At 51.8% G+C, this 71,039-nt stretch overlaps 1 protein-coding gene and 1 long non-coding RNA gene across 2 annotated transcripts; one reads left to right on the forward strand and one right to left on the reverse strand.

Annotated features, from left to right (window-relative positions):
- Nucleotides 1-22,104: 22,104 nt before the first annotated feature.
- LOC138241776 (uncharacterized) lies at nucleotides 22,105-23,528 on the forward strand. The gene is made up of 2 exons (XR_011191053.1): nucleotides 22,105-22,813; nucleotides 23,119-23,528. It is a non-coding gene; the product is annotated as an uncharacterized lncRNA (long non-coding RNA).
- Nucleotides 23,529-41,611: 18,083 nt separating this feature from the next.
- egr1 (early growth response 1) lies at nucleotides 41,612-45,464 on the reverse strand. Its single transcript, XM_006631698.3, has 2 exons — nucleotides 44,779-45,464; nucleotides 41,612-44,193 (listed from the first exon to the last, which is right to left on the reverse strand). Exons 1-2 carry the CDS (start codon nucleotides 44,987-44,989, stop codon nucleotides 42,890-42,892), a joined length of 1,515 nt encoding a protein of 504 aa, XP_006631761.1. The 5' UTR covers nucleotides 44,990-45,464; the 3' UTR covers nucleotides 41,612-42,889.
- Nucleotides 45,465-71,039: the final 25,575 nt, after the last annotated feature.

Genomic DNA, 71,039 nt, shown 5'->3' on the forward strand with positions numbered 1-71,039 from the left:
TTATAAATAATAATTCCTTAATGGAATCAAAGCGTTTAACAGGTAATAGGACTCCCCTCCAGCGCCACCTGGATGATGCGACGGCAGCCATAGTGCACCAGTACTCTCACCACACACCAGCTCTCACACCAGGAGAACAGAGTGATAAAGCCAGTTCAGAGATGGGGATTATTAGGAGGCCATGACTGGTAAAGGCCAGGGGGAAATTTGGCCAGGACACTGGGGTAACACCCCTGCTCCTTTTGAGAAACGACGAAGGACTGTGCCTTTTTACAGTATAGTGTCCCCGTCACTATACTGGGGCATTAGGACTCACACAGACTGCAGGGTGAGCGCCCCCTACTGGTCTCACTAACACCTCTTCCAGCAGCAGCCTCAGCTTCCCCAGGCGATCTGGTGGGCTTCAGTGGGCTGCCAGGGCAAGCTGCAGGGGGACAGAGCTGCTAACTAGAATTCCACAAGGCGGCCTGACGGACTCTTTTCTTCGCTGAAGACGTGCTTCTTAAATGATGTCATTACCAAGGAGAGGTTTCTCCCCTCCTGTGTCATCTGCCCACCCCCCACAGTGCCCACGCCGCGGTCTGCCGCCAACTCGCTAATTCAGGGGGAGGGGGGCGATTTCACCCCAGACCTGCCCCAGCCACGGGGCGAGGGAGGTGGGGGGGGGCAAATTAAAATATTTATGACTCCTGATTGTCAGCAATCATCTCCTGTCAGTCTCTGCCAGGCTCAGGGGCTGCCAGCTCCCTGGCACGTCTGCCAGCGCTGTCTGGGAGAATCAGCCTCACAGTGGGCAGGCGGACTGGCACAGCTAGAACTAGGTCACTGGTGGGGATGAAGACGGGGATGATGAAGAGCTGCATAGCACACACCCTTGTCTGACTTGCTGTATAAACAGTACAAAGAATAAGTGGGTAGGTACAACCATAAACATATGGAATATATACTGACACTGCTTCACCAGCTGAATTAAAGGGTGACTTTAGGGAGGATAGATTGTACAAGACCAGAGTGGGGTTCAGTCCTCCTGCAGCCCCACGACACACAGATCAGGGGAGGAGAGAGACACTGTACAAGACCAGAGTGGGGTTCAGTCCTCCTGCAGCCCCATGACACACAGATCAGGGGAGCAGAGAGAAACTGTACAAGACCAGAGTGGGGTTCAGTCCTCCTGCAGCCCCACGACACACAGATCAGGGGAGGAGAGAGAAACTGTACGAGACCAGACTGGGGTTCAGACAGGACACTGGGGTGACAGCCCCACTCTTACTAGCAGGCCTGGGATCTGACCAAGCAGTCAAGACCTCGGTTTAATGTCTCATCTGAAGGACAGCACCTCCTACAGCTCAGTGTGCTCTGACTTTGAATTCTCTCTCAGTTTCTCTCAAGAGGAGGGAAGAGCACCCCCTACTGGTCCACCAGCACCACTTACAGCAGCAGCCTGGTCTTCCTCAGAAGTGCTGTCCAGCCCCAGCCCTGCGGAGCTCCTGAGACCCGACCAGCTCAGACCACAAGGTGGTCAAACCGTCAGAAACTTTGCCGCTGGAGGTGCAGAAAGACAGCAACCAGCTGAGAGGCGACAGGTCGGTCTCTCTCAAGCGCCGGGAGACGGTCACTGTCTGAGTGAGCCTTCCTCTGCTGTGGCTAGGGCTTATTATCCCGACCTCTACATGTGCAATAACACATGCTGGATGCAACATTTAAAAACCAGCAATAACTGCAAAGGGCTGGACTGTTCTGGGCATTTTCCATTCCTTAATGACCTGTCTCTCTCTCTCTCACACACACACACTCTGTCTGTATCGACGTGTTAGATTAAACTCTTAAGTGTGCTGTGCTGCGCCGGTTGTTCATTTGAGTGTGTGTGTGTTTTTTAAAGGAGCACGCTCAGGCCGTTGGATTTCTAATCGTGGTAACGATACTGTACACGCCGATATTCTACCTCATTATTTCCGCGCCGCCATCAGATGTGGGGCCGCGGTGTCACCCCCTTGACCTCTCGTCCTCCCTGGGCGACGGAACTGGTGATTATCCGTAACTCAGTCTGCCCTCCGTGAAATCAGCGCTCCCCGGCTCTCCCGCAGTCTGGCGGACAGCTCGGGTGCCTTGCCCTTTTCACAGAGAGCGTCTTTCGCCTTTTCCCCCCCCTCGACCGTCATTATTTTCGTTATATTTTCGGGCAGAAATAAATCAATAAAACTCCGAGACAGATTCAGTCGTGCCCTCAAGCTGCGGTCTGAGCGCTTCGGAGGCCGAGCGAAAAGGCGCGAATTCACCGGCCGCCGCCCCGGAGCCGCTGACACCTCTCGCTTGACCGTCGCTAACCGTCGCCATTAGCAGCCTCCGTTTGGCTCACCCCATTGGCTGAAACAGCCGGCAGCGCGGCTGATCGAAACGGAAGTAGGTTCAGCTGATCGGGCTGGTGTCGGGATTCGCGGCCCTGCCCGTGAAGGCGCTGCGCTGCCGCGGGTACAGGTGCCTCACGGAGACCGGGCCCGGATCTCCAGCCGGCTCCCGGAGCTCTGCGGTGCGCGAAGAGACAAAAACAGGCCTTGACACAAAACGACCGACTTGTAACGGCGATATACCAGCGGTTACCAAGGCCTCTTGCACAGCCGTGCATTTCCGACCGGCTGAGAGATGAACGCAGAGGGTGTAGCGCTCATTACTGCTGTCTTGATTACGTTCGTTGCGTTATTAGCTATGTACTGTAAGAAGGACCAGGATAAAGAACAGGCAAAAGGCTGCCTGTAAGATCCAGAAAGTACCTCTGGTAAAGGGAAGTGGAATATGACCATCATGCGGCTGGTCAGTGGGGTAGCAGCCCAGCCTGTGTGTGGAAATCCGGACTGCTCTCCACACAAGGAGGGGGGTCTGTTCTGAAGTTCTGCTTTTGCGTCTTCTGTGAAATCCCCCAATCTGTGAAATCTTCACTTTCATAAATTACAAAACTGTTTACATATGAAATTTCATAAGGCAGGTTTTTTCTGGACCCATTTTTACCGAACTGAATTAAAAAAAAAAACAGTTTCACCCACTATTGCGGTTTCAATATTTTTAAGCTCTAGAGCAACGCTAGCAATAGAAAGAGCACACAGATGACCAGTGCACACAGGTGACCAATTCACACAGCTGACCAGTGCACACAGCCGGCCAGCACACACAGCTGACCAGTGCACACAAATGGCCAGGACACACATCTGACGAGGGCACCTGGTCCCACAGTCTGTGTGGAAGCAGGCAGTGAAGAGTTAATATCGGTGACTGGTATTTCAGCACTTCAGCTAATGAAATGCAGAACTGAATTGGTTTTATCGCAGTAGAAAGAATCATGAAAAAGAGCACGCTTGTACCTGTCAAAGTGAATTGGCCTCTCTTCATATAAAATCTTATTCTGAGACGAAGCTTGTCAGAATTTATAGAATGTGATTTTTTAAGGAAGGGGGAGGGGAGAATGAGAGTTTCTTTACCATTTTGAAAAATATTAGGAAGCCAGTTTCCAGATGGTAGCTTTTTAGAAATGTATCGTTCCGTGCTCTAAGATTATAATCGCAGGTCGGTTGATGCTATACACGCGGAAGCCCGGCAGTAGCGCCGAATTCCGCCCTCTGGATTGAGGAGTTATTCCCAGGTGTTGAAGTAACACTGTTACTGATGGCCGAGCCTGTATGTGACACGGTTCTTTTCCCGAAGTGACGTGGGGAGAAACGTCACTTTGGAATTTGTGCAGGGAGAGAGCGCGGTTCCGAAATGCTCCACGCGACAGGGTGAAATCAGGCCCCAGTGTGATGTTTTTCAGGATGGTGTAGCGCAGCAACATAAAAGCGGATTTTAAGGGCAGAAAATTAGACAGTTTTATTAGCTTGACTGTATCTGTATAAAACTGAGTATAATCAGGTCTAGACAACAGGATGTCCAAGTCGAAAAATTTGAAAATGTTTTTCCTCTGCGGAGTAATTGGAGTCATCAGACCGTATATATTTGCATCTTCGTCTGTTTTATTGGAAACAGACATTGCAGTTCCCACCCCACAGAGTAAACAGCGCGCCCTGTCACCGGGCAGGCGCTCCGAGCTCGTTCGGCGACGTCGAGAAGAATAAGCCCCGCGATCATTTCGCCCTGAGATTTGTCTGCTGCGTCATCATCTCCAGGTCTCAGCGACGGCCGGAGTAAGACACAGACAAAAACTCGCACGGGCCCCGACATGCACACGGGCTGGTTTCCTTTCTTTCTGACTGCAAAAATCCTGGTGTCTAGAAAAGCATTCCCTCAGCCGCCTCAACTGGGATCGTACAGTTTAAGAAAAAAATCTGATGGGTGTGGGGGTAACATACTACGTGAATGAGATGAATGAAGTTCATCAGACTTGTATTCCATTGAGATCAAGGTCACAGAGTTCAACGCAGCAGGCGGGGGGCACAAGGGGGCAGCACGCCCTGGGCAGGACCCCAGTCTGCCCCCGTCACCAGGAAACCGTGTCCTCTGACGGATGTAGGAACCCACAGCACCAGGAGAAACCCCACCTGGACTCCGGCACAACATGCAAACTCCACCCAGAAGGTCCCCCCAGCCCAGCATTGGCCCCAGGTGTTACGAGTTCGGTAATAGGGACCGAACCAGTGAGTGAACCCACTTGCAGGAGCGAACAAAGCCAAGTCGTAAACCGAAAGTAAACCGTAATCGTAGGAACGAGCCGAGAGTCCAGGGGGAGCAAGATATCCGAAAGGGAACGTGTACCGAAGCCGAAGTGTGATCCGAAGTCGTAGTCCGTAGAGCAATCCGAGAATCCAGAGGTAGCCAGTTATCCAAGACAGAGCGAAAGTACCAATCCAAGCCGAGATCCGAAAAGCCGAAGTCCAAAGGGAAAAACCGTAAGCCGAAATCCAAGACAAACACAGAGTAGAAGAAGCGCAACCAGGAAGCTCGAAAGGGAAAACCAATACTGAGCAACGAGGTAGGGAAGGACAGGTGTTTAAGTAGGATGAGACGGGGGTGTGGTGGTGAATGGGAAAACTGATAGGTGAACTGATGGATGCCGAGAGGCAGGCATCGTAACACCAGGACCCAGGAGTGCAAAGTGCCAAAGCAGCATGCTGCCCCTTCATGGACTCGTCTTCTCACTAAGTGCAGTGCAGGAGCTGCCTCTCCGCCTTCACACCAGGTCAGTGAAATTGAGCCCGACTGACATTACTGCACCAGGAGCCGGCCGACCTGATGGGTGACCGCGCACGGATGAGGCAAATATCGAGGCAGCTGTTCTGCACAAAAAATCCTGTTCTTTTTTATGGCCGGAAAAGTAGTGTAGGTTGGTCTCGGAGACAGGAGACGGGCCCTGGAATGTGGGTAAGAATCCTAGGAATCTGGCTGATGGGATCAGCAGCCCCCTCCCGCCGCTGACAGCTCCGGATTGTGGCACCCACATTCCTGCAGCTCCGGCCCCGGGGATGGGCTTTTGCCTCCGAGCAGAAATTGCTTTCCTGGCTGCCGCAGGGCAATCGGACCGGTCCCGGGAATCGGCCCGCCCCGTTTCTCAGCGCTAAGAACCCCCGCTGCCCCCCGGCCGCCCTCAGGACGAGGGATCCCAAAATGGAAGGGCAGGGACGCTCGTCCCTGACGGACAGGGAGTGTGGGAGAGCCACACAGGGGGGACAGCAGGAGTCTGGAGGAGCCCCGAAGGGGGAACATCACTGTACGGCCAGCTGCAGTCCTGAGGGGCGCAGGAACCCCGATTAAACTGGACCCCCAGAGCCAGGAACATCTCCCCTCTGCTGGTGTCGGGGCACCAGAGTATGCCATAGTAGTTTGGTTCTTCTTTACTGTCTCGTGGGCATGACGAGAGCCCCCGGTGTGCCTTCAAGACCACATTACTGTTACGAGCACAGCCAGCCCCAATTATCTCCAAACAATTCAATCTTCCTTCCACACCTTTTCCGCGCAAATATTGAAACCCTCTGCTCTCTGCTACCGGTGCTCGGTATTAGGATTTCGCCTCCTGCCCTCCTTTCCTGACACCCTCTCTACCACGTCTGGATCTCCTCACCTATGACTCTTTGGCTTCGGATCTCTCGCTTCCTCTCTCTCGTCTCTCCCCTCTCGGGTCTGTGTGCCTGACTCCATCCTGACTACCCGGATTTGACCTTGCTTGGTAATACAGACCACTCTTCCTCGTCTCCCGTCTCGAGACCTGCGAAGGGTCTGTCCGTAGCTCGTTGTTAACAGTTACTAGCTCTGCCTGAAGGAGAGGAGAAGGCGCTATCCTCTGCCAGCCTGGCCCTGTCTGCCAATGTGAGCCGACCTCAGAGCGCTCCCGGAGCTGCAGATCTGCTTACGTTTATGAAGAGGCAAAAATGGGCAGCGTAGCTCTCACCCACGGCAATCTGTGGCCCCAAAATAAAGATCAACCCGGGTTAATCATATTAATACAGGGAACAACAGACGTGTTTGTTTCCAAAACCACAACTCCACAGTGCTGTGCTGAGGTGACAAGGGGTCAGCGAGAGTACAATGGAGATCAAGGCCCCTTGGAGTGCAGTCTGTGTGACCATCTCTCCACCTGTCCCTGAGCATCTGTGCGGAGTGTGACACTCTCTCCCCCTGACCCTGAGCGTGTGTGCAGAGTGATACCCTCTCTCCCCCTGTCCCTGAGCGTCTGTGCGTAGTGTGACCCTCTCTCCCCCGTCCCTGGGCGTGTGTGCGGAGTGTGATCCTCTCTCCCCCTGTCCCTGCGCGTCTGTGCGGAGTGTGACACCCTCTCCCCCTGTCCCTGAGCGTCTGTGCTTTCCTTGTCCCAGAACTGAGGCAGATGATAAGCTGGTAACAACATACTCTGATTCTAGGCATCTACCACATTGATGAGAATTAACAAAACCCCCAAAGGCAATTGAAAAAGCAAGTGAATTAATCACACTGTACTGATGTGTATAACAAGATTAGTACTGTTAGATGGCCAGGAAGAGCTCACATCCTCTATGTGTTTAATGTTTCCTGAATTCCCTTCTGCTCCTTTACACAGTAGCACAAGTGGACAGGTCACATCCTGGTGTGCCGTTCAGTTACCTGGAGCTGAAGACTTAAAAAGATGAGTCCAGCTGAGTCTAGTTGACTTGCCCAGACCTCGAAAACTTGCTGGATTGTTTAATCGAGGCAGTAAATATTCTTGTATTCATTTGAAAAATGTTGACGTGTTGTTAACTGTATCCTTTATTTTTTAAGTGTAAGAAATTAGCAATGTTGCTATTACTCTCCCATGCCGTACATCAGGGGTAGAAACACTCAAGTGCAGTAGAAAGCACACACACACAGACTACAGTGCAGAACGAGCTGCATGGACACACACACCCACAGTCTCTGGGGTAATTAGGCAGGCAGACAGACGTCGGCAGGCTGAATCGCCCAGCTCCACGCTTTTCCAGCTTTTCTGTTAGGAATAACAAACCACCGGCAGATTTTACGCACATTTTTATGTTGGGTGCTACTTCGAGGAAGTGTGTCAGACCCAGCAAGGCAGAAAAATAAGACGGCTAGTACAGCTCACCCACAGAGGGGATCTGAGTGCTCAGAGAGGCCGGCTCTCTGACTCTCTCTCACATTAGAGCCAAGCAGCTGGATCAAAACCAGATAGACACAACAATGCACATAGAACATTAACAGAAACCTTGATCACCTCTCAGTAATCAATAAGAGGGAAGAAAAAACCCGTTGTCACTAATTACTCTCACACACAGTAGAATTTTGCTTGTCTTGGGCTGGGCTGCTTAACACCTCAGTTTCCCTTCGGGATCAATAAAGTCTTCTCTTTCTATCTGTTTAAGGTCAGTTCTGATCTCCCTTACAAGCACTTGAAGACTAGGGAAAATGTTTAAAAGCGTTGCTATTCCTTCTTACTGAATCATTTCAAAACTGCCTGAAATAAGCATTTGAAAATATTATTCCAGCATGTAATGTTGACATTTTGTGTAACATTTTATAATTAGGGTGGCATTATAATCACTGCCTCACAGCACTGAGTCTCTGGGTTCAATTCCAGACCTGGGGTCTGCGTGGAGTTTGTACGTTCACGTGGGTTTCCTCCCACAATCCAAAGACATGCTGGTAGGTTAATTGACGTCTGGTAAAACTGGCCCTGGTGTGAGTGGGTGTCTGTGTATCTCTGTTCTGTAATGGACTGGTGTCCTGTCCAGGGTGTACCCTGCCTTGTGCCCATTGCATGCTGGGATAGGCTCCCTCTCCCCTGCGACCCTGAATTGTACACAGTGGCTAGACAACCGATGGACAGATTTTACAATTATGGCATTGTAATTACGTTTTTATCATTATTCCACTAATTAAATAATCAAGACATTTAACGTTTTTAAACGGAATGATTAAAATGACAGCCAGTGATGGGGAAATTCACTAGTAAGTTCTTAGTAACAGCAAAAGACCTTAAGAAAACTCCTGTGTGAGTGTCTTATTAAGGAATTCAATTAATTTGTTATAGTGAGTGCTCAGGTTGGGCCAAAAACCAGAAGACACCAGGAAGCTTGGGCTACCGATTCCCGAATGTTAGCTTATGAATGTGTAGTTAAAACATTAACTGGACATAATACAATGTTGATGAGAATGTAAAACACAGCTTCTTGTGTCTGCTTGTAATAAGGCTTTCCCACAAATGTCTGCATCAGCCATTTGACTCGGGAGGACCAAGATAAAACCTCAGCTGGCAAGATGAAGGGTGCGATATTACAGGGTGCCAATTTCTGGCTCCATTCTTTGTCCAAAAGATTGCAATTAAATTGTAAGATTGTTTTTTCTATATATAAGATGATAAGACCATCAGAAGGTTTTAGATTAGAGGAGGCAGACTCCATTTGGTAGTTACAGTAGTAGCCAATTGATCTGAGAATCTCATCCAGCTGTTTCCTTTAGGAATCCAGGGAATGGCTGGAGATCTTGTTCCTCATCCCCACCACACTTTCAAAGAGGTGTCTCCACTTCTTAGTTTTAAATACACTGCTACATAGTGATCTGAAATTTAGTAAAGGTATTTTATGTATAGATCTAGTATAAATATATGTATAAATACAGTTTTTTTCCCATTTTCAAAAAAACAGAGTCCACTAATTGCCAAATCATGTACAACACTGCGTTTCCTTTAAAAAAATAATAAAACCCTTATCTCTCTCTATCAAGTGCCAATGTGAATTGCCATTAATGCTCAACAGCTCCGGCAAAAATAGATGCCGTGTAATTACTGTACATAATGAAGCCCTCTTGTTCTGCTCCCTCTGTCATGTGCACACTGGCTAAGGTCACGGGCAGCTGAAATCCTTTTGAGCTTCACAGCTGATTGAAACAGCACAGATTCGTGCAGGTTCCCTCCATCTGCTTTCTCATTTAATCCATTTCCCCCTTCTTCCAGTTCAGGGTCGTGGGGGAAGGAAGGAAATATCCTGGATGGGACACCAGCCCATCGCTGTGCAGATACAGACACAAACACCCCCCACACTCACACCAGGGCCCATTCTCCCAGAATCCAATTAGACTACCACTCTCTCTTTGAACTGCGGGAGGAAACCAGAGCACCTGGAGGAAACACACACGCAAACAGGGGGGAGAACATACAAACTCCACCCAGACAGCACCCCAGGCCCTGGACTTGAACCCAGCTCCATGCGAACGCAATGCCCGCCACAGCGCCTCTGTGCCACTCTCCTCTCGGGTTTGTTTTCCTAGAATCCACCGATTTCCTGAGGTGTGGTGTTCAGGAGACCTCCACAGACGAACGGCCAAGCAGCTGCCTCCTTGAGCCAGACACTCCTTGCAGTGCCGGTCCTCCTCGTGTCCTCCTCGTGTCCTGAGCTGAGCGTCAGGGAGGGGCAGGGAAAGACACCTGACGTCGGTCATAGAGCCGCTCTGCTGGATTCTCTCAAGGCCCCCAGCACAGCGAGGGAGAACACCACAGGCGTGCGAGCCGCACTGCCTTTCACCATCCACATCTACACCCGCACCCGTGAACCCACGTGCTACATCTCACCATACCTCACTTATAATCATGCGCACAGTCCATTGCTGCAGCCACACGTAACTCCCACCCTCACCCGGGAGGTTATCTTTCAAAAAACATCCTTCCTAGTTAGGGTGTTGAGAGCAGTTTTTGCAGCAACACTGTCACTGGACCGGGAGCTAATGGTCATTCATATTCATGTCACTAACTCAGTCAATCGACTTGTTAGAGCCTAAACTGGGTCTGTTCTGTCTGTTTTCTCCTTTGATTCGCAGCTGGTGATGCTGTAAAGGCATCACTCAAGAAATGTGCATCCCATGTCTTCCCACATCCGAGTCAAGCGTGCCCTGGCACTCCTGTGTTGGAGTCACTGCACTGGTTACCTGTGAAATATAGGGTGGATTATAAGACCTCCCTGTGAGCTTGCAAGGCCTTGATGTGCTGATCCTGAGGGGTCTTCAGACTCTCTTCCTTCTTGCCTGTTGCTGATGAAGAGTCTGTGCTCCTGACCAGCCTGGGAGCTGTGCCAGACGTCAGCACCTGATTCTCTGCCCTTGCCTACCTGGAATTCGGAGTCTGCCTGCATATTTGTATAGCGTGGATAACGACCTACTTTCTTGGCTTTAGCTGTAAACTGTCTTCGTTCTTCTTTTTCAAAACTGCGTCTCTTTTGCGTCTTCTTTTAAATGACTGATCTTCGGTCCTGTCGTGTTTCCCGTACGAGGGTGTGAGTGCCGAGAGGAGGGGTGCTGTGGTGCCGACTGAGCACGTCAGATCCCTCACCCCGCCCGGACCGGCCCGGCCCGGCCCGAAGAGCACACCGACCCGGGACCCCCACTAACACGCCGCAGCCCCTTCTACCCGAAGGGACCACGTTTGACACAAAAGCGGCACAATGCCCAGCATTTTCTAACTAGCGTGCGAGCATTTCGCACAAAGCGCATGTGTGCGGCGTACTACTCCAAACTGTAAACGCTTTCCAAAGTCTGTGCTTTTATATACCGTAAATGGTGAATCATGTCATTGTGTTACGCAATAAAACACAGGATAAAGGTTTAAAAGGCAGGCTTGCTTAAAATGAATATAAACCGTTATATTATTTTTACTCTAACAATTGTCATTAAAGAACTACCATCCGTGGTGTTTCGTCTCGGGTCTCTTTAATTCTGACGCGATTGCTCGGGAGTCGGGCCCATGCGGGCAGAACCCGGCCCACGAATTCGTTCGTTGGACGGTACTGAAAACCCGCACCAGTCCGCCCCGGAGACCGATAGACAAACTGTCTGGGAGCACAGACCATGAGGGCGCCTGTTATTTTTAAAGCAGCGCATGGAAAGTCCCCTTCGCCGCAGCAGGGAAGAGAAAGAAAGGGGTCTTTTTTTTTTGACGTGACGCAATCAGGAACTCGAATCTGGAAGTCCTGAGCGCCCTGCCCGCCGTGCGGCCCCTAGGTGTCGCTAGGCTGCAGGTTCCCCGGCGGCCCGCGCCGACAGCGGAGAGGTCTAGTTGCCGTGGAGACGCCTCTCTCCCGCAGGTGCGAGGGCCCCTTCGAGCGCCTGCTCCCGAGGCCCCGAGGCGCCGAACTTCATTCGAATGAATCGGCGAAGAAAAACACAAACAAGCCCGCGAGCGCGTCACTATTCTTATCAGCCTTTTCCCTCCCAGCAGGGAAGAATGATCTGCGAAAGGGATAAAAAAAAAGCGCATAGTGACAGTCATGAGCGCTTCTTATGAAATTCTATAGCGTGTTTAAGGGAGAGTCGCGTACCTACAGTCAAGCCATCGAACAGACCAGGACAAGTTCTGCAGGGCAGTTTCCTGTAGCAACTCCCATGAAATCGTGTGAATCTTGAAATTCAGGGCTTCAATACTGTGAAGCACTGAAATCCACCTCTGGCCCTGGAGCGGGCGCTGTGTGTCCCGGAGCTCTTAAAGACGCGATCTGAACCAGTCGCTCGCTCGGCTGGTCTGTTTTACCCCCGTTTCCTCGTCTCTACACCTCAGGGATCACAGCTCGCCTCTGAAACCCGCGCCGGAGTGAAAATCCCTGCTGTACAGTAACTTTCCGACCGTGACTGGCCTGGAGTCGCGCCGTCGCGCCTGACGCCTCTCCACTTGTCCAAACACGTGGAAACAGTCCCACCCATCACCTCTGTACAGCGTGCTTTCTGGACGCCCGGGCCTTGACTGGATGGGACGGTTTCACGTTTCTCTCATCGTATTCCGTGTCTGCGGTCTCCGTGCGACCCTCACACTGACGCCTGACGCACACCTCGCGGGACTCCTCCTTGTCTACGCTCTGACCTTCGCCTGCTCGAGAGCAGGGAGGTGTAACAGGAGAGACTGGAGAAGGACATTTCTCAGGAATCGCTCAATAAATTGTCACAACACTTGGGGTCAAACTGCTAATCTGATTAATAATAATAATAATTGCTTACACTTATATAGCGCTCTTCTGGACGCTCCACTCAAAGCGCTTTACAGGTAATGGGGACTCCCCTCCACCACCACCAGTGTGCAGCCCCACCTGGATGATGCGACGGCAGCCATAGTGCGCCAGAACGCTCCCCACACACCACACAATCTGATGAGCGTTAACCTTGTCCTCCCCAGCAATTCAGTTACCCGCCCCCTGTCTCCCGGGAGACCCCGGTGTCCCGTTTGATAGGAAATCCCAGAAGGCTCTGCATGAGCCTGTAGTAACTGTGCAGCGCCACCTGCTGGCCAGGTAACACTGTTCGCGCAAAACACGGGGCTCATGCCTTTTACACGATGCCAGTTTCTGAATAGGTTTACCAAAAGCACGGACGGTTTTTCTCAAACTCGTTTCCCTCGCTCGCTCGCTGATCGGCGGGCGACAGGTCCGGTCCCCGGGGCTGCCGGCGCCGAGAGAGCCTCTCCTCTGGCCTCTGAGGTCCTCCGAGGCGAGGGAGCTCCTGGCTCTGCGCCACGAGTGGAGTCGGATCAGAGAAGCGAGTCGTGCCCCAGTGACAGGGAGCCCTGCCTCCCTCAGTGGAGGGGCCCAGGGCTGTCTGCGACTCTGGCTTTCCTAAGAACCGCATTGAAACCATGATGTAATATCACACTTGTTACACAACACCAGAGGTAAACCCCTTCATTTAGATGGCTTGGATCTCTTTTGTAGTTTTCTGTAGTGCATTATTTCAAGAGGCAGATAGCAAGGCGATGAGTATCATGTTACACAGTTCTTTGAACTGATTTGTACACCTGAGGAGGAAAGTAAATTGCAGAAGCAAATTGATGTCATCACTGTCAACAGTCAGTTCACTCCTGCGGCATCACACACGTACTCAGACACACACACAGATACATACTCACCTAGACAATTAAACAGACACACACGTGCCCACTCACACACACTTGCATAGATACACACACCCCTACACTCAAACACACACTCACGTGCACTCACCCTCGCACACACAGATATCCTCACACAGATACACACACGCCTTTACACTTAAACACGCACACTCACACATGCACACACCCGGACACACAGATACACACACAACAGTCTCTTACACATGTGCACACGCCTATACACTAACAAAAACTCACAGGCACTCTCTCCACAGCTGAGACGGGAAGAGAGTCACGCCCCTCTGCCTTCTTACAAGCTCAGGTGACTCTGCCAGTCAGAAACAAAAGCAGTAGTTGAACCCAGAGTAGAAATCAGATATTGCTCTAGACCAGGGTCTGTGTAGAAGACTTTCAGTGAGGCTGTCAGTGGGTGTGAGTGTGTCTCGGTGAGGGGGTCAGTGAGTGTGAGTGTGTCTCAGTGAGGGGGTCAGTGAGTGTGAGTGTGTCTCGGTGAGGGGCTCAGTGAGTGTGAGTGTGTCTCAGTGAGAGGGTCAGTGAGTGTGAGTGTGTCTCGGTGAGGGGGTCAGTGAGTGTGAGTGTGTCTCGGTGAGGGGGTCAGTGGGTGTGAGAATGTCTCGGTGAGGTGGTCAGTGAGTGTGAGTGTATCTCAGTGAGGGGGTCAGTGAGTGTGAGTGTGTCTCGGTGAGGGGGTCAGTGAGAATGAGTGTGTATCGGTGAGGGGGTCAGTGAGTGTGAGTGTGTCTCAGTGAGGGGGTCAGTGAGTGTGAGTGTATCTCAGTGAGGGGGTCAGTGGGTGTGAGTGTGTCTCAGTGAGGGGGTCAGTGAGTGTGAGTGTGTCTCAGTGAGGGGGTCAGTGGGTGTGAGTGTGTCTCGGTGAGGGGGTCAGTGAGTGTGAGTGTGTCTCAGTGAGGGGGTCAGTGGGTGTGAGTGTATCTCAGTGAGGGGGTCAGTGAGTGTGAGTGTATCTCAGTGAGGGGGTCAGTGAGTGTGAGTGTGTCTCGGTGAGAGGGTCAGTGGGTGTGAGTGTGTCTCAGTGAGGGGGTCAGTGAGAATGAGTGTGTCTCGGTGAGGGGGTCAGTGAGTGTGAGTGTGTCTCAGTGAGGGGGTCAGTGAGTGTGAGTGTGTCTCAGTGAGGGGGTCAGTGAGTGTGAGTGTATCTCAGTGAGGGGGTCAGTGGGTGTGAGTGTGTCTCGGTGAGGGGGTCAGTGAGTGTGAGTGTGTCTCGGTGAGGGGGTCAGTGAGTGTGAGTGTGTCTCAGTGAGGGGGTCAGTGAGTGTGAGTGTGTCTCGGTGAGGGGGTCAGTGAGTGTGAGTGTATCTCGGTGAGGGGGTCAGTGAGTGTGAGTGTGTCTCAGTGAGGGGGTCAGTGGGTGTGAGTGTGTCTCGGTGAGGGGGTCAGTGGGTGTGAGTGTGTCTCAGTGAGGGGGTCAGTGAGTGTGAGTGTGTCTCAGTGAGGGGGTCAGTGGGTGTGAGTGTGTCTCGGTGAGGGGGTCAGTGGGTGTGAGTGTGTCTCGGTGAGGGGGTCAGTGAGAGTGTCAGGAGCCAGGAGACACACTGGTGTCCTCTCTCCCTCTTTGGCTCTGGGGAATACCAGCCCGGCCCCCCTCTGAGCAAGACCTTCCCTTCACTCTCGCCTGCTGTCTGCCGGCCTCTTCCTGCTCAGGATACAGACTCCACGCTTTGGCAGCAGTGCCCCCATTCCCAGCTCCCATGATTCCTGATCACTGCCGGTGTTTTGTTCTGACGGATGAAAGGAGCTTTCACTGCCCTCTGCTTTGCTCATTAGCCGCGCGATCCAGGAAATGGAAGGAGATGCCCGCTGACGTCCACACGCTTCTTGTCGCTGTGCTTCCAGACTCAGGTTCTGCCAAACGCATTGAAGGCCGCAGAAGGAGGAAGCACAGACCACATCGCTCCCTTGCACACCGGCTGGCTCATCCACGCACTCCTGGACTGGCCCTGGGTCGAAACTTAAACTACAGGATCCGAAAGGATTTACAACCTTACAGCCACAAGACCCTCGTCGAGACGTGCACCGCAAACACGAACAGGAAACGCTGAACTGCAAGCGGCTCCGTTTGTGGGAGACTGAGACAATTATGGTGGCACATCCTTTACCTCTTCTGCTAGGGCAATGTGGGGGAGCCATTTAAAAGGCAAACAGAGTGTTAAGATATACAGGCGAAAGCACAGACTTTAAATCAATTTCTGTTAGGATTGTATAATGCACTGCTAATAAAGTCTCAGTTCGAGTCTTGGGTATGTTTTGGGTCACCAGATTCTAGAAAAGGCTTTGCCCCTCTGGAATCAGTCCAGAGAAGAACGGCTAGATGCTTCCTGGGCATGAAGGGGGTGTCCCTCACTGGACGGGTGAGGGAACTGAATCTCTCAAGTCTTGACCTGGGAGGACCTGATACAAATATTCCAAGGACGCTGACACAGCCAACCCTAGCGACTTCTTCGGAATCAAGAGAGGAATCAACCAGGGGACACAAGACTCTGACCTTCAGACACCCCCACATCACAAGGTCAGTGAGGCCCGGAGTCCCAGGTGAGATTAAGGGTCTGCAGCGTGTGGCTGTATACAGTGCCCTCCCAGCGGCCCAGAGCTCGGCCCCGAGCTGTGAAGACATTCCTGTTGGGGATTCCCTCCTCTCTTAGGACTGCCGGAGAGGACATGTGTGATGCTGGCACATTCACTACAGCAGCCCGCAGTGTATTGAGCCTCACTGAGCCAACGGCTGTGAGCCCAGGATCTGAGTGCCTGCAGTGCACACACTCGTTTATACACACACGCTCGCACGTGCACACAAGCACTCACACACACTCAAGTAAACACCTGTACGCACACACACATACACACGTAAAAGCATGCACATTCAAGTACACATTTGCATGCACACACCTACACACAAACAAGCACACACACTCAAGTACATATGCAAGCACACACACACACAACTACACACAAACATGCACACATCCTCCTCTGAGCTGCAGCCTACATCTGCAGCAGGATTTGTTGCGAGGTGTTTCAGAAGACAGGGGGAGATAATTGACCAAAAACAGCCACTTGAAACCCCTGGTTTGACATTTTTAAAGCACTTTGTTTAAAAAAAGCATTCAAAGGAAATCTGCATGCATCCATTGTGTTCAGCTTCGAGTGCCTGGACTCTAAAAAGCTAAATCCCACACTTCACACACCCACACTTGCACCGAACCGCTGTCGGACACAAGAGCAGACGATCTCTCTCACACACACACGCGCACACACACACAGAGCCGCAAACCAACAGGTTTGTGTCGCCCTGTTGCACGCACACCTGTTGCAAGGACAGTGCAGAAGTGCAGTCATTCCGAATCAAGTTATGCAAGTGCTTCATGGGTGCATAGGAGGTCAAAGGTCAAAGGTCAGCCCTACCCAGGCAGCACACTCCTTGAGACAACACATTCCTAAACATTCCTAAACATCTGTGCACTGAAAACACCGACTTTTGGCAGTGATTGTGTGTATACATATGTGCATGTACATACAGGATTTTCATCCTTGCTTTATCATGCTAATCTCCCAGACTTCTAGAAGCCAGCAGAAAAAAATAAACACCTCCCAGCACAGCGCTGCCATTCCTCCACAGAGCTCCTGTCATTCCTGAAATCCCTTGCTTGTTTAAAAAAAAAAAAGTCAGGGTCTGCTTGCCAGAGCCGGGCAGAGAGCCAGGAGGGTACGGCAGGAAGATCCATACATAGCCAGCAGGAAGTGGAGTGTCAGGCACAGGAAGTGCCTTGTATGGGCAGAGCGCTTCCTGGCTGGGCTGGGAGAAAGACATTTCCTCTCCTGGTTGGCTCCCGGGGAGGAGGATCACATGACGGTGACTGCCAGGCTGCCGGAGGACCGCAGATCAGCCCAGCACTGAGCCAGGCGCCCCCCAAGCCCGGAGCCCATTCCCAGGCCGTAGAGCGGGGTTGGGTCCAAGCGCATCGCAGGCACAGTTCGCTCGTGTTTCCTTAGGAGGAGAATATAGGGAAAAAAGCCTAAATTCCAGGGAGAGACAGGGAGAGGGCTGCTTGAGAAACTTTATGTATGTTCTGCTAGGACGTTCGCTACTGTGCGATATTCCCAGATAAATCTTCACACAGTGGCAGGATGTTTCCCAAAAGGAAGAAGAGGTCTCCTTACGTTCGAGTGTACAGGCCCTGCAGGGTGGCCTGACACTCCCGGGTGCCTGTGATGTCAGAACCAGTGGCCCATGGAAGGTAGTGGGTTCGAATCCTTGGCGAGACCCTACCTGTTGGGACCTGTTGCACCCTTGAGCAACACACAGTACTTTATCCAAACTGCTCCAGTACAACACCCAGCTATGTAAATATAAGATGTCTGGGATAAAAAACTTCACCCAGATGAATTAGCAGTTAATTACTCTTGTGACTTTGTACAGTTTAACATTCCCAGGTTTTGTTAGAAAGGCTTAAGCAAGAGACAATGAGCCTGATTCAGGGCCCCTTGTCTCCCTGCAGGTGATGTGTATGATGAACATCACCATGGCCATCAGCCCAGGCTGGAACAACACCTTTATTGTGCTGTGGTTGGACTGGGTGGGAGCAGTTTCTCTCTCCTCCCCTGATCTGTGTGTCGTGGGGCTGCAAGAGGACTGAAACCCACTCTGGTCTTGTACAGTTTCTCTCTCCTCCCCTGATCTGTGTGCTGTGGGGCTGCAGGTGCAGAACAGTGTCACCCAGGTGGTTCTGTACTTCAGAGGGAATTAAGTCGGTCCCCTACTGTGTGTTGCAAGTACTAAAATATTAGCAGTACTGTTTTAAACCTTGCCTTTTGATGCCAAGAGCAATATCATAGTGCTGTACAAAGCCATGTGGATTTAGACTATTAGGGGCTGTTGCTGTTGGTGTGAACAATGTGGCCGTGTGCGCTCTCTCACAGTGCCTCCTTTGTGTCCCAGAGACATGCCTTGTCACCCCGAGACCCCAGGGCAGGACGGGACTGGGCAGACAGCACTCGTCCACACACAGCTCGTGTGACATTGCTGGAATTCTGTCCGGCTGGCGCTGGGTGGCTGAAACACGCCTGGCATCTGGCACTGGGCTGGCACTTGGCAGCTGCTGAGTCTGCCACCTCTGACTCTGCCCGAACATCGAGACGTCATACTGTTACTATAAGAGACTGAGCACAATCTTTCCCTCTCTATGCAGCTGAAGAAGGACTTCTGCTGGGAATCCCCTGAAACAAAGGAATTTAAAAATAATTCAGACATGAAAAGTGCACATTTCACTGTTTCATAAACTGCAGTTCAAACACCCCTGAAAATTGTAGCCCCTATTGTAACAGGACTGTTCTACTACACTGGGACTGTAGCCCCTATTGTAACAGGACTGTTCTACTGTACTGGGACTGTAGCCTCTATTGTAATGGGACTGTTCTACTGTACTGGGACTGTAGCTCCTATTGTAACAGGACTGTTCTACTGTACTGGGACTGTAGCTCCTATTGTAACAAGACTGTTCTACTGCACTGGGACTGTAGCTCCTATTGTAACAGGACTGTTCTACTGCACTGGGACTGTAGCTCCTATTGTAACAGGACTGTTCTACTGTACTGGGACTGTAGCCCCTATTGTAAAAGGACTGTTCTACTGCACTGGGACTGTAGCCTCTATTGTAACAGGACTATTCTACTGTACTGGGACTGTAGCCCCTATTGTAACGTTCTACTGTACTGGGACTGTAGCTCCTATTGTAACAGGACTGTTCTACTGTACTGGGACTGTAGCCCCTATTGTAACAGGACTGATCTACAGCACTGGGACTGTAGCCTCTATTGTAACAGGACTGTTCTGCACTGGGACTGTTGCCTCTATTGTACCAGGACTGTTCTACTGAACTGGGACTGTAGCTCCTATTGTAACAGGACTGTTCTACTGTACTGGGACTGTTGCCTCTATTGTAACAGGACTGTTCTACTGAACTGGGACTGTAGCTCCTATTGTAGCAGGATTGTTTTACTGCACCGAGACTGTAGTTCCTATTGTAACAGTAACAATTCACTTTAATGTCAGTTTAGCTCCTTATTGTAGCAATACTGTTTAACTGTTACTGTAACCCCCTGCTGAAACATGACTCTCCTAATGACCCCTAACTATAAACCCTTCTGCTGAAAGCAGAGAGAGGAAGCAGCAGAGAACAAGGCGAGTGAGAGAGTGCGAGGGTTTGGCCAGATTCCCAGTGTGACGTTTTACTTTTCCTGTCACTTGCAGGGCCTGTCAGTGATCCGCAGGCCGGGATTAAATTGCATCCAGCTGCTGTGAGCCAGAGCCAGGGAGCAGATTCTCTCCCTGTGACTGGAAACACTTGGAGATTAATTCCTCAGCTCCAGTAATCCCTCCAGCCATGCAGCAGGCTGGGAACAATCCAGGGCATGCCAGCAGACTCCCAAAACAGACTGCGCTGCATCCCAAGGGAATCAAACCCTGCCTTCACAAACCCGCCCTGATACAGACGCCCCTACAGAGACACAAGTGCACACAACAGTCACCCGTTTATATACACACATGCTGCACACACACACAAGATTTGTTGAGCTTTTAGACAGCTTACCACAGTCTCTTCTCTCCGGCAGAACTGAACAAAGAATGCTGTTGGGGGACATGATGTTGTCTTTAGATAAGATAAGGCCATTTACAATTTCTTGTATTAAGAATTTGTCTTTCACATACCCCAACTTGCTCTCCATGAGACACACAGACAGGGAGAGAAGCTTGGGGTCAGAGTGCAGGGTCAGCCACAGCGCCCCTGGAGCAGTTGGGGTTAAGCACCTTGCTCAGGGGCCCAACAGAGTAGGATTCCTCTGCCAGCCGCAGGATGTGAACTGGTAGCCTCCTGGCCACAGGGGCAGATTCTTAGCCACAGAGCCACCACTCGGCCCAGGGTGGAGGTGTCCTTAGAGTGCATAGTGCTTAGCATTGCTGCCTCACAGAGCTGGGGCCCTGGTTTCAATTCTTGGGGTGCTCTGTGCGTCACGTTTGAATGTTCTCTCTTCCTGTATGTTTGCATGCGTTTCCCCCTATAGTCCAATCACAAGCTGGTAGGTTAATTGATCTCTGGGAAGATAATGGCGCTGATGTGAGTGTGTGCATGTCTGTATCTGTGTTTGTGTGCCTTACGGTGGACTGGGATGTACCCCACTTTGCGCCTTGTACCTCTCCAGTTTTCAATCTGATTCTGCCACGGCTATTACATCATCACCAGGTGAGGCCCCGTTTGAAAACAGTGTTTACTGGGGAGACAGCGTCATTAGAAATAATGCTGTGTTATTCCAAGAACTGCAGGCTTTGTCTGGCTGCCCACAGCTGAAACAACACCAGGTGATGTCAGATCGGCAGCGCTAATGAAGAAATACAGCCTGTGAGAATTACACTCGTCAACATGGGTATTGGCCACAGGTACAGAAAAATTATGAGTAATGCGCTCTTTGGTTCTTGAATGCAATTACCGAATGCTTCACTCACATTTGGAAAAAATACCGCCTGGTGTATTTTTAGCCCGGGAGAACAGTGCTTCAGTGACAGCCTTGGGAACTGGTGTCGGCAGTCTGCTCTGGGAGGTGGTGGTGGGGGTGTGATGGCACGGGCCCTGGGCGCAGAGAGATTCGGCAGCCTGAGCTCTGAGGACCAATCAGGGTGCAGGATACTGTGAAGAGTAACTGTGAGGAGCCCCAGTCTCAGTTCTGAGGACCAATCAGGATGCAGGATACTGTGAGGAGTAACTGTGAGGAGCTTCAGTCTCAGCTCTGAGAACCAATCAGGATGCAGGATACTGGTCCTCACTTCACTGTACTGTGAGGAGCCCCAGTCTCATCTCTGAGGACCAATCAGGATGCAGGATACAGCAAGGAGGAGAGTTTATCCTATTGGATAGTGTGTGACAAGGGCTCTAGGGGGCGCTTGTGTCTTTGGTGCAGTGGGCCCTGCACTGGTGCGGGCCGGGTGGGCTGGAGTGGGCTCCTAGACCGCACGTCGAGCACTTTCAGTGCCAGATCGAGGCCTGAATGCCCGGCTAAAAACCATGTCCCAGAGGCGACGCCTCTGTAAATGTTATGGGACTCTCTCTCAGCGCAGGGAGCCAGGTCAAGCGTCTCACACTGCAGGTCCGCACTTGGCTGTGGAGCCGGTCCTGAGAATCCGCAGTCTGCCGAGTTCGGACGCTACGCCGCTAAATCAGAATCCCACCTAAAAGATGGGCGCCTGTTCCAACGGGTTCTCCTTCCTGACCCCCGCACAGCCGCGGAAATCTCTCGCACCAGCAACTGTCCAGCCAGGCTCCCAGGTAAACAAGAAAAGAACCAGAAACTCAGACAGGCTCTGGAATTTTCCCAGCACTGGAATAGACCACAGCAGCAGTAACATTTTACAGCTTTGTTTTTTTAAAGGGGGGGGGGGGACGATTTAAACGACACGCTCAGCGGGTAGCGCCATTAAAATCCGCGATGAGCGAGAAACTGTCTCCCTGCGTGAAAAAAAAACTCCCGCGGTAGCTGTGCGTTTTCACGTCTCATTGCCTCACTTTTCAGTCCTGCAAGGGCCTCGAGTTGTCCCAGCGCGCAGCTGGAAAGGGGCTGATTCAGAGAGAGCGCGAAGCAGGTAGCCTCCGGTCCCACGCTCCTGCGCTCGCTCGCTCTTTCCCGGCTGACATCACTGACAGTTGGCTCCGGGATGTCAGGAGGCCCTAAAAATAGCCCGGGCCTGATTTCACACAGCTGTGGGGAGGCCGGGGGGGGGAGAGAGAGGCAGCGGCCGGCCGCTCAGACGCGCGTACCGGGCTCGCCGCCGCTTCGCCCGGCTTCGCGGCCCGCGGGGTCAGGCAGAGCTTTGGGCTTTCGACAGGTTGCTTCCAGAAACGTCCACGGCTCGGCTGCGCGGGGCTGCCGTCGGTCCTCTGGCGGCTTGGGACGGTGCTGTTGGGAACGTAGCTCAGACAATTCGTCGACCCGCGTCCTTATTTTTCTTGCTCTGTTTTTGACTTAATGTACGTTGTGTATCTCTGGGAGACGTGTATACGGTGTGTTGTGTATGTATAATTGCTGATGTGATACCTCCCAGCTGTGGGGTTGGGGTTTAAAAAATAAACTGTTGAGGGTTTCAGCCGTGCTGTTATCTGACCCGCGCCCATCTGTCTGTGCAAAATCAGTCCTAAATCAGGTAGCAGACACGTGAAATCCTGCCCCCGCTCGCGGATCGGATAAAATCCCACAGCTGGGGAACCGTGGAGCTGCTCCAGCTGCTGCTCAGCGGGATTCGGGAATCCGGCCGGTCACGCGTGAGAGAAGCGACTTTCCTGGAGGACACCACAGCGCGTCCTGATCGGTGACAACACCTTCCCTTCCCTCCCGTCCAAAGCATAAAGCGAACTGGGGGGGGACTGGGCCGAGGTGCTGAAGCTGTTGGTGAACAACTGGAACAGTTTTTGTTTGTCCCCAGTACGTTATACCTGACACGACGTATCACGATTGTAACGCACACGGCCTCCAGACCAGCGCGGTGACGTCACCCCCTTCCCTGTGAACAGCAGGGACCGCAGCCGCTGGGCTGATGGGAGATTTCCCTTCGGCTCAACAGGCTGGGTCCCTGTTGAGAGACGCTGGAGGCCTGGGTTCGAGTCCCTGACGGTGGGGGGCCGACCTGATGCGGCAGTGGCGAGGGCGCCCACGCGAACCCCGTAGTGTTACACGACTACGGTTCATTGACCGATTGTCGACCTGTTGTCTTTGTTTTCAGTCTGAAGGAATAACACTCAACTCCACTGCTGATCCTGACCCTGTTCACCTCAGGACTCAAGAGGTCACTATCCTCTTCCGGTGCCTTCTGTCCAGGGAAACCCAAGGCCTCCTTCCAGAACTGTCTCCTATCTAACAGGACCCCGGCTGCTCTCCCTCCACCCCATGCACATTAACACAGAAACGCCAGTTCAATTCCAGAAACAGGGTTTAACCCCCCCTCCAGTGGGCTGTGTACATTGTACTATGTATTGCCTTGTAATTTGCACGATCAGCACTTTGCACAATGTGTATCCTTTCTACAGTGTCTATATCGGTGTCCTGCCTGTATCTGCACCACGGACCAGGAGGAACGATATTTCGTCCCACTGTATACTTGTATGTGGCTGGAACGACAAATAAACGTGAACTTGAACAATGTCTCTGCTCCTTCTGCTCCTCTATCTAAATAAAGAGCCAGTGGCAGTATTCCTGTAATCACAGTAAGACCCACGTGCGACAGGAGGCCCTGGTGTTTCCTTTTAGGTAACAGACCCCAAAACGTTTTGGAGTTCAGTGGAGTTTTTTTGGGGGAATCGATTTCTCACTCTTCTTACTTCCCTGCCTGAGAATGAAACAGCCCCTCCTGCACACTCTGGATATGTGATCCCCTGTCAACATCTCCTAACAGCTGCGCTGAGGGATTGGGAAGCACACCGTTCGGTCCGGCAGCCTCGAGTTTCCACCCCGTTCTGGTGCCGTTCTAGCCTGAGAGCGAAATTATCCTTGACAGCATTACAGCTTCCGGTCCTGGAAGACGGGCGAGAGAGCAGAGGGGGACTGGGGCTCAGGCGTTTCCTGTTGAACTGCTGTCCTCTCGATATTTGCTCCAGATGTTCGACGGGAGCCCGTGAGGAGAGAGAGAGAGAGAGAGAGAGAGCGCTTGCTCCGTCTGCGATTGGCCGGCGATGACATCACCGCTGCGGAAATCCGGGCGCTGCTCTCCAGCAGGTTGGGAACGGCGTGGATCGTGCTCTGGAATGAGAGTTCCCATGGACGACACCCACAGTCCCCACAGCAGGCTGACCCTGCCTGGAAAGAAAAAAAAAATCCTGTGTTTTTCTTTTTCTGCTTTGTTTATGTGCCTCCTCACTTGCAGGCTAGTCCATCAGGATCTGAATCGATGGGCTTCCCAGATCCTGTTATCCCGGTTCCCATCGCTGACAAGTTCCAAAACTGAATCCTGCGCTCCAGACTGTACTATCAGGTCATGTTGCTGAACTTCATCATTTTCCCTCAGAAAAAAGCGGCAGATCAGGGATCTGTGAAATACGTCATCCGCTCAGCGTCTCCTTCAGCAGTTAGAAAGCAGGAAAACAACTAAGCTAAGAACAGAGAGAACAGAGATAACCTGAGAACCAAGCTGCAAGGAGAAACTCAGACCTCTGTATCAATTGCAGATTCAGTTTGGGAGAAATAAGCACACGAACAGGAGATCTGTTCACACCTGCAGCGCTGCAACACATTTATCGCTGCTCTGTTTTGGAACATTTTTCTGAAAGAAAAACAGTGGACTTGAATGATGTGCTCTTAAGTGATCAGCAGCACCTGATTAAGAGGAAGCACTGGCTGAATATCAATGAAATCCCAGGCCTGAATATCAGACACACTTTTAATTGCACAACAGGAGTAAGAATGTTTGCACGATCAGTGCCCACTAGTGCCACTCTTGTATCACACATGCTGGCAGGAATGGGCAAGGTGAACAGACAAGATACTTCCCTGGGGTCAGATGAATGTCCGACCCTGACAGGACAAAGAAGCCGAGTCTCTTTGGGCTGGAACAGGGAAGACTAGAATCCAAGCGCTCACAATCACCGACTCTGACACAGTTGACCCAGTGGATGTCAGTTGAGCCACCAGAACAGAAACAGGGAACCAGAGGACCTCAGTGCAAACTACAGGGAAGAGCGTCAACACCTGGAACAGGAGGCACTTCTGTACACAAAGGGTGGGGGGAGTGTGGAGCAAGCCGCCCAGCCACGTTGTCGAAGCTGATGCCCTGGATGACATCCTCAGAAGACGTAGCTACCAGCAAAAACACACGCGGGAACATTTCCCGTCAACGTATGCTCTCGTGCCAGGAGACATTTGGAGCGCAGTGTGGCCACATTGGCCTTCTTGTCAGCTCATCACCTGGGTGACAGTCAGGACGGAGAGCCAGGCACTAGACCTGCTATGTCAGGGTGTGACGAAGGCCCGTTTCTCACCTTCACATTGTATCTGCAGTGTCCACTCACCAGTACAGGTTCATCCTCCTCCTCCTCCTCATCCTCATCATCATCATCAGAGCACACGTAGAGAACAGAACATTTTTGGTGCACACTTCTTCACTCTTGTCATTGCTGTTGAGCTGTCGTTATTAATTGTGCATCGGATGTTGTCGTTTGTCCCTTTGCTTTTGGGATCGTTGTTTCTTATGTGTTGCCTGTTGTTGTGGGTCCACCCTGAGTCTCATTGCTCTGCCTGTCTCATGTCTGTCTCTCCATTCTGTGTCCAGTTATAGACCCCGAACAGATTCTTCCCTGTCCCCCAGGGGTGGCCAGAGCTGAGCTTTGGGTTTTTAACCAGCCTCTCTAGGTGTACCATCCTTGCTGTTCAACAGCCTGGGGCTCTTAAAAGCCTGATTGGCAGTTGGAGAGTTTCCTGCAGAGCTACTAGTTAGAACTACTACCTGTTGTCTGTTTTCACTTTCTTTTAGAAATATTTTTTCCTGTACTGGAGCACTTAGTAAATCCACACTTGCCCTGCACCTCGTCTGGGTCTCCAGTGCGGTTTTCCTGAGTCCTGTGACCACCGCTAGACTTACCCCGACCCCTTGGAAATCCTGTTGGAAAAGCACCTTCCTATTTTAAAAGAGTGAGGAAGAACTCGTGAAAGAAGGCCCTTTCAAAAACAATCTCAGTTCAGATTGTGCTGTGTGCTCCAGGGTTTTTGGGACTCGTGCATTGTAAAGAGATTCTTGCTGGTTTCCTGTACTCGGGAATGTCTCCGGACGGTCCCAGGGAAAGCCTGGGATTTTCCTTCGTGAACGTGTCACTGTGCTCAGCCGTCCGCTCTGCCTCATGCCCTTGGTCACCCCTCCTCTCTCAGGGGACCCCCCTCCCCCCAGCGCACACACACTGACACACGCACAGACACACACTCACGCACACAGACATGCATAGACATCGTTCACGCACAAACGCCACAGATACACACTCACACGCATGCATAGACACACATACACGTTCTGCCCTGAAGCAGTGTCCCAGAGCAGAGCTGGGGACTGGTCTCTTCCAACGTCCTGGAGTGGGGCTGGGGACTGGTCTCTCCTGGTGTCCCGGAGCGGGTTGGGGACTGGTGTCTACTGGACTAGTGTCCTAGAGTGGGGCAGGGGGCTGGTCTGTACTGGACTGGTCTCTCCTGGGCTGGTGTCCCGGAGTGGGGCAAGTCTGCTTTCAGTCCCGGGAGTGTTTTTGAGGATGACACCCTTACCAACAGAGAGAGAATTTGTCATTCCGTCTGCTTTAGCAGTGGTGCAGGAAATTCACAATGATGGGAGGGAGAGAGACACGTTCACCAGAGTGGCAGGGTCTGTATTTTCACTCCTAGAGCAGGTGAGCAAGGCTGAGGTGTCGCATGGGGCTCACAGAGTGTGAGGCGATGGGAGATATTTTAAGGCCTTGTGATCTCCTATACCACGGTAAAGGTGCAGTAAATCACGATAAAGCACGGAACAGTGTACAGCTGAGTAGTTTTGACAAGGCAACGGAAAGACTGTGTCAGAAAAGAGCAAACAAAAAACACTACTCATTGACCCCGTGTGAAAGTTTCATACCAGCAGCGCGCAAACACATCTCTTCATCCCGTCCGCCTGCCTGTGTCCCCAGGGACGCCCGTTCTGCCTGTCCCGCCTGCCTGCTGCCCGACCGGGCGCTAGTAAGCGAGCCGGGACAGCCCGGGCCGGGCAAGTGCGGACACGCAGGTTTCGGCCGCGCCGCGCGGGGCTCGTTCAGCCGAAACTCAGCCGCTCCGCCGGAGCACGGAGAGAGAGAGAGAGAGAGAGACGGGACTGTTTCAGCGTCACGCAGGCCGTCAGTTCCCCGAATGACAACGGAAGGAAAACGGGCGAAAAGAAATCAAAACGAAAGTGTGGGGCCGGTAGAAAATGTTTCACACCAGACTCAGCTGTTTCATTTGTGTTTGTTTTCATGGGCGGCACTTTGACCCTGATGCTTCACAGGTGCTGGGTCTGAATCTGTCTGTGTGGAGTCTGCATGCTCTGTCTATCCGACGTCACGCGTACAGCGTGTAATTCAGCCTGACAGTGGATACTGGTTACTGGACGGGTATCGTGCGTTTGTAACCCCCATCTCTGAACTGGCTTCATCACTCTGTTCTCCTCCCCACTGAGAGCTGGTGTGTGGTGAGCACACTGGTGCACTCTGGCTACTGTGTCTTTCATCCAGGTGGGGCTACACACTGGTGGTGGTGGAGGGGAGGAGTCCCTATTACCTGTAGTGTATTGTTCAGAAAAGCGCTATGTAAGTGTAAGGAATTATTCATTATTATTAATTTGGGAATGCATGGGGACTGTGCCTGCTCAGTCACCACCGGGTAGCTTCTTCTTATTATTATTCGCGTTTGTGAGCTACTCGTTGAAACAGTTAGCCTGGGGTCTGGGGAGATGAGCGCACCTGTTGTTCTCGTGCTCTCCGACAGCTCCGCGCTCCTGCCGGAAGTCCGCAGGCACGCGACGCCGGCTGCGGGGAGGCGGTCTGGTCCAACAGGCTGGGCTGCAGGGCTCCCGCAGGGGGCGTGACGGGTTTTTTTGTTGTTGTTGTAACTTTCTTTTGCCAAATCCCATTGATGACAGAGCCATGAGCCATGGTGTGGAGAGGGCTTGATGGGCGAACTCTAAACTCGGAAACCGCGCGGCTGCGGTGGGGAAGAAGCAGTCTCAACCCGTGTCTATACTCTACACGACATACAACCAGCAGATCTCGGTCATCTCTAAAACAACTCGGGAACGACCCACCCCAGCGTCTCGAAATCGATCATTTCTGAGCTGGTTCTTTCATTCACATTTGTGTTCGGGTGAATGGGTCATTAATAAAAAAGAAACCTCATTTCCTAGCCCGGGTACCCGTTGGTAACGAGAGCGGGTGGGGAGGAGCCGACTTCAGTGGAACCTCAAGGTGTAACCTGTCAAATGAACACAACAGGTATATGTCGGTCCAGAAATGCCTCCTGCCTCCTCTCATTTGCTGCACCTTTACACACGGTCTGTGACTTGTCCTGACTTGTGCACACCACCCACTGAGCTCGCTGGCGTGCTGCGTCTGGTTCAATAAAGGTGTATTAGTAGTATTAATGGCTGAAGAGGCACCCGGAATTTCTCTAGCTAGCCTGCAAAACAGCCCACAGCTTATCTTTGCCTTATCTGACATACAGGACTTGGGGTCGACCCCACTCTGTCCCTGAAAGCAGGAGGCATCAGTCATCAGCCTCTATACTTACAGGAATCCCACCCCAGTCTCCTTAGAGTAGGGGGGTCTCCCAGCCTGAAGTGCCACCCCATCTGATTAGTGTTATAGGTCACCCTAAATCAGAGAGCCCCACGCCCAGCTAGTCTGGTAGGTCACCCTAAATCAGAGAGCCCCACCCCAGCTAGTCTGGTAGGTCACCCTAAATCAGGGAGCCCCACGCCCAGCTAGTCTGATAGGTCACCCTAAATCAGAGAGCCCCACCCCAGCTAGTCTGATAGGTCACCCTAAATCAGGGAGCCCCACGCCCAGCTAGTCTGATAGGTCACCCTAAATCAGGGAGCCCCACGCCCAGCTAGTCTGATAGGTCACCCTAAATCAGAGAGCCCCACGCCCTGCTAGTCTGATAGGTCACCCTAAATCAGGGAGCCCCACGCCCAGCTAGTCTGATAGGTCACCCTAAATCAGGGAGCCCCACGCCCTGCTAGTCTGATAGGTCACCCTAAATCAGGGAGCCCCACGCCCTGCTAGTCTGATAGGTCACCCTAAATCAGGGAGCCCCACGCCCTGCTAGTCTGATAGGTCACCCTAAATCAGAGAGTCCCACGCCCTGCTAGTCTGATAGGTCACCCTAAATCAGAGAGACCCACCCCAGCTAGTCTGATAGGTCACCCTAAATCAGAGAGCCCCACGCCCTGCTAGTCTGATAGGTCACCCCAAATCAGAGAGACCCACCCCAGCTAGTCTGATAGGTCACCCTAAATCAGAGAGCCCCACCCCAGCTAGTCTGATAGGTCACCCCAAGGGCAGCTGTAAACGAGGGGCCGCTAGCACAGTGATCGCGAGTGGGTAGCGAGTTAAAAACGTATTAAACACCAGAGCACCGGACCGGAACCAAGCAGCGCGCTCTCCCAAGCCCTCCTGTCCTGTAGGATGTACCTGTATATCATTATTTGTTGTTGTTTAAATTTTGGAGCTCTGTATGATTCACACCAAGATAAAAAAAAAACGCTCCAGTTGTTTTTTTTTAAAGAAAAAATATTTGATACCCCCCACACCAAGAAATAATAAAACAAAAGAGGGGAAAAACCGAATGGTTCTCTGCGGGTACTTAAAAGTAAGTTGCCGAAGGGCATGGCTCTCGAGCAGCAATTAGACGCAGCGACGTTTCTTGTGCCTGACTGATGTACGAGCCCGTGACAGATGTGCGTATTAAAACCAGAAGCCCTTTCATCACCTCGGAGAAGGCAGATTCAGGCCTGGAGAACAGCTCCACGCAAAGGACGGGGAGTCAAGAGACGCAAAAGATCTCGAGCCCCGAACATAACGTCGACGGTCATTTCCAAAGAAGTAACGGGGAACGCCTTGGCTTGACCCCGGCTCGCGGCGGCGCTCTGCCAGCGCGAGGGGGTTACCGCAGGAGCGCAGCTTTGCTGCGGTCTGCAGGCCGGCTGGGGTCTCAGATAAAAGCGCCAGTTAAAGTCACTGGAGGGGCGCAGTGAATGATGTGGTTATCAAACGGCATATTTCAAAAACAGGATCTAAAAAGGCCTGCGGGCAGAGAACAAATAAGGCGCGTTCAGATGAGGATGAAAAGAAACTGTAAATAGATTTCAGATCAGAATGGAGGGCCTCATTAGCATCGCAGTCAACGTCCGCCGTGAAATGCTGTCGGTCGCCGTAAAACGATGGCTTTCTTTTTCTTTCTCTTTTCATTTTTACTAACCCCCATAAAAGAATACGAGAACAAACACCGTTTTATTTTTTTACAAAGCGCAGATTCTTGAAGTCGGAGCCCAGAGGTTTCGCGAGGTGGCTCCGCTGTGAATTGGGGGGCTCAGACTGCTGTTGTGAGGGGGTCCCGGTTTTCAAAGCCACAGCTCGCCTCTGAGCGAAATATCAATTTTTAAAATCCTCCCCTTTGCTCCCGTGGAAGTGGAAGAAGAGCGCGGCCGGCCCTCACATCACCCCTCGGGTCAAACCTCTGCCCTCCGCAACGTTTTTTTAGGGGGGGACTTGTTTAGGGGGTGCTCTCCCTTAATCGTAGTCTTTACCACAGCATGAAACCCTCTTCTCTAAACGCGGGCTTAGCGAAAGACCACGGCAAAACACGACACCACAAGCCTTGTCTCCGTCCGTCCTGTGGAGGATCTGCTCAACTCAGAACTGTGTCTGAGAGGCAGCTCGTCCAGACGGCTCCCTTTAACCCTGATAAAACAAATCGCGCAGGGGGAAAGCAGCCCTGTTTTGCGCGAACGCGCAAAGAAATGAAGTCTAATTGTGTTGGAAGTATACCGAGATTAACAGGAGCAAGGAAAATCAAAGTCTTATTCAGTCTACGCAGAGTCTAGCCCCGCTGCGCCTGCTGCCGGAGAGTACAGAGCAGCCTATCAGAGGGGGGTGCCTCGCTACCGGAAGAGCCCCCCGCGCGAGCCGGCAGGTCCGGGTAAATCAGGCGCACCTGCAGCTCGGCGAAGACTAAGACGTTTCCAAAGTCGGCATCCTTACAGATCTATGGAAACGAATTCGTATATATATTAGTAATTTTGCGGAATTATAACACACCTCTTCCGCAAACAACAACAGGTATATTTGGGTTACAAAATCTATAACAAGACGTACATGAACAGCAGGCAAAATGACAAATTAGGTGTAATAATAGCATTACACAGCGAACGGATACGTGAAGGTTATTGTGAAACTCGAGCGTAAACATACTGGATTCGGGGAAACCGCGGAAAGGTTTGAGTCCTTTTCGTAATCTGGATCAGCATCTCACGCTGCTCATTTCGAAACTAACTCCAGATCAGCCACCCGCCTTCCGCGGAACCTGAGTTTCCAGGTATGTATTAAGCAGTGATTCACAACTGATTATGTTCATGTTTTGTTTCTGCACTGCTCAAGTTGTAATCAATATTCCTGCTGCTCAGTTAATTGTTTCTGATAATGAGGCCAAAGCCATTCTCTGTTGTAGTTCAGCACAGCAAGGTGTCCACGGGGCTTCTGAAATTCCCCAGAATGTCTCCCAGTGAGTCGATAACCGTTCTCTGAAATGTAGCTAGTATTGGGCAGGGACATTATGGAAGTCCCTATATTCTGTATATAGCTGTATACTATACAGCAAGTGTCTGTCACTGTACTACTCGGAGTCAAGTCCTGTGTGGATTTTGCCAGTGAAGATCGAAGTGTACCGTGTTTGTAACTCATGCTCAGCTCCATGTGTAAAGAGAGAGGCAGCGGGAAGTGTGACCGGGTGGAATAGTGAGATGAGTTGTCCAGTTCCCTGTCTCAAAGCGGCAATTTGGCGTAGCCGATCAAACCTACCCCACAAGTCTTTTGGCACACTTTGGAAAACCTACTTGTGCATTGGGACAAACATGCAAACTCCACACAGAATATCACCCAGGGTGGAACTGAACCTCAGAGGTGTGAGGTAGTAGTAAGAACAATCCCATCGCTATGTTGCCTGAGCACTTACATCATATCTGTGTTTTGATCCCATTTTTTCTTAAAAAACATCTTTTCTCTGCATTGAAAGCAACTACAAATTGGGACTAAAAGTCACATAAACTGGCATCTGTCCTTAGTAACTCTAGGGACATAGGAGGCATGGATACCTTTCAATTTTTATTTTAGATTGAAACACAAGATTGTGTTATTCTTCTGCTTATCCACTAGGGAAAGCACACTTTGGGAAACCCACTTGTTCATTGATAGGAACATGCAAGCTCCACACAGAATATCACCAAGGTTGGAATAAAGTGTACTTAAGTACTCACTAGGCTTCAGTAGCTCCAGTGTGTCGGCATCTGCACCTTACTCCTGTCCTTGGCCAGCTGCACTGGCTCCTTGTCAAATTTAGAGTTGACTTTATGGTTCTCCTGCTGACATGGATCTCTGAATGGCCCAGCTCTACGTTCCTTTAGGCTTTATTTCATTAAATGTGACCCAGCTCTTGTAGCACAGGGGAGCACTGCTGCCTCGCAGTCCTGGGCTCAATTCCAGACCTGGGGTGCTATCTGTGTGGAGGTTGCATTGTTCTACCGATGTTTAAATGGATTTCCTTACGGGTGCTCCAGTTTCCTGACAGTTTAAGGACATACTGGTAGTTTAATTGGCTTCTTGGGAAAAGTGGCCTGTGGCGTGTTAAACCAAGTGACGTGTGTGTGCGTGTGTGTGCGTGCGTGTGCGTGCGTGTGTGTGGCCCTGTGATGAACTGTTGTCCCAGTTCAGGGTGTGTCCTGCCTTGAGCCCATTGCTTGCTGGGATAGGCGCCAGCTCCCCCACGGCCCTGTACTGGATAGAGCAGTCAGAAACTGGATGGATGGGCCCAGCTCCTCCTGTGACACGTGCTGATCCAGGCCTTTCTGAGTGAAGACCAGGCGAGAGAGTCTCCTGTCAGGCACCCCCTCGCTACAGTCCACTTGAGACGGCTGACGTCTGGAAAAGTCACTTCAGGACCTGTCTTTCCACTTCAGCTTTGAACGTACAGCTGACTTGTACTCTTAATTTTACTCAGTCGGTTTGCTGGGCTTTTCGTTTTCCTCTTTCTCATGTGTTCTGTGACGTGTAATAATGCACTGGTGCTGCTGTGCACTGTATGCTGTGTCGGAAAGCGCTCTTAAATACAGTCCTGTTGCTGTTATCACGACTATTCCGAAAGACACAGCCATCAGGGACAAAGACACGCACACACCCTTTGTGGTTTCTCAACTACCAGAAGGTTGTAATCTGACAGGTCTGGTGAGAACCGCAACAACGCAGTGATTTATCGCATTTCTTTTGCAACAGAGCTGAAAATGGCATTTCATCAGCGTGAAAGTATTTTTTCACTCAATTTCATTGGAAAACCGACACACATGCTCGCACACGTATATATTAAAAAAGGCAAACAAATGCTTTAAAAAATGCAGCAGACAGGATGAGAAAACAGGACTTTTCTTGTCTTTTGAGGCAACTTTGCAGGAGATCACTGCGGACGTTTAGACTGGAAAGGGCAGGGATCCCAGGTATAAGAAAGTAGTGCTTCTGGTAATAAAGCAAATTAATAAATAAATTCATGGCTCCATTGAAGTGCTAGGGGTAACCTAGCTGTTTTCTAATTATTTTTAATTAGTTTAAGACAACATCAAATGATTCTCACAATGTGTTTTCGCCTGTGTGTGGCAGAGCTGTAGATGCATAAATTCAGATGGTAATGTGAACTCCTTGTTATCTGAAAATGGGACATCCTTCGCTGGCAGTTATGCTGGGTTTTTTTTTCGGATCTGTGTTGTTGTGCACCGTTCTGATTCCTGGTTTCAGGCAGACGGATGGCGCTTGGAGACGCCTCCTTGGATCCCCCTGGGGAGCAGACAGCAGCGTTCCTGTGCTCAGGCGCTCAAGATGAGGGCTCGCATTTGCCTTGCAAATCTCCCGTTTCTTGAGCAATTTGAAAAGTCAATCTGGGATCAGGGGACCAATTAATTGAATTCTTTTCCCCCCCTCTTCTCAGAGTGCAAGAAACAAGTGTGTGGAGTGTGCATACAAGTATGGACGGCCTCACCGAAAGTCAGGGCCCCTTCGTTCAGGGCTGTCCCATCCTGCACTTGGAGGGCCTGTGTGTAGGAGGTGGGAGAAGCTGTTCCATTGGTCCAGTGAGTCAGTGACCAACTGGTTCAGGGCACACTGCCCCTCCAGGCCCGGGACCGGACTGCCCTGTCCCAGGCACAGCCCACCTCAAGGACCAGGACTGGACAGCCCACTTCTAGACATACCGCCCCTTCGGGACAAGGAGGCTCCAAGCCTCCAGTAGTGTCTTTGACTGCTATAAAATCTTCAACTGTTGAGAGATTGCAGTGGTTGAGAACAGACCCGTTTTTCATTGAGCTTGAATCTTTAATCCACACTGATGAGATCCCACTGATCTCTAAAAACCTGATCACAACAGCTCAAGGTGAACTAAATTGTGATTATTTAACAAGTCAGATTATTACTTCTAACTACTGTCTTGTTCGGAAAACTCTCGAGGTGACGGAACAGGACCAGTCTCTCCAATGTAATTACAGCCCCATAGCCTCACTGAGTGACCTCCGACAGTGCCTGTGGCCAGTCAGCGCGGGCAGAGAGACGCGTCCTGACCGCTGATCGTGTCCCCACTCTTGGAGTGAGTGAGCGAACAGATCTGATCGCTATTTCTAAACCACAAAACCCGCCTGGTTTCCATGGCGCAGCAGTGAACCCCCATGCACACTGGGGAAGATCAGATGTTTCTGTTCATACGAGAGACAAGTCATGCTTCTTGCCTGGTCATCATGTGCTCGCCAGCGTCTAGCTAGTACACCAGAGAAGGGCCATACCTTGTGGTGGTGATCAGCTGGTACCCCAGTGAGCTCAGGAGTCTCGACCGGTCATCCGACTGGCGTTGTTTCAGAATAGATCTGCAGAGTATACACATACTGTACCTACACGTGCCACAATTTGTACGCAGCGCTATATATGTGTTTTTCATGCGTCGCAGTAGATGCATATATTGTTTTTCCCCTTTATGTGAAAGACATCAGTAAAATAAAGTATGCGCTCTACATTTTTGGAAAACTTCAAACAGGCCGTGTGGCAAATTACAAAATCCAACCAAACAGGAGGAGCGAGAAGAAAGAAGAAGAAGAAGAAAAAAAAAAGCTTTGGAACTTTTTCTCTAATGAGGCCTTTCCGCTGGCGGAAAAAAAAAAAAAACTCACTTCGATATCATTTGATCTTTTTCCACAAAAGAGAGATTAGTTGCAGCAGATCGTTATTATCATTTTACATTAGTATTCATGTACCAGGGAGAAGCACGCAGGCTTGAACAAAGAGCAGTGTGAGTTTGGGGGTAGGAACCTCTTGTGGCGCGAGCTGCTGGAGCTCCAGGGTCCTCCTGTCGGTTTCTCGCGGTTTGATCACACGTGACAGGTTTCACACGCCCCCCCCCCGTCCTCCGGGGACAGAGTCCTCCGCGGCGTCTTCATTAATGCCTTCGCGTGTGCCGTCTTTTCCAGATAATGCGCGCGTCCCCCTGCCTGCGTTATCCCAAGCTAACGGTAATTGTCTGGTGGAGGAAATAATGTGCGCTAAATGGGTGTAAACTGGTTTGCATTGTAAATGTGCTCACAAAAATACTCCCATGTTTCACACCCAGTCATACGGAATAATGCATTTTTGATCAAATCTATGTTTAATGTATAAGCATATGTGTGATCGGATATAAAATGTACAGAAATGAGTCAGCTATTTTACGCCAAGTAAAATGGATAGTTTCATCTTTAAAAATGGAGAAGCTGTGGCTGAAGGACCTGAGGCAGTACCTGGGCAAGACAGGCACAGTTTTGGCATGAAAAATCAAGAAAGAAAATGTAATGTTGTTGTTGGGGGTGATGCCCAGGCCTCTTTTAAGAAACGTCAGGATGAGATCTTCGAGTCAAGGCAGGAGGCACTTCTTTCCACAAAGAGTGGCGGGTGTGTGGAACAGGCTGCCCCGCCATGTCATTGATGCCAATACCCTACCCTGGCTACTTTCTCAATTGGGAGGTTATATAAGAACAGAAGTTGCAAGAGTGCGAAGGCCTCTCAGCCCATCCAGCCCAGCCTGATGGAGATAAGATCCTTGGATCAATATGCTACTATCTGCTGAATGGGGCTGAATGACCTCCTTAAACATGTAACTGTTCCTTTGTTCTTGTATGCTCACTGTCCCAATCAGGGGAGAATGAGAAACTAGGAGATTGTCCTCCCACACCCCTGCAAGCAGAGCCGTCCTTCATTAGAGTAGTAGCCAGCTCCTGAGAGTCTGCCAGGAGAGTCAGCCCTGATAGGAGGGGCCTCACGTCTCTCGATGACATCACACAGGGTCACACGCGCTATCTGGAACCATGCCAACACCTCCAGATGGGGGGTCCCAGTCACGATTGGCTGGTGACAGGGCTAGAAACTGGCAACATACAGCTCGCAGTCCTCTCACCCTGAGCTTCAAGGTCAGGCCCTTACCACCACTCTGCAGCCCCCGTTCCTCCATTCACTTGAAACACAAAGGTCAATGCTTGGTCTCCTTCTTCCAAAACACTGTGAAGGACGTCTAAAGATCACTGCGTGATGAAAAAGTGGGGAAATGAAATCTATCCAGGCATCAGTCCAGTCCCTCTCTTTTAATTCCTGTGAGGCACTGAAGCAAACAGCTGAGAAGCAAATGGAAGAACACAGCCGGCCAAAACCAAGAGTTGCGATTCGTTTTTCAAGAAATAAAAATCGCGGTAATTCTACCTCTTCAGGAGACAAATAGACAAACTGTTACAGCCCTTGCTGTTGCGAATCCATTTAGGACTTCACTAATCTTTCCCCGGGCTCCACGTGGGCTTGGTAAAAGGCATTAACTCTCCTTGATCAGCACAGCGGACGGCCCCCCGTGTGCTGTCACATGGGAACACGCACTGTATATGACACCAGCACGCCCGACACACCAGCCAACAGCACAGAGCCTAGAGGATGTCTGCGCACCCTTTCCACCTTACAGGCTCTCAACAAGACGGCTTCTGTCAGAATCCATCTTCCCTGTGCTTACTCATTACAACAGATGACCTGCAAGCACAAAACGCCTGCTCAAGCTTGCTGAAAAGCCATTAGGAACGAAACTCTCGAAAGGTTGGTTGGATTAGTCTCCACACCCCCGAAATTAATGCTCGATGGAACCTCTTTTGCCTGAATTACAGCCAGGATTCTGTCTGGGTAGTTCTGTACCACGCCTGGATGTGGCAGCGTTGGCCCACTCCTCCTCGCGGAGCTCTTGGAGCTCCGTCAGGATTGCGATGGGGGCAGTGATGGACTGCGCTGTTCAAGCCAGCCGCAGATCCCCAGTAGGCTTGGGATCAGGGGTCCGACTGGGCCGCCCGAGCCGAGCTCGTGCGTTACACTCTGCAGGGACAAACGGGGAAGGAGAACTCGAGGAAATCAGGCCTTTCATCTTCTCGTGCTGTAGCACAGCTCCCCCTGAAGGGCGGTGTGGTGGTGAGAGGTTGAAAGGTTGAACTAGGTGTGTTGCGCTGGTCTGTCTAGGCAGAAGTGTGGCCGGAATTCCAGCACAAAATTCCCCTCATCCACCACTGTGAGTGCGTGCGGAGCTCCTACACCGTGTTTGACACCTGCACCCCCGCCCAGGACCTAGAAGAGAGCGGACAGGAGGTGCTCCCGAGCCCCTTCCCATGTGGATTTGTGGAAAAGTGCAGGGACTGTGGCAGGGGTCCTGATGCCCTCCGAGCCGGACCTTGGGACCGGGCCCAAGCCCGAGCCACGGACCGGCTCCTTCTGCACACGGGCTTGTCCACACGGAGAGGAGCAGGAAATCCCACCGGCCAGCTAGCGTCTCGGACCACTGGGGGCGCACTCGCACGGGCGTGATGGAGAGAGATTGCTTTCGCGGCCTTGCGATGCCAGTATTAATACGGACGGATTCTGACAGGCTCCTTTCATTCCGTTAATCTGGAAATAGAAATGTTATCCAATCCAAGAGGATTAGGAAGCCACAGCGCTTCCGCACTGACCAATGAAAAAAAAGAGGGATTTTCTCCAAGCAGGGTGAAGGCTGATTGGATCACCCTCTTAATCTGAGCTCAGTTTGATTCTCTTTTTTGTTACAAGCATTCCAGGGCCACAGAGTTCCTGGATAACAGGACCAGCCTTCTGCAGAGGGAGGGCTGTAGTCACAGAGTCCAGCTCCTGTTTATTGTGCTTTCTAAGCCCCTGCGGGTTTTTGATCCAACCGATCAGCTTTTAATAATGCGTTCTGCCTTGTTGGCTGCTTTGAGTTGAATGTGAAAAGCTCACATGTGCAGTGTACTGAAACTCACATTAGCCGTGGAAATTATTAACCGTGCATCATCCATTATATGAAAGCCTCTTATTTTTTTTATTTTTAATACATCCGTATGATGCATTTATCCTACAGTAAGCAACGTACATTTGAGCTCATTTATACTGCTGGGCTATATACTGGAGCTCTCTGAGCGCAGAGCCTTGCTCAGGGCTACAACAGCGGTGTCCCAAGCAGGATTTGAATGCCCAGCCGTCCAGCTGTGTCTCCAGAGCTCTGAACGCTACTCCACGCTGCCGCCTCCTGATGGCTGCTGAGGGTAACAGCAACCAGGGGTCTATCCTGGAAGCAGATAGACCCCTGGTTTGTGTCAGGACATGTACATACTGTACCAGCGTGTCTTTGAGAGGCAGGAAGATAACCGAACACTAGCGCAAACTAGCGCAAACCCAGGGAGAACATGCAAACTCCCCCTACGAACCTGCCATTGTCTAGAATGGACCCTGGACCTAAGAGATAAGAAGCAGCAGTGCTAACTGCTACACCACCAGATGCAAATAAAACATTTTTCCAGGACATTTCTTGCCAACAAGTCAAAAGCTTGGGTGGTTAGGGGAGGCACTGTGGTATAGTCTCTGCCTGCTGCAGTGAGACATGGCATTGTCCATCATGCAAGAGCTGTGTGGCCTGTGGGGCTTGGGGTGCATGTGCTGGAGGCTTGGGGTGCACGTTCTGCAAGCCTGGGGGTGCATTTACCTGAGGAGGCTCAGGGTGGATGTGTACAGAGTACAGAGGTTTGGTAGTTAATAGCTAATTGATCTCAGGATCTCATCCACCTGTGGCTTGAAGGAAGCCAGGGTATCGGCTTCAACCACATGGCTGGGCAGTTTGTTCCACACTCCCGCCACCCTTTGTGTAGAGATGTCCTCTTGTTCAAGCTTCACTGTGTATCTACTGGTAGCGGGAGTGCTTAGGAAATGAGGATGCTTCTAGATTTTGGGATGCAGCAGGAACAGTTGTTTAAAGGAAGAAAATATTACTCACTGATGATGGAGATGCACAGCCAAGGGAGAAAAACATGCAAATTGCTCAAGATCCAGCTGTTGAGGCTCACATGACTGTGACTTTCTGCCTCCTGAGGGTCAGACAGGCGCGGGGCTCTGGAGAAGAGCCCTGTCTCTCTGCCGCACTGCTTTCCTCTTTCAGCCTGCCAAAGCACAGGGGGGTCCAGCTGAGCTGGCCGGTGGAATTCCTCACGGCGCCGGGCCAGTGTGTCGATGGAAGTGGCACCGATTGGGAAGATGGCAGCTTCAAGAAACACCTCGAACAACCGCAGGGCCAAGCGTCAAGTACACAGTGCGAGGGGGTAATCAAGACGCCCCCCCACACAGGTGGGGTCTCTCCGCTCCGGCTGCGGGCGCCTGCGGCCCGTCCGTGTGCGAGCTCTCCCCTGCCGCCCGGTCTCCCGGTTCGGTTCCCGGTTCCTCTTGGCTTGGGTTTGGCGCGGGCCTGGCTGGCCGTGCCACAGTCTGTGCCCACATGGGGCGCGAAGCCCTGCCAGCAGCCTGGTGTGGGCAGTCACGTGCCGTGGGGTGGCTCCACAGTGCTCTTGTGGGGCTTGACTGCGATGGGGCAGGATCTACCCTGGTGACATGAGACACTTTGACTCGATCGCTGTTCTTACTTCACCATAGCCTCACGTGCCTAAGGCACATGGCATGGGTCCTTACCCTCCTTCTAGCAAAAGGCCAGCGTGCTGAGTGATCTTCTCTTGTGTGTGTGCATGTGTGGGCGTTCTGTTATTCTGTTATTCTTATGAGCAATAATAAGAGACGAAAGAGCAAATAGATATCGAGCCAGATTCGCGCCCATTAACATTTCCACTGGCAGCAGTGGAAATGTTTGGAAGAGACAGTGTTGGCTGTACCTTGGCTGGGGAGAGTCGAGTTCCGGAGGTCTTGGATTCGGATACCAGGAGGAAGAGGATGAAACCGGGAGCAGTGACTTGGGGAGCCGTGCCGTGACCAGCGACTGGACAGCTACACCAGCGAGCCTGATGTCCACTCCTGGTCCTGCAGGGCTGACGTCTTATCCCCAACAGCTAGAGACGGGGGCAATACTGACCAGCCGAGTGAACGACAGCCCTGACTCTTGAAGGCGCAATTTGCCTCAGAGTGAATGCCGGGAGAAATGGCGCCCCCTTCAGGACCAGGAGCAGATATCGACGTAACAGATAACACCGGGTCTGCTGAAGGGAAGGTTTATATGATAAGACATCTGGTCGATACCCAGCTAACGGGAAACCCCGGAGTTCAGGGATGATGAGCTGTGAACACAGAAAGCCAGATTTCGGAGGACTGGTAATGAGTCTCAGCAGCATGGCGACTGCTGTGTGTTTCCAGTGATCACCGTGAATCCGAGCTCAGGCCATGGATAGGCATGTTATAAGGCGTGGCCTGGGATATTTCACACTTTAACTGTGTTTAGGCGCGAACACCAAACACTTGCTGTTTAGGATGGTCAGCTGAGCACCCATGGGTGTCCATGGAGTGTAGAAGAACAAGCTGCCCAGCCAAGTTGTTGGAACCAAACATCTGAATGTCCCTCACTTATTTATAGCTCTCCTTATGTCACGGTTATAGTCCCCCCTCCTTAAGGGTGCTCCAGCCCTTTCACTTTAGACTTAATTCTGTGCACCTGATCCCTTTTCCCAGCCCACCTTAAAAGCCAGGCGCTGACGCTCATCCTGGCTCTGCGTCTGGTTTCGGCACCGTGCGAGTCCGGGACCTGGAAGCGCCTGGTCCCGTTAAGGTTTTAATCTCTGTTCCCGTTCCCTGTCCGCCGGTTCCGACCCGGTTCATGGTTTTAATTCCTTGTTTGGATGGATCACCTGGCTATGGACTTATTCTTGTGTTTTGGATTCCCTCTATGGATTGTTTTTGGATTGTTCGCCTCGGCCACGCCTCCCCCGTGCACCAGCGCACTTTGGACACGCCCCCCTGTTTTCAGCCCCGTATCCCTGCATGACCTTTTCCTAGTGTTTCCCCACTTCTTCGGATTGTGTCGTCCGCATAGGGTCCGGAAAGAACTGTTCGTTACACCTTATGTTCCTCTATTGACAGAATAGGGCTTCAGACAGGGACAGACGAATACAAACTCACAGGAGAAATCAAGACATATATTTATAATTTTATTTCATTTATAGTTCTTCTCTGTAAGGATATCTTGTACACCAAATATCCCATTGGCAGTAAAGCGCATTCCATGTGTTTTTAGAAGCCAGAAACAGTCACTTGGTTTAACAAAACACAATTACAAAATAAAAATACCACAAAATAATGAACTGCATGTAAATCACATACAAGAAATCCATGCCTACTCAGTAGGTAACTACAACATTCCAACTCCTGAATATATAGATATTTACATTTCAGTTACAAAAATATACTTTGGAGACTTTTTTTGCTTACATTCTAAAGAAATGAAGCTGTGCCCTCAAGTCTTTCATCAGTCTTCCCTTAAAATCCCTCTTACATTCGGTATAAAAATATCCCTTTCACCTTAAGGCTATAGAGATGCAAAGCATCCAGTCACACAAACAGATGTGTCAAAACATCCACGAGGCTTCACAAAAGGCACCGATAAACGTGGTTTTTGTTTTTTCTAGATTTTTTGTTTTCCAACAGAACTTTTTGCGACATGGGAAAAAGAGAGCGAGAGAAAGTACCAGTGGGTGATATTTACAAAATAAGAGAAACGGACATCACTCTTACACATGCTTTGAATACGTAAGTGCTTTTTTTTTTTTTCCCCGTTAAACAAATTTCAAAACTGGTCACAGCATTTCCACTACAGGAGAGAGAGAGAGAGAGAAAAATATTTATAAAATATGGCCCTTGCTAACTTCAAATGATACAATGTAAATATGCAAATCAATTTTCACATCAAGAGTACCAAAGAATGAGGAACGGAACATGGCACATACAGGATACGTTATGCGTATGTATATCGTCCGAGTCTGTGCTGCCCGGCTGGCGCGCTGGCCGGGCAGCGAGAGGAGGGGGGCCGGGACCCCCCCAGGCCATAAAAACCGTGACGAGGCTCGAGTCTCTTCCACTCTTTTCCTGGGAATCTTGGGGAGGGGGGACAGGGGGCGAGCCGGCGGGGCTGTGCATCAGTTTAAAATCCCCGTGGGGAACCTGTTGCTCTCCCAAGTCTCGTTTTGTCTTTGCGTTTTTTTTGTTTTGGGGGTGCTCTCGTGTGCGTCCTCTTAGAGGAGTCCTCGGCACTTTTCTCAAGCCCCCCCCGAACACCCCTCTTTCCCTCTTTCGGGGTACCTTAAGAGTTCGAGAGCGAAGGGGGCGCAGGGGGTTGGGGGCGACGACGAGGCCGGTCCTCCTGATCGTGCGGGAGGCCAGACGAGCGCCCCGCCCCGCCCCCCCGGGGACCCCCCCCTCAGCAGATCTCGATCGTCCGTGGCGACAGCGTGGCCTGCATGTCCGACAGGGGCGTGGCCACCGGGGAGCTGTAGATGCTGGCGGCCGCCTGCGTCTGGAAGGCGCCCGAGACGGAGGGGTACGTGGTGGCGACGGCGGGCGAGGGGTAGGAGGCGTGCGCGGGCGAGGAGTAGCAGGAGGGCACCGGGGAGGGGAAGGAGGACACGGGCGAGGGGTAGGACGTGATGGGCGAGGGGTAGCTGGCCGCCGAGGGGGGCGTGGCCGCCGACACCGCCGCCGCCGCCGCCGCCTTCTCCGCCTTCTTGTCCTTCTGCCGCAGGTGGATCTTGGTGTGCCTCTTGCGCTCGTCGCTGCGGGCGAACTTGCGGCCGCAGATCTCGCAGGCGAAGGGCTTCTCCCCGGTGTGCGTGCGGATGTGCGTGGTCAGGTGGTCGCTGCGGCTGAAGTTGCGCATGCAGATGCGGCACTGGAAGGGCTTCTGGCCGGTGTGGATTCGGATGTGGCGGGTGAGCTCGTCGGAGCGCGAGAAGCGCCGGTCGCAGGTCTCCACGGGGCAGGCGTAGGGGCGCTCGTGGGGCGGGGTCTTGCTGGGCCGGTTGGGGTACTTCCGCATGCGGCTGGGCTTGATCAGCTGGGAGGGGTAGGCGCTCTTGAGGTCCTGGGAGCCCGTCTGGGTGGCGAAGGCCTTGATGGTGGAGAGGGGCGTGAGCGAGGGCTGCTGGGAGGAGGCGGAGGAGGAGGAGGAGGAGGTGGTGACGCAGGACGAGGAGGAGGGGCTCTGGAAGGGCTTCTGGTCGGGCGGCACCAGGCTGATCTCGCCCTGCTGCTGGGGGAACAGGTAGTCGGGGATCATGGGCACGGGGAAGCTGGCGGGGCAGGCCTTGGAGCCGGGGTAGGCGGGGGGCGGGTACTGCAGCCCCCCGCCCGAGGGGCTGGGGAAGGGCTGGGCCTGCTCGGGGAAGACGTCGGGGCTGGCGCTGGAGTAGGTGGGCGCCGCCGAGTAGATGGGGTTGGGCTCGCTGGGCTGCACCGAGCAGCTCAGGGGGGGGCTGTGGGAGGCGGCGGAGGCCTGGGTGGGGCCGGAGGAGGACAGGGACGGGGCGGAGGTGCTGGGGGGGTTGGCGATGCCCACCAGGCCGCTGACCAGGCTGAACAGGGGCTCGGCCCACAGGCTGTTGCTGCAGTTGGCCGCGGGCTCCAGGGTGAAGCGGCCGGTGTAGGAGATGGGTGGCAGCCGCTGGCCGGGGTAGCTCTGCTCCGGCAGGTGCTTGTCGCAGCTCAGGGAGATCTCGGACAGCGTGTCTGCAGGAGCAACAACAACACAGAGACTCGTCACACGGCTGTCACACGGCTGCTGCTCTGCTCTGCTCTGCGCCCCCGGGCAGCGCGTGGGAGCGGAGCGCGCTGGGGTCCCCCGCACGCTCCAGCGGGCTGCCTCGTGCAGCGGGAGCGCCCGGCACCCGCGCGCGCCGCGCTGACAGCAGGTGCTGACGCACGGGCGGAGAATCCCCCCGCGCGCGCCGCCCTCGCTGCTGCTCCGAGCCTCCGCGCTCGGCTTCTACCGCGAGCGCCGGGCGCCCCATCGCAGCGAGAGGAAGATGCATTCATTTCGAAGCCGTTTTACACGTCTGATGCTGTGCATCAGCCTGTGTGCAAATATACGTTCTCTTATTCTGTGGGGTTTTTCCATTTGTTTCTATGCACTGTGCAGCGCTGAAGCCCCCGACTGGACACGGTTCCGTTGCTAAACGAAATTCTATTACATCTCTATACGAAACAGCCACGTTTCCGAGCCCGTCTCTATTGCACCTGACAGTTGCCGAGCGAGCCGCTCGGAGCACACCGCTGCGTGCCCGCGCGCGGACAGGACAGAGCTCGAGCGCTTACCTCCAGTCAGGTGGTCGTACTGGTCCCCGGTTTCCCCCGCGCCGAACCCCGCTCCCTCGGGAGCGGAGGGGGTGAGGAACGGAGTCCCCGCGGAGCTGAGCAGCATCATCTCCTCCAGCTTGGGGTAATTATCCATGGGCGAGTGCGGGAAGTTGATGGGGTCCGAGATCTGCAGGGCGGGCAGGAGCATCTCCGTCTTGGTCGCGGCCATGGTCGGCGGGCGGGCGGGCGCGCGCACAGGTGAGGGGACCACCGACGGCTCCTCGGGGGCTCTGGCGAGAAGAGGCAGGAGCGGAGCCACAGTCTTCTCGGGTCTCCTTCTCGGCTTTCACGTTCTAGCACAGCACATCCAGTTTTGATGGTTGTTTTGTTTTGGTTTTTGGTTTTGTTGTTTAAAAATTAATTACAACGGTGAAAACTGGCACTTTTCTCGTTCATTCCAAAACGCGTTCGAAATGTTGCAAAATGTTGCCTTTTTTTTTTTCCTTGACAACTGACGAGGAAAATTCAATAGCTCCGGCTAATATTGGTTATTTCCCCTTTTTTTGGTTGTTTTTGGACTTGTTCTGATTTGTTTTATTGTTATTTCTCTCAGAGAGAAACAGGGAGCAATATCGCTCTGTGTGCCTGTCCTGTTTCGCTCTGTACTGGCAGTGAATCGAGAGCTGTTCCTCTATTTAGAGAATCCCCACTCCTTTTTATATCCTCCTGGCGTGACGTAGATGTCCATATATGGACAGGAGGAAGCCCATATTTAGCACTGCAGTGGAGGACACATGACGTTTGCCTGGGGAGGAAAGGCGGCTCGGAGAGAATGCGAAACAGATCCCCGTGCAATAAATCGAAAGCAAAAGGCCGATCATTGCCCACCGCGAGCAGAATCACGGCACCCCGGGGCCGAGACTCCCACCATTAAAAAAGGAAGAGCTGTTTGTCTTCGGCCCCGGCGCACCCGAAGTTCGGCTTGGATTTCCCGTCTGTGCTCAGCAGCTGAGCGCTTGCCGGAAGCCCCGGCTCCGCCATGCCATATAAGGTCGTGTCTACATATGGACTCATTCCGGTGGGTTTCCACTTCCTTGCCCTTATTTGGAGTTTCCTGGGGGTAGTGCTGAGCGCTGTCTGGCACAGAACGCGAGGCGATTGAAGTCCAGCACAGAGCGCTGCCACTGTGTTATTCTCTCACGTTAGGTGCCAGAAAACGCAGAACACAGCTTCTTTCCAAAAACAGCACCAGCAGCGTACAGTCCGCTGCTCGAAGCCGCGTGCTTTCGGAATAAGGAAATAATGCACAGTTGACACGAACGCCCAGACATATGGCGTAGCATTACGGGTTCGCCAGTAAAGTTCTGTGTGCACGAAAACTCTGGACACCTGAATCGAGTCAAAGACAGTAACACCGAATTATTAAGGATTGTTGTTCTCCCACATCCTGGGAGATGTGTGCAAGACGCGTTCAATACATTGTTCATAACGAAAGGGGTAGCTTGCGTATGCAAACTCCATTAATAATAATAATAATAATAATAATAATAATAATAATAATAATAATAATAATAATAATAATATTATAGCACATAGCCCAGCACTTGTTGCAACGATCCACCTTAAGGCAGGCGAGGCTGTATTTGAGAAGCTACCACTGCGGTTTTCTCGCTCCTGCTTCCCCAAGGCGGAAAAGGGTCAGAAACTTCTGTACGGCGTTGTGAGCTTTTTTGCTGACGAGTCGAATTGTGCCGATAAACGTCTGTGTGTGATTTGGGCCGGGGGGGGTGCATTTTTTCGATCGGTTTATTCGCGGAGGGAGAGAGGGAGAGAGGGAGACGGGATGGATTCTCCCCCTGATGGCTGTGCGAGGCAGAGTGTTTTGCATGAAAATCTCTCCGTGGGGACTGCTGACATAACCAGGACTCTGCGGCAGGAATTGCGGGGGAGCAGCTACGGGGCTGTCTGGCTGCTCCGACACCCAGAGGGGCCAGCCTGGGAATGCCCGTGAGAGCGCAGAACGCTGGGCTGGGCTGGGCTGGGGTCTGGTGCCGGGGGGACCCGGCGCGTGTACGTACAGCACACACACACACGAGCTGCAGCTGAGCACGAGCCTCGGGAGAGGGGAACAGGTACGATGACTCGCGTGCGCGTACACACACACACACAATTCCGAACTGCAAGCGCGGGTCTGTCCAAAACACACTGTCCAGTGTCTGGGGGTGCCTGGGCTAATTCATCTTATCCCGCGGTGTGTGTATGAATGACTGAGCTCGCCGCTGCAGACGCGCTCTTGTCTCGAACCCTGACCTCCACAGACTTCGACCAGCGTTGCACCACATCCAAGACTGAACATCGCATTTTTTGCTGTGACCTCACATCTCCAGTACAGTAGGCTGCTATAAGTTGTTTGGTGGCTCCAGAATTCGAGTAGCGCAGGAAACGGGTTTTACCCCTTTTTTGGGGGGTTCGTGGTCGTGTGCACCGGGCGCCCCAGGTACGCTGAGAGGGAGAGACCGCGCTGCTGCCCGGACCCGGAGAAACCTGCAGTGTGGTGTCTCGACACTCCGCGGCCGCCGCCAGCGCAGAGAGCTGTAGCTGCAGGGCGCCTGATCTTTGTTTACTCCGGTTGGCTGCAGGGATTTTCAGGCCTGAGACTTTGGAACCAAACAGATAAGCCTCCCCGCCCTTTTCGCGTCCAGAGCAGATGGGCAACTGCAGTCAGTTCATTCTAAATCCTACACACAACCTTCAGAATTATTTGCGCGTGTACACTGTGCTTTTCGTTCCCAAAGCCTCCCAGAGGAAGAGCTTCACACACAGTAGGGGACCCACTTCAACACCACTGAACAGCAGAACCACCTGGGTGACACTGTTCTGCACCTGCAGCCCCACGGCACACAGATCAGGGGAGGAGAGAGAAACTGTACAAGACTAGAGTGGGGCTCAGTCCTCCTGCAGCCCCACGACACACAGATCAGGGGAGGAGAGAGAAACTGTACAAGACTCGTACAAACAGCCCTGGGATCTATAAAGCCCAAGCAGTGAGGACCTGAGTAAAACATAACTCATTCCTAGGTCATACTCATATATTAATGGTGGAGGAATCCATATTAATGGCAGTAATGCACACATTGAAGTGTATACACGTCGGGAAATGGGAATGCAGGGCACAGAGGGGCAGATCGATTAGGTGTCTTCATTTAGAATGTTTTACGGCAGGGAGGACATGGCCCGGGGCGGCCTCGTGCACGGTCCGTCTGGCTGTGTCGTCATCGCGCTCGGCTCCAGTTCGCTGCTGCTGGTTTCCTCGCAGGTGGAGCGAGCGGGGGAGGGGAGGGTGTTTGCGAATTGCAGGGGTATCCCAGTTTCGGTGAGAGATCGGGATTCTCTCAGCCCCGATCGACGTCTGACACAGACCCTATTTTTAAAATACTGCAGTGTGCAGGCAGGAGGGGAAGGAGGGGCGATGCGGTGGAGAAGGGGGCGATCTCGGCTCTGTCAGCCGCTGAACGCTGGGAATCTCTGGGCTTCTCTGTAAATAAACCTCTTGACTCCGTCGCTGGTTTTTTTTAAAAAAAACAAACGATCTCCGCTGCTTGCCGCATTGCTGTGTGCGTGCATGCATGTATATCTTTGTATACGCTTTCAAAGCGTGTGGGTCCGCGAGCCGTTTATTTAAAATACCGGCAACGAGTCAAATAACCGGCGATCGATGGTCAGTAAACTTCCTCTCTGGAAATCTCCTCTGCCAGCGCGCCTAACTCGCTCCTTCTGGAGACCAGCCAGGTAGAAGCCACCGACGCAGTGAGATCGCACTGAGCATGCTCCCGAGCCGCGCTCGAGCTCCCCGCCTGCACTGAAGGTCTTTCCCCGCATTCCTCCTCGCGCGGGATGTGGGTCGAGGGAACCCGGGAAGCCGCCGGGCAGGCATGCGCGCTGCGGGCGCGGCGGGACGCCGCTGGTCAGCGGACAGGTCGGGCGGGGCGGCCCCTTCTCGTGCTTCCGCGGCAGCGCGTGCCTCTTGGTGACGTCGACTCGGGGATTACTGACCAGCGGCGCGGGGTGAGCACCAGCCGTGCGCCCTGGGCGTCTGCGTTCCTCTCCGGCTCGCTTCCACGCACTACCTGAAATGACCGATTTTGCAATAATGGGCGGAGTTGTAATTCTCTCTGTCTCCGGATTAGCTCATTATCCCACCCAGCCAGCGTCGCACTGTGCGGTTTGCTCTCTCCAATAGAGGTTGTGCAATGTGCCTGACAGGTAGGGTCTTGCCTTGCCCCCAAAACGCCCAAAATCCCCCCCATTATTTGCATTGTTACTTTGAAAATGTCCTTCCCGATTCCCGATCGGCCGTCACCTGGTGTTTAGACGCGCAGGAAGGAGCGAGCGCGCAGGTCAAAGGGCATCTTTTAATACGGCGCATCTCGGGAAGGGGCAATTCTGGCCCATTTGAAATCCGGTCGGGAAGTTAGATCCACACCCCTACAACTCTTTGTGTACAGGGCAAGGGAACCAATTCGCTCTTTCTACTTGGGCAAGAGTGGGGCCCCCTGTTTCTCAGCGGCCAGGCCTGCAGGCGCGCCCGATGTCTTTGTCATGGGCCGTGGCTCCTCTAGGGCGTTACCCCACACGCGAGCTGGGGTGTTCCTTCAGTCCTTCAGTCCTCCAGGCAGCTGCCCCCCGGCGGTTCACCTAATGTGGGGGAGCGAACAGGGGGTGGGGTGGGGGGATAAAGGCACGTCATCCACTGCTGATAGGCTGGGGGCCCTGGCGGATTCCACAAGGAAAGAGGAGGTTTGAGTCGTTCTTTGAGAACTAAGCAAGCGGTCAAAATGGAGCGGGTTTAACCAATGTGTTTAACCAAACAAAAAAAACCTCTTGCCCTTGCTTGGAGACCTCCTGCTCCTGGCTGGAGATTTCGCCTCCCGTATGGAAGTTCTGTGTGTCAAGGCAGTTGCTGTTGTTTTCTTTCTCCTGCACGGCAAAACTGGGCACTGCACCAGGAAGCTCTAAAGCACGCTCTCCGGGCGTTGAGAGCTGACTTCGGCAGGGGAGCTCCGAGCCAGTGACGTGACGGACAGGGGAAGCCCTTCTCCGCTACACTCAAAAAACCGGGCGACTTTTTTTCGCGTTTATCGGCGGCGCGGGTGATTTCAACTGCCAGTGGAAACTCAGAAGCACACAAACAGACGCAAAGGGCCCCCGGTGCGCTGATGTAATAAGGATGATGGAGGGATTCACCCACAGTGAAAGTCAGACCTGACACAACCCACAGGCAGAGCGAGCTCGTGTTTGTAATCAGTCCCACCTACGCTGAGCCGTTGCAGACAATAACACTGGCTTTCTCCATCACCTACACGCCCCCCTCTTTCTCCCGTTAATATTTAATCAGGTCTCATTTCGCACTTGTGGAGAACAACATTCCTCACTCCCACACGGCCCTGGAACACTCTGCTGTGTGGAATTGATTACAGCACATTCTCACCGGCTTATTTCTGCTCTGTAGATCTGTTTCGACCGGTGTCTGTCGGCGTGCAGCTCAGGTGTTCTGGTTGCGGTACCTGTTTGTGCCTCTCTTTCTTACGTCCTGCTGGGCGGTGCCGACAGAGGGGCTTTGGGATGCTGGAGGGGAAGGTGGGGGTGGGAAAAGGGGTACCCCGAGGCAGGGGCTGGAGCCCCAAGACCACAGGCTCCTGCTGAGCACCAACAGTCCCTACAGCCCTGCAGAGAATCGATCGAATCAGCCTTTCTGGGTCTAATAACAGTGTGGGCTCAGACAGTCAGCTGGTATGTAGAGTCTAATAACGCAGTCAAAAGCATTAGAAAGAGAGAATAAGGAAAAACAGCTCCATGGGTCAAGGGATGTCCCACTCGGACAGGCTGAAGGAACCTAATCTCTTTAGTCTCGAACAGAGACGACTACGAGGGGACCTGATACAAACGTTCACAATCCTCAAAGACACTGACACACTCAACCCCGAGGACTTCTTCACAACCAGGAGAGAACCACGAACCAGACGACACCTGTGGAAACCAGGGGGAAGAGCACCTAACACTGAGAACAGGAGGCATTTCTTTACACAAAGGGTGGCGGGAGTGGGGAACGCGCTGCCAGTCATGTTGGTGACCTCAGTACTCAGGCTTCTTTCAAGAAGCGGCTGGATGGGATCTTCAGCTCAATTAGCCCACTAAGGACCAAATAAGCTAATAAGCCGAGTGGTCTCCTCCCATTTGCAATCTTACCGATGTCATTGTGGTCACACATCACTCCAGCATTTCGCACCACAGGGATTTCCAGTGCTCTGCTGGGTGGTCTTCCTGAGAATGAGGGTGCTTTGGTTTTGCTGGGGTTCCTGGCTGGGGTCAACCAGACTTTGCTGGAGCTTAGACCAACCAGGGGATGAATAGAGTCCACCTTTTCAATGCACAAGCACACGGGACCCCCAGTCCGTAGGGGAAGGTGTCAGGAAGCCTGAACACTGTGCATCACACGGTGATCCCAGCAGACTGAGCCCTGTCCGCTCAGGCAGGTGCTCTTGCTGTTGCTGATGAAAATGATGATGTTGATGATGATGAAGAAGATGCTGATGGTGATGTTATATGAGGATGGTGATGGAGAACATAATGAGGACGATTGTGAAGATGATGATGGGGATGATGATGATGATGATGAGGATCATGAGGATGAAGATGATGATGGGGATGATGATGATCACGATGATGGAGATCATGAGGATGAAGATGATGATGGGGATGATGATGATGATCACGATGATGGAGATCATGAGGATGAAGATGATGATGGTGATGATGATGATGATCACGATGATGGAGATCATGAGGATGAAGATGATGATGGGGATGATGATCTCACAAGAGACCTTCTGTAAACTGATGCTGGTTGGAGCCAGTGGCTTTCCTGCCAGAGGAGAATCGAATGAAAAGGAATGGGTGAATCTACTTTTTGTATCTTCATGCCACCTGCTGATACCCAAGAGCCTTTCAAACACACTCCAGGCTCTTTCACTTTCAGCTGCTCTGCAGGGTCAGTTTCCAGTTTCCCCACCTTCCCTTTGACCACGTTGCTTCTGCTCCATATTGACCTCACAGTGGTCCTTCTCTGTCTGGTCCTGGAGGAACACTGTGTCCTCTGGGTTTGGGTTGGAGAGCTCTATGGAAAAACAATGGCATCTTCAGTATTTTTACATACCTCCTTTTTCTTACTTTGTTTTTTTTGCTCTGTTAACTCATATGCCATCCAAGTTTGCACAGACTCCGGGCAAGTGGTCAGTAAGGAGGATCAGCTGATCTGACCATCTGATCAGTGGAATCTGTGTTTAAAATGAGAAAAATATACCTGATGATGTGATTCTGCTTAGCTAGCATGTTGATTTATTTCACTTTAGACACGTAACGTGTAACAGGCCAGACCTGTTTCAAAGTGTCCAGTTGATCTGGGGCCAGCTGGCAACACTGCCAGAGAAGCAGATGAAATAAAAAGTAAAGGAGGAAGCAGATCAATTAAGTTATCAATCAGCACCGGGGAGGTAGAGCTCCGTTGGAACACTCTAAACCCGCAGAGACTGTGCTCCTTCAGGACCACAGGAATCCCTGCTCCACACACCCACAGAGCTGAAGACCAGTCTGTGTACCGGAGCCCACAGATCTGTCAGCTCAGCGCAGACAGGCTGCAGTCTCAGTGGAAGATCAGCACAGACTGGTGCTTCTGCATAAGGAGGGGAATCACTGTGCGAAAAGAGCAGCACAGGGCGGAATGACTCAGACTTGCGCTGCAGGTATATGAGCGTTCAAGAGAGACCATCGCTCACCACTTTTTGCTCTGCTGTCGATTCAATTGATCTCCGTCTCTCAACGTCTTTTCCCTTGAAATCACCCTGTAAGAGTCTGTGTTCTTAAAAGACACTGGCCTCCGCGTGAACAGCTCTGTGAAAGAAGCTGACACTGATCTATGTGAAAGTGTGCTGACCTCTGAAAGCAGGACACCACAGGGTGGACAGTATGAGGCTGGCCAGCTCACTCAATTACCTCCGTCCTCCGGCATGACAGATGGTGTTTGCCCAGCCTTGCGCACAGATACGAGGAAGCAGCAGAGGAGACAGGGCACCCTGCGAGTGCGTATGGGCAGGTAAGCGCTGGCTTTCACCTCCGCGATTCCCAGAGGGAGAGCTGGGGGAGCTGATAGCGGCCCGGCGCTTTTCGGTCGGTCTGCTCTGAAGCAACAGCAACAGCAGGTCTCATTTCGATCACTCCTGAGCCTTTGTGAGCCCTTTGCAATAAAGAGAGTGTGTGTGTGGAAGAGGGGTTACAAAACAATGTTTGGTGAAAGATATTGTGTCACGTCACCTCGCACAGCATTTTCACAACACCTCTATCTTAATACCTCATCACACCCCTCTGACATCGGCTTGGCGTACGGGATCCGACAATATTGCATCTTGTGTGGCTGCCAGGTGGGGAGCAGGCTGGGAGCCTGGCAGAGACGTCCCTGGGCAGAGTTACTCCTTGTGCAGAGTCACCCACTTGTGTAGAGTCACCCCTGGGCAGAGTCGCCCCCTCGTGCAGAGTCACCCCCTCATGCAGAATCACCCCCTCATGCAGAATCACCCCCTCATGCAGATTCACCCCCTCGTGCAGAGTCTCCCCCTGGGCAGAGTCTCCCCCTGGGCAGAGTCACCCCCTCATGCAGAGTCTCCCCCTTGTGTAGAGTCACCCCTGGGCAGAGTCACCCCCTCATGCAGAATCACCCACTTGTGCAGAGTCTCCCCCTGGGCAGAGTCGCCCCCTCGTGCAGAGTCACCCCCTCATGCAGAATCACCCCCTCATGCAGAATCACCCCCTCATGCAGATTCACCCCCTCGTGCAGAGTCTCCCCCTGGGCAGAGTCTCCCCCTGGGCAGAGTCACCCCCTCATGCAGAGTCTCCCCCTTGTGTAGAGTCACCCCTGGGCAGAGTCACCCCCTCATGCAGAATCACCCACTTGTGCAGAGTCACCCCTGGGCAGAGTCACCCCCTCGTGCGGAGTCACCCCCTCGTGCAGAGTCTCCCCCTGGGCAGAGTCGCCCCCTTGTGCAATGTCACCCCCTCATGCAGAGTCACCCCCTCGTGCAGAGTCGCCCCCTCGTGCAGAGTCACCCCCTCATGCAGACACGGTGTCCCCGGTGCGGTGAGGCATTCCCTCGCCCACGTAGGCCCTCGTTTTGTTTTCTCCGGCACACGGTGAGGTGTCCCCGCCGCCCCCGAGCTGTTTCGTCTCTGCCGATCGCTTTCACCCCCACCTGCGCAAAGTCCCGCTGGGTCCTCTGACACATCCGAAGAGCGGGAGGTTTCCAAAACAGCCCCGCCCTGGCAGAGAGAGAGAGAGAGGAGGGGAGGTGAAGTACAGGGAATCGGGAACGGCCGGCGGAGAGCCAGCCCACGCCCCGAGCCGCAGAGCGTGGGACTGCCCTCTCTCTGACTCACCGCACGTGCACAGCAAAACACCGCAGTGCGCTCCAGTTCACCGGTGCCGTTTGCAATCTGTAACTGGTAAAATCGAAATCAAATCTCACCGTTTTCGGTTACTTAATTTGGCTACTTAATGTGTAGCAGCACAACATAGTCGAGTGCTGTAACTTTCTTTTAAACAGGCTGCCTATCATCTGTCATCAATACCTGCCTGTCTGTATGTCTGCCTATATCTCTTGTCTGTCATCTGTCTTTGCCTGTCTGTCTGCCCATATCCATTATCTATCATCCATCTGGTCCTGTTTGCCCACAGCTGTTATCTGTTGTCTATCTTCTATCATCTATATCTGCCTGTCATTTATGTCTGTGTGTATGTCATCTGTCTACCTGTATCTGTCTGTCTGTATCTGTCTGTTGTAGCGGCGAGGCTTAATAATAAGGCAGAATTAAGTGTTTCTGAGCTTCCCAAATGAGGCCCCATTTCTCTGTTCATCTCTGTGGTGCAGCCACAGAGAGACCATTAGTGCAGGGTGATTTAAGGTCCTAGGACAGCTCCCAAAGGGGGATGCACTTAGTTAAGTCTGGCTATCATGATCAATGGTCATCCATTGGCGCCTATCTGTCTAGGGAGTGCCAGATGGACATCTGGACTGCATTCCTAGGTGTCAGGAGTAAGTGACTCATATCTCACCTTGATCAACCAATCAGGGACTGGTAGGGCCGAGTAACCCACGCCAATCAACAAGCTGAAGTTCCTCCAGGTAAAAACAGGCAACACAAAGATTCAAGTAAGATTCAGGAGAATTCTGTGGACTGTTCTAAAGGGAATTCAAAGGAGAATTCCAGGGCAGGACGGCCCAGGAGCAGAAGGCTCCCAAGGGCAGGACATTCTCGCAGCGCGCCTCCTGACCATCCTGAGACTCAGCCCGGACAACCACGGAACGGCCAGTGTGTCCGAGTGCCAGAACTTTCCTTTGTTCTAAGAGTCTAGAGCGGAGGTTGCCAGAGAGTAACCAGAGGATCCACCCGAGGTTAGCAACAGCAGCAGGCCTCGTGAACAGGTCGGAATTGTGGACAGCTGAATCACTATTCAGAACTAGCGCTTCATCAGGAACGAACCGGTCCTCTTCCTGACTTGCTGGGATCCACAGTCATCTTTTCTCCTGTGCACAAACTTTGCTAGTTAAAGCCAACACTAACTAGCCGGTCAGTGAGCATCAGCAGCGCACCGTCGCAAGCCGCACAGCACAGCCTGGCACGGAGACAGAGAGCGCGGATTGGACAGCAACAGCCTGCAACTGTTTCTTTGTGCCCGCAGGAGATCTGAATCCCCAGAGATTGGATGAGTATTCAACTTCACTGCATTACAGCTCGAGAATTCAATTGTTATCCCAACCAGTTGATATCAATTTAATTCCTAAGAGTTATGTACTTGTTTTGAGTATCTAATGTTGAAGTTATAACCAAGTTCATTTACGAAACGGTCTTAATGAATGATATACTGAACGTATGTCCTCTTGATATGTGTAACACTTCGTAACTGATTGAATATATATCTTTTGTGTTCTGATAACCCTCTCGATAAGATCTGTTAGGTTTATATGCATATTCTATGTATTAATAAATGTATCCTCGTGTATTAGTACCTGTGTGTGTGCGTTGTTTGAGTTATGTCGCATGGTTGGATTCTAAAGCCATCAAAAGAATCAACTTTGTGATTTACTGCTACAATTAATAATTGTCTCAGTAAATGCCCAAACCCTACAGAACTGGTGCCTTCAGAGAGCCACTACATTATATTTTGGCTATGGCAACGTTACATATTTGGCGTCCCTGAGCCGGTTTTCACTACATATTTGGCGTCCCTGAACGGCTATATGAATCACTACACTGTCATCATAGTCTGTTATCTATCTGTGCCTGTCTGTCTACCCGTATCTGTTATCTATCTATGTCTGTCTATATTTGTTATCTACATCTACTGGCTATGTCTGTCTGTATCTGTTATCTCTCTCTCTATATCTATTGGCTGTGTCTGTATCTGTTATCTCTCTATATCTATTGGCTATGTCTGTATCTGTTATCTATCTATATCTATTGGCTATGTCTGTCTGTAATCTGTTATCTGTCTATATCTATTGGCTATGTCTGTATCTGTTATCTATCTATATCTAATGGCTATGTCCGTCTGTATCTGTTATCTATCTATATCTATTGGCTATGTCTATCTGTAATCTGTTATCTGTCTATATCTATTGGCTATGTCTGTCTGTCTGTGTTTCCTTGTCTGTCTGTATCATCTACCTCCCCCTTCTCTGAAGCAGTCGGATGGTTCATCACTGGGGTGGCGGGGCCGGTGACGAGACGCTGAGGGAAAGCGAGTGCGGGCTGTGTGTCGGGCCGCTGCCTCAGCTCGGCCCAGAGCGGGGGGCGCTGACGGGAGACATGCGAGGGCGCGCCACCCAACAGGCCCCCTCCAGGAATATCCGCAGAAACAGGCGACTCCTGGCTGAGCCCTGCGGTACCCGCACACGGTGCAGTCCAGCCTGGCTGGACCACGGGGAAGAGTTTCCTCACTAGAGGCCAATATTTCACACGTGACAGTGGACGGCCACCGCCAAGGAGCCCCGTTTATCCTGACGGGATGCGCTCCTGTCGATGAAAAGCGGATGTTTTAAGTTTGCTTAAAACATTTAGTCTTTTTTAATGGTTATTCTGCACATCTCTCCCCCCCCACCCAACAAAAACTCTAAACTGTCCAGCATTCATGGATTCCTGTGCCCTGAGGCCGGCAGTGTCACTTCTGCATCCTGCTGCATGTCCCCCGTCCGCCCGCGGCTCGGCACGTCAGAGGTTTCATTTCTCTTCAGCCAATTGGTGCTTTTCTCTTTCCTTCTTTTGTCTTGTTTTTGCTTTTCATGAGCCGGTCTAGACTGTGTGTCTTTAAGGAATGTGTGTAGACCTGTTTTTCTCTCCCAGACAGGGGGAGGGAATGCTCCACCGGCCCACTGCCTCACTGCTCCACTGCCCTGCTGCTCTCTCCTCACTGCCACATCCAGAGCAGTGCAGGGGGCCGGCAGACATGACCAGTGCGAGGCTGGAGCTTCACTGCACAGCCTGGTGGCTCACGCACCCTCTGGGGCTGGAGTCCTGGGGTCCAGGAGTGGTCCTGTGGTCAGGGGTCCAGTGTCCAGGAGCGGTCCTGTGGTCAGTGGTCCAGTGTCCAGGAGTGGTCCTGTGGTCAGTGGTCCAGTGTCCAGAAGAGGTCCTGTGGTCAGTGGTCCAGTGTCCAGGAGCGGTCCTGGGGTCAGGGGTCTAGTGTCCAGGAGTGGTCCTGTGGTCAGTGGTCCAGTGTCCAGGAGCGGTCCTGGGGTCAGTGGTCCAGTGTCCAGGAGTGGTCCTGTGGTCAGGGCTCTAGTGTCCAGGAGTGGTCCTGGGGTCAGTGGTCCAGTGTCCAGGAGTGGTCCTGTGGTCAGGGCTCTAGTGTCCAGGAGTGGTCCTGTGGTCAGGGCTCTAGTGTCCAGGAGTGGTCCTGGGGTCAGTGGTCCAGTGTCCAGGAGTGGTCCTGTGGTCAGGGCTCTAGTGTCCAGGAGTGGTTCTGGGGTCAGTGGTCCAGTGTCCAGGAGTGGTCCTGTGGTCAGTGGTCTAGTGTCCAGGAGAGGTCCTGCGGTCAGTGGTCTAGTGTCCAGGAGTGGTCCTGTGGTCAGGGCTCAGTGTGAGGTGTAGTCCTTGACGGTCCCAGCAGGCTGACATGTGCTGAGGCATGAGCACACAAACACACCACTGGGCCCTGGGCAGAGAGCTGCATGTTGAGGGCAGGGACACTCTGTTTTGAAGCTTTGCCATTTTCGCACTGACTTGTCTTGATCACGAAGTGGAAATTTTAAACCCCTTCAACCTGCCGTGTTTGTCTCTGAACAGGGGGTGGCTTGCTAATGGAACATCTAGCAGCTGTGCCTACCAGACAGTTGCATTATAGTGTCTCAGACCTCTGCCAGGGCTGTGCTGAGCGGGAAACAGGTCTGTACTAAACCTGTGCAAAGCTTATAGCAAGCCTGTGCCTAGTCTCTCCCAAGCCTGTGCCACAACTGCGCCAAGACTGTGCTAAATCTGGGCCAGTTTTGTGCTTAGCCTGTGCCAAGTCTATTCTAAACCTGGGCCAAGACTGCCACGCCCGAGATCTTCCTGGCGCTTGATGGCACTGTCGGGCACGGTTCTTGGGGCACCTCGGGAGTTGGAAACACAGACGCAGTTTGAATATTAAATGAGAGCAGAGCATCGCGATCAGAAGAGCAGATGACATTATCAGAAACCCTCAGCCCTTCCTTCTCGGGCGAAGCTGTGAAACAGAGCCTAATCAGATTACAGGGAGACGCGTGCTAACAGGCCTTCTGAACAAAACGCATTGCGAATGTATTTATTCAGACCCGCAGTGAGCCTAGGAAGTTGTACCGTGAATGCGAATCCTACAGAATTACATAAGAATCTGCTGTGCGACCACAGTGTCATGATGTATCCCTGGATCTGAAGTGACATATCTGTCCCTGTTGCTCATCAGCAGCAGTTCCCGTGTCCTCCCCAGACATTGTGAGTCAGTACGCTTGGAAGGAATTGACATCTTTTTTTAAAAGCTAGTGGAATCAGCCCAAAGTAGAGAAACTGAGAATAATCTGATAGGGTGCCCTGCTTCATCCATAATGCTGAAAAGGCAGCAGGCAATTATTCAACAATGCACCAAAAAATAATTGCATTTTTTCTAAAATTCCACAGTACTTTATTCACACCGGATTGAACCCACTTCACCACCGACTTAGGTGTAGCTCCACCTGGGTGACACTGTTCTGCACCTGCAGCCCCACGACACACAGATCAGGGGAGGAGAGAGAAACTGTACAAGACCAGAGTGGGGTTCAGTCCTCCTGCAGCCCCACGACACACAGATCAGGGGAGGAGAGAGAAACTGTACGAGACCAGACTGGGGTTCAGACAGGACACTGGGGTGACAACCCCACTCTTACTAGCAGCCCTGGGATCTGTACTGACCAAGCAGTCAAGACCAATGTCTCATCTCAAAGCCAGCTCCTCCTACAGCTCAGTGTCCTCTGTCACCACACTGGGGGTTTGGTCTGGAAGCTGTGCTCCGGAGGGAGGAGCGCCACCTACAGGTCCACCAGCTCCACTTACAGCAGGAACCTGGTGTTCTCCCACCCCAGTACCGATGTGCCCGGCCTTGCTGAGCTCTGGACTTCCGACCAGACCAGGCTGCTACCCGAAAGATAAAAATAAAGAAAGCAAAGCAAAACTGTAACGACACCCCCAGCGTGGGCTGTCGGGACTCCCTGTCCTGGTGATGTGTGGCAGAGCTCAGCCTTGGCAGACGAACAGGCAGACCGAGCGCAGCTCACAGCAACACTGTGCAGCTACAGCTCGGTGTTGCCATGGTGAGGAGGCCTGTCTGGTCGCTCAGGGATGAAAACCCTTTGTCTTCTTCTCTTTTTCTTTGTTAATTTTTGAAAACACTATTTTGCACTCAAGGACTGACGTGGTGCTGTGTATGAGAGTGAGTCTGTGTGAGTTGTGTGAGTTTGTGTGTATGAGTGTGTGAGTGTGTGGTGTGTTGTGTGTGTGTGTCTGTCTGTGGTTTATGTGTCTGTTCGTGAGTGTGTGTAAGTTTGTGAGTGTGTGAATGTTTCAGTGTGTGTGTGTCTGTGTGTTATGCGTATTTGTGAGTGTGTATGAGTGTGAGTTTGTGAGTCTCGGTGTGTGTCTGTGTCTCTATGTGAGTTTGTGTGTGCGTGTATGTGTGGTGTGTTTGTGTGTGTGAGTGAGCCTTGTCCCTTTCAGAAATACTGTACTGTGTGATCATGGCTTTTTTTGTCATATCAATAGCTATGATTTCTTTGGTGGCGTTTTTTTTCCCTGTGCTCAGTCAGTCTATGAGAGAATCTTAGGCCATTTAAAGAATTAAGGATGACATTGCAATGCCTCCGTTAACTCTGAGTTACACAGTAGGCAGAAACAGCTCAGGCCTTCGCTGTTTGTGGCAGCTTTGTTTTGTCTTCCCCTGAGTAATATGCTTTGAATGAGCCTGTACTCTGCGTTGCTTTGGAAAAATAAAGCCTGATTGTTTTTAATACAGGGAAAATTTTCAAATTAACCCCAGGCCTCTCGTGAAGATGCCCCAAAGATAAGAAGAAGAAAATAGAGGAAAGTAAAGGGGGGGGGAGAGGAACCTTTCACCCGATTATTTTGCATGCTCATCTACATGTGCTATTTCAGGCATGTGGCTTGACTTTAATCACCACAGTTCACAAAACAGGAAGTGATGTCACTTCCTGTGCTCCATGATATCACTGCTGGTTGCTGAGGCTGACTAGGGCTGCCTGTTGCCTGTCGGAAAAACAGATAGGGTCAGACGCTCTGCCTCACCAGCTCTCAGGGGAAAAAAGCCACATGTGTTTTTGGTTAAGAAGAATGAGATATTAACAGATCTAAAGCTGAAAATATAATACTTCGAGAACTGTTGATATGGAAATTGAGCTCACACGTCTGTCTGTGTGGAACCTTTTTTTCATTTACAGTATTTACTTTAAGTAAATAAGATCACTGACTACAAGGCTTGTCAGGGCAAGAGCCAAAACTTGAACTTTTTTATTCATGCGCCCCTCTGTCTGTTAATTCACGAATAAGGTGTTGTTTTCCAAGACCTAATAAGATGTTTAATCATGAATACTACTAGTTTTAAGTGTATTTTTCCACTTCTGTTGTCCAATTATTGTATATCATTATATATTGATTGTATTTATATATCCAACATTAGTTTTAAGAGCTTTCCTCTCCTCTCCAGACCTGTAAGTTCGGATTGAAGCCACCAACTTTGGTATTTTGAAAGTTAGCTTCAATGTCTTTGCCGTTTAATGAAGATCTTAACAACTCTAGGAATCTGGCTTCAAGCCCTGCATGCAGACGCACAGAGGGAACTGGCAATTGTACATCGGACCATCACACTGGTCACAGGCGAAAGGAGCCCTTCAGCCCACCCAGACTGTTTGCTCGTTAGTAGCTAATTGATGCCAAGATCTCATCCAGCTGTTTCTTGAAAGAAGTCAGGCCCACACCCCCACCACCCTTTGCGTAAAGACGTGCTTCCTGTCCTGACTGGAGGATCTTGTCCAGCTGTTTCTTGAAAGAAGCCAGGATATTGGCTTCAAAAACAGGGCTGGGCAACTTGTTCCACACCCCCCACAGCTCTTAGTGTAAAGAAGTGCCTCCTGGTCTCGGTATCAGATGCAGAATGTTCCTGTTGCTGCTTATTGTTCCCACGCGCCTGACCAAGGCCTCTGTGGCAGCGCCGTGCCTATTGTGGGCCGGCAGTGGCGTGTGTGAGGAAGAGCTGTGAAACCGGCCTGGTAGCTGATGTTGTGCCATGACGGTGTCCTCCTTAAAACACTGTTCAAAAGGAATAGCAGGGGCACCCAAAGACCAAACAGCACACGAATGGAGCTCAGCTTTCTCCTCGCTCTCAGCGCTCAGAGTGTGCACCCATTTGTTTCTGATGAGGGACACAGCGGGAAAGCTTTGAACCTCAAGTTGCAATTTGAAGAGACACCTTCAAATTAAAGGATAGGAAGAGCCCCGAGTCTTTAGTATTGAATTGAAGAGACTAGTCTTGTTCCGAGGGACGTTCTAAACAGCACTGGGGATAATTATGGGAAAAAAGATTTGGTGTGAAATCGAAGTGTTGCCTAGTACAGTAGTATACTGATATGCTATAATTCCATTGGTTGTCAGGCAACCAATCAGGAAGAGTCACGCCTCCTCAAGGCCCATAAAAGGATCGGCAGTGACACTATTGGTTGCCCTTCGCAGAGGAACTGGAAACAAAACAAAGAGGGCGTGGCCATTCCCGATGGGCTTGCAGACCGGTGTCCTACAGTGCAGCAAGTCAACACAATACTGTATTCAGGAAGATTGCATTTTTAAAGCCTTTAATCTATCTGTAGTTTGCATCATATAGCCATCTTCTCATTTCCACCCTGGGCGTGTGTAAAATCTCTAAGGGTGTGTTTGTCACCAGGATCACTGGTGAAAATAAGGAGTGGACTCTAAGAAACAGCTGTCAAGGAGCTTGGGACTGGAGCAGCCATTTTGTGGATGCAGATTCTCCCCAAACCGTCAAAAATATATACCTCTCGTCCCCTCTGCCCCCTCGTGATCATAGGTTCTTCTTAAAGCTTTCTAATGTTTATTTGGATGTAGCCAGTGCCAGATTAAGTGGCTGCTGTTGTTGAGAAGATAATATCCAATTGGATCACCCATTAGGTCTGGTAAACAGTAACAGAGGTGCACACGTAGGAACAGTGTGCTGTCTGAAGGGGTGTGAATAAGACGAGGCTGTTCGGTCATTAAAAGCTAAGGCAGCAGTCTGAAGTTCCAGTCCTGATCCTGGAGAGCTACAGTCCTGCAGGTTTTATGGGCAGCCAAAGAGCAGGCATCTGGAGAGCATGTTAACCCCTCAGACTGAAGCAAAAGATTGGTCTGATTCAGAGAGGAGTTGGAGCAAAAACCAGGAGATGCTGTGACTCTCCTGGACCGGAGCTGCAGGAACCTCTCCTAGGAGCTAAGGGATCCGAAGATCTCATCCAAGCCATTTCCCAGAGGCCGACCTGTTTCCCATGTGATGGGGGTGTGTGCATGTGTGCAGACTGTTCTCAACATGTGTTTCCATGGCAACTGCAGAGCAGCCAGAGACACTAGACAGCAGTAATCTCATATGATATTGGAAGAGTGCCGATCCTGCTGTCTGTGATCTTACACACCTGTTCTGTACACATGGTGCCAAACAGCCCCGCAGGAGCATCAGAGATGGTGCATCAGTCCTTAATATAGATGAATTGACAAAGTGGTGTGAAATAAGATTAGTAGAGAATAGGCAAGTGTGTGATATGTTCTAGAAGCAGTTAAGGTAAACACATCTGGACCTAGCAGCACAACAATGATCCTGCAGTCGATGAGGGCAGCCGAATGCCCTCCTCTTGCTTAAACCCTTCCTTGTGTCCTGAAGTCCTCGTGTCCTCGTGTGCTCTGCCCTGAAATCCTCGTGTCCTCGTGTGCTCTGCCCTGAAGTCCTCGTGTCCTTGTGTGCTCGTGTCCTTGTGTGCTCGTGTCTTCATGTACTAATTTCCTTGTGTTCTCGTGTGCTCATGTCTTTGTGTACTTGTGTCCTTGTGTTCTCCTGTGCTTGTGTGCCCCTGTCCTGGTGTCCTGGTGTCCTGGTGTCCTGATGATCTGCCGTCAGGCATGCTGTGAACTTCCCCCTGCTGTCCAGGTCATGTGACTTCCTGCTGCTCTCGATGCTGCTCTACCTCAATTTCCTCGGTTCCTGTTCCTTTGGCAAACTGTTTTTTGTTTGTTTTGCAAATGTGTTTCAGCTTTCAAACACACAGAAAAAAATCCAAGAGTATGTTATTAAAACCCTCACTTTCTCTCCTCTTTGGCCCCCTCTTTTCACTCCACAATGACTATCGGGGGCCCTCATCACAGTCCATCTTCCTGCTCAGCGACGAGGGTTTCCTGCACAGTCACACAGTTCACCCCTGAAACTCCGGGCCCATGCCTGGCCTGTGATCTGTGCTCTCCGGCCTCAGGACTCGCCCCAGCTCCTGTATTGGACGCATGTTTGGAGAACGGCTGCCAGATCGCTTCCCTTCCTCCTTACTTCCAGTTCCTCTCTGGCAGGAGAAAGTGGGGCTTTGTGTGTGTGTGTGTGTTTATCTGTGCATGTGGAGCAGTTTGTGTGTGCGCGTGGGGCAGTGTGTGTGCACGTGGGGCAGTTTGTGTGCACGTGGGGCAGTTTGTGTGCGTGTGGAGCAATGTGAGTGTGTGTGGGGCAGTGTGTGTGCGTGTGGGGCAGTGTGTGTGCGCGTGGGGCAGTATGTGTGCACGTGGGGCAGTTTGTGTGTGTGTGGGGCAGTGTGTGTGCACGTGGGGCAGTTTGTGTGCGTGTGGAGCAATGTGAGTGTGTGTGGGGCAGTGTGTGTGCGTGTGGGGCAGTGTGTGTGCGCGTGGGGCAGTGTGTGTGCGCGTGGGGCAGTGTGTGTGCGCGTGGGGCAGTTTGTGTGTGCGTGTGGAGCAGTTTGTGTGCGTGTGGGGCAGTGTGTGTGCGTGTGGGGCGGTTTGTGTGCGCATGGGGCAGTGTGTGTGCGCGTGGGGCAGTTTGTGTGTGCGCGTGGAGCAGTTTGTGTGCGTGTGGGGCAGTTTGTGTGCGTGTGGGGCAGTGTGTGTGCGCGTGGGGCAGTGTGTGTGCGCGTGGGGCAGTTTGTGTGTGCGCGTGGAGCAGTTTGTGTGCGTGTGGGGCAGTGTGTGTGCGCGTGGGGCAGTGTGTGTGCGCGTGGGGCAGTTTGTGTGTGCGCGTGGAGCAGTTTGTGTGCGTGTGGGGCGGTTTGTGTGCGCATGGGGCAGTGTGTGTGTGTGTGCGTGGGGCAGTGTGTATGCGTGTGGGGCAGGGAGCAGGCAAGAACAATAACAGTAAGAGGCAGGCCTGCCTTCACCCTCCCAAGCCTGCTGGATGAGGGCACAGTTTGGCACTTTGACATTGGTCCCTCTCCTGAGCTCCCCCAGCTGCAGAGGTACAGCAGCTCTCAGGACAGCGGAAATTCATCCGTCCCACAGGAAGCTGCTTGTCTGGGTAAGGGAGGTACAGCAACTGGGAACTTATCCCAAAAGCGCAGGACAGCTCTCTCCCTTGACAGAATACCAGTCCATCTCAAGGCCATGGAGCAGTGGGAGAATTTGGGATAACCAATCAAACCCAGTCAGCACTTGGACTTAAACACAACATGCAAACTCCACACAGAAGGGTATTCAGGATCAAAGGCAGTATCTGAGAGTAGCTTTAACAAGAACACAAACATGCCACCAGGGAAAAATATATATATCACATATATATTTCTCTCTTGAATCCCTTCCTAAGTTGTATCTTGCTAGTTTGGCAAATTTAAAAGTCAACGGTTGCTTTCAGGAAATGTGGAACAGAGTTTTTGAAAATCACCCTGTTTAGCTGAAATGAGTCACCAGAAGCACCAGCCAGCCAAAGAAAGGTCAGACCAGGGGAAAGCAAAAAGAATTGAATATAGAGGGAGAAAAAAATAAGGTTTGTTTGATCTCAACCCAGAAAGATGCCTTTTCTAGGACATCCTGAATTGAGTTAACCTGAAAGTCCCTAATCTCTGAAAAAAAGTGAGACAGAAAGAGGAACAGTGAGAGAGGAGCACTTGAGCATTAGAGAGAGAGACGGAGTTACAGAAATGTCAAAAGAGAGAGACGGGGAGAGGGAGAGACAGGGAGAGATGGGGAGAGAGACAGGAAGAGAGATGTGAGAGATCGAGAGAGACGGGGAGAGAGTGAGGAAGAGAGAGACAGGGAGAGAAGGAGAAAGAGACAGGGAGAGAGAGAGAATGAGAGAGAGAGAGTTGAGACTGGGAGAGACAGTACAGAGAGAGGCGGGGAGAGTGAGAGAGGGGAGAGAGAGTATGGAGAGAGAGAGACAGGGGAGAGGGGGACAGAGGAAGAGAGTATGGGGAGAGGGAGACAGGGTGAGAGAGTATGGAGAGAGAGAGATAGGGGAGAGGGAGACAGAGGAAGAGAGTATGGGGAGAGGGAGACAGGGTGAGAGAGTATGGAGAGAGAGAGAAGGAGAGGCAGGAGAGTTGGAACAGGAGACAGAGGCAATGAGAGAGACTGAGACAGGGAGCGACAGAGCTCCAGGGAGGGGGAAGAGCTGAGTGGGGATTTCCAGCTCACACAGCTGTGTGAATTCTTCACCAAGCGCCACGGGAGTCATGGCCACAGCACAGCCAGCCGGTCACTGTGCTCAGCGAGAGAGGCAACAGCCTGACTCGCTCACCTAGACAGCTGTGTAACTCGGGCTCCAGCGTTCTTATCTCTCAGAGCAGCTATGCTACACAAATTCAATTATACTAAATTCCTCACTTAAAAACATTAAGTAGCAGATAATTAGTCTTCAATATCCAAACAGTGCCTGCAAGAGAAGACGCAATTAACTAATCAAGTGTGAATAATTGTGCCGTGGAAGTTAGGCTTACTTTGCTCTGTGTGTTCTGTTTCTGAAGAGGGAAATCCAGTGCAAAACAAACAAGAGAATCACACGTTAGCGGATTCTCTCGATTTATGACAACTGCGTTCTCTGTGAATACAGGGACTGATACACAACACAGCAGCTAATTCAGCTAGTTGAAACTGAAAACAAACAAGTCCTTTCATATCCTCTCTGCTACCTGCACACTGGAAATGTCTGTGACGGTGTCACCATTATTAAAGCAACTCTTCCTGGTTGGGGTGCAGACATGGCAGGTCACCCCCGACGGCATGACTGTGGAATGTGGGGGACGCCAGAGCACCGTGTAAAAATCCCCGCTGACACAGGGGGAGCATGCAGACTCCCCACAGAAGGTATCGAACCCAGAGGAAACTCCTCCTGATCCGCTGACACACTGTTCCAGACAGCCCCGAACTGTTTCAGATTGAGACTTTCCTCTTTGATGTTGGAATCATTTATTTATATATCAGAACACAGGAGGAGGCATGGCTGGTGAGGACTGCTTAAGCTCACAAAAACATAACACAAGTCACAGACGAGAGAAGGCCGTTTGGCCCATCTAGCAGAGGGGGTTGTTAGTGGCTAATTCATCCGATGATCTAATCCAGCTGTTTCTTGACCAAGGGTCTCAGCTTCAACAGCATGGCTGGGGAGCTTGTTCCACACTCCCACCACCTTTTGTGTAAAGGGTGTGTCTCATGTCCTGACTGGAGGATCTCAGCTGTTTCTTGATAGATGCCAGTGTATTGGCTTCCACAACAATAGCTGGACAGCTCGTTCCACACTCCCACCGCCCTAAGTGTAAAGAGGTGCCTCCCGTCACACCTTTATTATCTACGAATGAGCAGACAGGCTAGATGGGCCAAATGGCCTCCTCCCGTCTCTAAACTGGCTCGTGGTTTTGGTACAGGTCCCAGCACTGGCATGTCTCTGGGGGCGTACTGGAGGACACGACCGCTTCACTGCAACAGAAGACGTCCTCTGTAGCTGACGCTCCACCCTGGACTCCCCCCTCTAAACTCCAAGAGTAGCGGACAGCGGCTCACCGAGGTACTGTCTGAGCGTGTGAAACTCACGCGCACACAGAGCCTGGCGCTGGCCCAGCCCAGGAAAGAAGGGGAGAGATGCCGTGGCTCCAGCAGTCCGGCCCAGCCCTGGGGAGGAGAGCGAGGGCGAGAGAGAGAGAGAGTGCGCTCGTGTCCTCACCCGCCCACCTGCCCACCCTCTCCCATTCACAGGCCTGCACTGGCGTGAGTGGTGCACTACAGCGCTGCCAAAGCAGCAACAATTAGCCACAAATACTGACATTTCCAACACGGAACACATTATTACCCGAGCCTCCCTGTCTGCTCCTCAGGCAGTGACAGGAGATCACACGCTGGGCTGCAGCTCTACTGAGCTTCCTCTCCCAGTAGGATCGGGAGCTGTGCTGGTTCTGGCAGGAGTGGGAATTCTGGGATTAGGTTTCTCTCTCCGTGTCTTTGACTGTTGCTCTCTCTCTCTCTGTCCGTCTCTGCAAATGTCTGTTCCATACTGCTCCCCCACCCACCCTCTCTCCCTCACAGTGCAATTCTGAGCGCTGTATCGGTATGTCCGACGAATTACTGTGTTCATTAACGCCGGCGAGGGCTACTGTGTTTATTTGTCGTTATATTTTTAGACGGCCCCCGTCCTCCTCCTCTTCTTCCTCTTTTCTATTCACTGATACACAATGGCCACAGATCAGTTAGTCTGCCCCCCCCCAACCCAACCCATAGGTACCGGCTCCTGTTGGTCCGACCCCCCTGCCGGGCGGGGCAGAGCGCGAGCGCGACTCCGTTAGCCTCTGTGACTCCTCTTCCCCTTCTCAGTGCTTTACTCTCGCTCTCTGTCTGTCTTTCTCTACTTCTTCTTCTCTCTTCTTCTTCCACCGCCACCCTTCCCCCCTTCAGTTTTACCGGAAGCCGTCTCCTATTTTAGAAACTTTCCGGCTGCGCGCTCTCTCTCTCTCTCCCTCGCCGTGTGTGACGAGTCTGAAGGCCCCTTCACCGGCGAGCGCGATCGCAAATTCTGCCCACAGGAAAAAAAATAAGTGCTGGGACAGAAATAAATCTAGCAAAAGCACAACATAACACAGGGCGAGTAACGAAACTGCAGGGCAGAAATGAAGTGAAAATAACTGATAAACGGTTTGTGTTTTTTTTTTCAATTTAGTGATGGGGATTGAGGTGGAGTTTCTCTCGGTTCAGTTCAATCCAAGGTGCTTTATTGGCATGACCGATGAGCACGATCACTGTTGCCAAAGCAAAACAAATACAATGACCATAAAACAAAAAAAAATCTACAATAAAGAGGGAATTTGGGGGGACGAGCGTGATATCGGGGCTCTATCGGCAGTCCCGGGGGTCTGAGCATGACGAGCCAGCCGTGGGTCAGGAGCCCGAAATGAGTTTCTGTCCCTTACCTGCCCGGAACGGCAGTTTGTCTGGAACAAATTAGCGTGTTTTCTTCTTGTAACAGAGCGCGTCGACCTGATCAGACTCTTCTGTCTGAAAACAGTTCCCGTGGAAACGAAAACCCTTTGACCCGACCAGATGCTCGCGAAGTGGCGTCCGTGACCTCTTGAGAGCTTTTAGGGAGGACAGCGACGGCCAGGACGAGGTCTGCAGCTCCTGCGGCCCACGACAAGGAACGAGAAAGCTGGGGTGGGGTGGGGTTGGGGCCATTAAGGCGAGGGAGGGCGGGTTGAACGCGGTGCTCGGACATCTTCCCCAGACTTACACTTGAGCTGCACTGCCCAGGGCAGCTTGTACCGCGGGTGCGTGTTTTTAGCGTGTTTGGGTGTCTTAACCCTACCGCACGGCTGCTGTGCGCCAAACCGTTTCTTCTTTCTAATAAAACCCGTTTTTTTAAACACACGCCACCACCAACCCCCCCCCGACACAGGCCTCGCGGTTTCTCCTATCTGACTAATGGATAGTTACCAAACCGTTTAATCATCGTCATTCTGTCAGAAACCAAAAATATATCTGGAACAGCCCCTCGATGATAATACTTGACGAGGACATTGTTATTACTAAAACAGCTGCTGTTACACAGCCCCCTCAGTAATCGCTCTTCAGTTATGACCAATTTATCGTGATGCCTTTAGATTTTGAGTTTCTGCTGTATTTTTTAAAATCTAATCCGTGCTTGCAATTAAAGAGAAACAAGGTTATTTCGATACGAGTGACTATAGGCACATTCGCTCTTTTCCAGAGTCTCGTTACCATGGTCTCGTTAGAGGTTTCTCATCGCTGGGGTCTTTTTCACACAACACTCATTCCTTCGTGGCTTCAGGGATCCATTCACTGCGAGCCCTATTGCAACCTTCCTATTGATTCAGAAATTAATTGACTAAACGATCACGTGTTTGTATAGCACTTTTCATTCCTAAAAATCTTCAAACACAGGAGGGGACCCACTTCATCTCCACTGAAGTGCAGAACCACCTGGGTGACACTGTTCTGCACCTGCAGCCCCACGACACACAGATCAGGGGAGGAGAGAGAAACTGTACAAGACCAGAGTGGGGTTCAGTCCTCCTGCAGCCCCACGACACACAGATCAGGGGAGGAGAGAGAAACTGTACAAGACCAGAGTGGGGTTCAGTCCTCCTGCAGCCCCACGACACACAGATCAGGGGAGGAGAGAGAAACTGTACAAGACCAGAGTGGCGTTCACCCAGGACAGGGGGGGTGACACCCCAAATCTGATATACAGTCCTGGAATTTTTTTAGAGATTAGGATTTTTTAAATCCATTTAAATTATCAATCAATTCAGTGATTAAGGGCACTCTGGTCTTTGAGAACTCCCTGTCACGGAGACCAACGGTGTCTTGCAGCAGTCAGTGGGCCGGGCTCGAACCCGATCCCCTCTGGACTGCTGCAGGGTTGCCCTCCAGCTCTGCGCTGTGATAGCTGTCCAGTAGGCTCCTCTGTCCAGTGTCCAGCAAGGGAGGCGTCCACACGTCCTCAGGCGCTCTCTGATTGGCTGGTTAGCGCATCGATCACACTGATTGGCGCGTCGGCATGTTGCTGGGAGACGAGGAAGGGGAGGGGCTAAATCAGCCCACCCCCTCCCTCACCTCCCCACCCTTGTGTGCTGGCATGGTGTCCCTGCTGCCCAGAAATAGATATCCCTGAAATTACCCACCCTGAGTGGCACTCATGGGCTTCTTGTAAAATCTCCAGCCTCAATTTTCTTTAAAACGCTTCACGGTAGGGCTTTCTGCTCCAGTAATTTGCACATCACAGAACATTAGCCGAAACAGTGGAAGCTTCATTATTTCAAAACAAGTGTGATGTATATTGATTACACTCTTAGCATGCCACTTATTCCACTTCGGAATATTAGCTTTTTTTTATCTCGTTGTTGCCAGAGAGAGAAAAGCTGGAAGGGCGCGGATGAGTAAAAGCTTTTTTTTTTGTGCCCTAAAACCAGAAAAAAACTGTTTTTACTTATTCAATTCCACAGCGTTCATAAGCCCCTTCCGAAGGTCACAGAATCCAAGTACCTGAGGATAAGGCAGAATCCAGACGGGGAACGATCAGAGGGCGAGGTTTGCTAATTGAAGAGCCTCCGAACAAGCCAGACTTCCAATCTGGACGAAGAATAATGGCAGTTGAAGGAACTAAACCCTTTTAGTCTTGAACAGAGACGATTATGAGGGAA

Source organism: Lepisosteus oculatus, chromosome 11 (assembly GCF_040954835.1).
Source record: "Lepisosteus oculatus isolate fLepOcu1 chromosome 11, fLepOcu1.hap2, whole genome shotgun sequence".
NCBI classification, from domain to species: domain Eukaryota; kingdom Metazoa; phylum Chordata; class Actinopteri; order Semionotiformes; family Lepisosteidae; genus Lepisosteus; species Lepisosteus oculatus.

Coding starts and splice junctions, on each gene's coding strand:
- egr1 (XM_006631698.3), bottom strand. CDS start 44,989: ATGGCCGCGACCAAGACGGAGATGCTCCTGCCCGCCCTGCAGATCTCG. Junction 44,194..44,778: donor GTACGACCACCTGACTGGAG/GTAAGCGCTCGA, acceptor TTGCTCCTGCAG/ACACGCTGTCCGAGATCTCC.